Source organism: Daucus carota, chromosome 6 (genome assembly GCF_001625215.2).
Source record: "Daucus carota subsp. sativus chromosome 6, DH1 v3.0, whole genome shotgun sequence".
Taxonomy (NCBI): Eukaryota; Viridiplantae; Streptophyta; class Magnoliopsida; order Apiales; family Apiaceae; genus Daucus; species Daucus carota.
The window spans coordinates 22,956,850-23,026,549 of NC_030386.2; the positions used below are offsets into that span (position 1 = coordinate 22,956,850).

Consider the following 69,700-nt stretch of genomic DNA (forward strand, 5'->3'; position numbering starts at 1 on the left):
TCTACAAGTAACTGATTTGTCATCAGAAAGGATTGTTAGATAACTTAGATGTGCATCAACTTATTAATAAATTATATTACACATATACAAGTCATCCCTCCCTAAACCTGTTTTTGTATTTTGAAAAAAATACCTTCTCTAAAAAGTTATGGTGGATCCCGACAATCACTTTTTGCAACAATCTTTTCGCGGTATTTTATCGATGAAAGACACAACACAATTGATGTGAATGCATGGAATCGCAGAAATCTTTTTGTGGTATTTTATCGCTGAAAGACACAACACCTAATTTTTTGATATGAATGCAGGGGATCACATCGCCTGTTTACGGTTTAGATACTCATTCTATGATTTTTTATCTTTCCGCTATAAAAAAGATGGGACAGTTTGTTGTCAACAAACACTTATCAGGTATCTCCACCCAAAAGTTCGCGGTCATGCACTCATGCTTATGAAGTTTTCTCAGTGAGGCGTTGGGAAAAAACGTCAGATAACTCCAATCCAGTACAAGTCTTTTTCTCTCACAGTTACCCTGGTGACAATATACAAGTTTGTGCGAGGCAGAAATAACATTCGATTTATTAAACTACTAGTCGCGCGGGATCCTGATTTTTCTGCTACATTAGGATTTGCAGATGAGCGGCCGGAAAAATCCAAACAATATCCATGCTTTCTGATACGATGCACCTGTTAATGTTGCATGTTTTTTCACTCAACTTTAAGCACTTAACCTTTTATTATCATCAAACGTACATCCAGAGAAATATCTGCTGTGTGTTATGAGCAGAGGACTAGAGATCAATATCGAACCTGGTGCAAATATTTTGCTAAGAAAATTATGTTGTTTTTGGTTATATGATGAATGAATTAATGAAATGAACTCTAAACTATGTTATTTTTATGGACAATCATTTCTTCGTTTAGTTTATTTCCTCGTTTCATTTCCAACATTATATACCACATATCGCACCGAGAAAAAAAATGCTTCTTTCTCACATACTCATTTGTTTTCCAAATCCCATCCTAACAAGTTCGCACTTATCTTAAAAAATTTCAAAACTTTACTCCCAACTCTCTAACTTTTTCAGTTATCGTTACTTATTTCATTTCATCACATTCCGATGTCTTCAACTAAACACTAATATTATATCTCTAAACTTTATGTAAATACAATTGTGAATATTCCGACCAGTATTATAAAAAACGCAAATCGGTTGTCACTGACGTAGGCACCTTCAGCTTAAGTGGTCAAGCAGACGCTTAAGCGGGTCTGTAAGCGGATTAATATATATCTAAATATGAAGTTTTAATATTAACTAGCTTATAACCCGTGCAATGCACGGGCTGTTAACATATTTGTTATTTTATTATATATATTTTAAAGTTACCTAATTTTATTGTAAAAATAAAATTATGATAGAATAACATGGTTTAATAAATTTTTTACTTAATAGTTGGATAAATTCTTCATAGTTAAGTCCGTCAAATGGCTAATTGAAAATTAGGTCGAACATATATATTTTAATGAGAATGTTAAAATATTTTTTTTACATGTTATAATTTAAGGTGGCCTATAAACTCAGATATAAACTAACCAATCAACCTTTGATATTTCGTTATTAATAATTAATAATATGGTATAAAACATACGCATGAAACCAAATACCTCCCCATCATACTAACCTAAATTTAATGTTTTGGTTTAATTGATAATAAAAAATATACTATAACATGTTATAAATTCAAGAGCTCCGTGGGTCGAATACCAAACGATTCACCAAACTCAACTAACCGACCAACCAAGTGAATTTTTATTTTTGGCTTTAATAGTGTAATAATATATAGTATATGACAGATTTGTAATATTTCTTTTAATATGAGATCATTAGAGTATTTAAAAATAATGTTATTAATGTATTTTGGTTGAATAATATCACATGTTATTTATTAATAATTATAATGATATTATATTTTTATATATATGGCGCCCGTGTTAATTGTAAAAACTCAGTTTTTTTAGTTAGAAAATCTAAAAAAGATAAAGCGTTTTGATTAAAAAGACAATTACTATGTTGCTCGATATTATTTTAGAAGATTGAGTTTTTTTTATCTAAAAAATATATAAAAGATAATTTATTTTAGTTAAAAAGAATAATTGGTTATATATATAGATACGCCCGTACTTCGGCCCAAGTACCGACCGCCCGACCAATATAATAATACTCCCTCTATTTTTTATTATTTGACTTTTAGACTTTTGGCACACATCTTTACGTATAAATATGTCGCCCATGTCCGTATTAATTGTAAAAAATTAATTTTTAGTTGGAAAATTTATAAAAAGATAATATATTTTAGTTAAAAAAGTAATTACCATGTTTCTCAATGTTATTTTAGAAGATTGAGTTTTTTAGCCAAAAATATAAAAAAGTAATATATTTCAATTAAAAGGATTATCTGGTTATATAGATAGGCCCGTACTATGGCCCAAATTAAAAAGAATAATTGGTTATATAGATAGACCCAGAATAATTGGTTATATAGATAGGCCCGTATTTTGACCCAAGTACTGACCTACCAAACTTTTAATGTTTCAGTTTTAAAAGGATTATTATTAATTGGTTATATAGATAGGCCCGTACTTTGACCCAAATTAAAAAGAATAATTATTTATATAAATAGGCCCAGAATAATTGGTTATATAGATAGGCCCAAGTACCGACCGACCGACCAAACTTTTAATGTTTCGGCTTTAATAGTATAGTATAGATATATTTAAAAATAAAATTATGATGTGATAAAAATTTAAATTTATAATATTCTTATAAAATATTTTTAAATTTTTTAATATAATTAAATTTATATTAGAAAAAATTTAATATTTTAAAATTAAAAATTAGCAAGTTAACATCGTTTTGACCGCTTATTCCACTTAATCCGCTAAATAATTCGCTTAATCTTGAAACACACTTTATAACCCGTTTGGTACAAAATCGAAGCGTTTTAGACCGAATCCATTTAGGCGGCCGCTTAATGCGCGTTTTAGACCACTCATTACAACCGGACACTACAATAAAGGAGAAGCAAAAGCATGACAATTTAGCCCTGGATATCAGAGTTGGTCACAGTGCAATAAAGGAGAAGCTTGATAGCGAAGATTTACTACAAAATGAATTTACAAGAAAGGAATCAGCTGAGGGGATCAAGATCCAGAAGGGGGAAGATAATGTGCTAAACCTACGCAGTACCGAAAAATTGTAGGTTGGTTCTTGACATGACTGGAAGTAGCTTTTAGTACATTCCGATCATCCTGGGATTTTGCAGGAAAAACCTGGTCTCATGGTTCGATGAATCAACAAGGAATTTGGGGCTTACAGATATGTTACCGCCATTACTTCTAGTTCTACTATGCACTGAAAAACTAAGATCTGTTTGATCTGTTCGTCAAATTATCATACTTGTTCTGTGCCTGATAGAACAGAGAAAACAATGTGTATGCTATTATAGCGTGTTCCAGGCAGTGAAAATATGGCATAGATAGCTGGGAGTCCTCTACAAATTTATGAAATCTACGAAGTCACTGAAATCCATCAAAGTATATATAATCCATTAACATAGAATAGAATTAAAGAAAACCTAAAAGTTCTAATACAATTTTACAGACTCTTTTAACACTGTTGATCATCAAAAATATGACCTCGCCAGTGTAACTGTGGCATATGCTATGTGTTATAAACATATCTTATAACCAAACTTGGTACAGATAGTTTAATGCAGTCTATTATTTCATGCAGTTGGATTTATCATTTAGCTCTGTTTTACTTTAAACTAGAAATTCCCCCGCCTATAGATTTATCATATAATCACAAAAGAAAACATCATATATTTTGCACCTCAGGCTGACAAGAACTGATACAAATGATACAAACGATACATAAAAATTACATAGGGAAATATACCCATTAAAATGATATAGAAGAATGCAACACAAAACAGTCTCTCAGACTCTGAACAACTTGCACAACAAATTTAAAAGAAAGTGTAAAGTATAGACCACCCAAAGGAATGTTCAAGGAGTGTTTGAGTGAGGGAAAGGGATAGTTGGGATGTGCATGTCCTTTGGCAGAGTTGGAAGCATTGGCTTGGGAAGCTCAGGAACTACAGGCAGATGAGGCAGCTCAGGGACTTGTGGTAGTTCAGGTTTTGTAAAAGTTGGTAACTCGGGTTTTGGCAGAGTTGGGACATGAGGCAACGGCGGAAGTTCCATCTTAGGCAATTGTGGGAGTTCAGGTTTTGGAAGTTCAACCTTTGGCAGTGATGGTAATTCAGGTTTCGGAAGTTCAACCTTTGGCAGTGATGGTAATTCAGGTTTCGGAAGCTCAGGCAAGGTTGTCTCAGAGAGGCGGCGAGCCTCCACTTCTGTGCTACACATTGATGTCAGTGTGACAACTAAGAGCAGTAAAAGAGTTAATGAATAGTATGTGCTAAAATATGAACTAGCCATCTTTTGGGTAGCAACAGTAGCAGTTGATACGGAGGAAGCAATTTGTTTTAAGCTTGGTTGAGGATGTCTCCGAGTTAGTTTAGTTAGGCTTATATATAGGTAATGGTTCAGAGAAGTTGCAACTTTTTAAGACTAAGGTATGGTTTGGTGGGAAGATTTGTACATTAGTAGCTGAACTACTTCAAATTCATATCCAAATGGCTTCTTCTCATTGACTTTTCAAGTTTTCATACTGTTAGATGTGCATCGACTTATAGATAAAAGCAATGTAGTATACACATACATTAATAGTTTATATGGGAACTACAGTATTAAGCATGGAAATTTCATGTTTTTTGCAGGGTGGTACTTAGTAAATACCTTGTGTAACAGTAGCACATCCAGTTCAACTAATCAACCTGAAGTCCTCCAGGATGCCATACAGAGCTTTACAAGCGAGAACAGACCCGCTGCCTCAATGTGACTGATTAGGCTAAATTGTCCAAGGATCTAATTGCCTTACCTCTTCAGCTCCCCATCTGTTAGTCAGATAAGATGTGTATGAATCCCTGTTCCTCAGACTAGATATAAATATTACTTGAAAGAGAAAAGCGTATATGCGGAACCTTGTATAACAACATATATTTGCTTTAATATTTGAAACTGATCGATTTAAGTATTTTAATTAGCGTCTCCAATTAAGATTTACAACAAGAGTCAATTGTGTAGTATTAGTGTTATGTACATAATATACAACAGCCAGCAAGCAATTACAACAATGATACAACAATATTATTCAGCTCCAAAATTCCCTGCTTCTGATTGCGTATCTACCACTAACGTTCTTCGGGCTATTACTTTGGTAATCAAGTTGCCATTTCTCAAATGTACAGTTGACAAAATCGTAGTATCCACCATGAATAGAAAGCACCCCTTTAGACACCCTTTCTGCTATCCATGGATAAGAGAGCAAATTTGACAGCGAATGGTTGATTGATACCTAAACAAACCAAATATAGATAAAAACTCATTATTAACTATAAACAATATTTTTATGTGTTCCATGCTTTGTAAATATGTAACACAACCTCCACCGATGATGAGAAAATGACTTGTAATTTGCCCAGATACTTTAGTGAGAGGTCAGTAATGCGGAGTGCAAAAAGGATATTTGCAGTGTAAAGAATGAATGTGCTCATTTATACAGCATACACATGGTCTGCAGGTATTAAGGCAGGAATCAAATTACTAATTTCATCTTCACCCGGCCACAACTAGTTAATAGTGAACTTCAGAAGCCTGAGTTTTGTGAAATGCAAGACCAATTCAAGTAACACCATAGTTGCAAAGCATCATCGTCTGTCTGTTTAAAGTCCGTTTTAAACAAAGGATACTATGCAGTTTGTTCACACGACAATTTGAAGCTTAACATATATGGTGATAACTGACCATGATAATTTGAAAATTAACTCACTAAGCTAGTACCTACGTGTCCAAACAATGTTTTATAGTGATAATTCTTCTCTTAGAATTGAATATGCAAAATAACTAGCGTAGGAATATTTCAGTTGCAGATGCAAATAGCTTTATGGATTAATTGTAGCCCTTTAATTAAAAAGCAGATCTAATCATCCCTCAAGCTCTCTGCATTAGATTATTTAAACAGAATCTTGAACTAAAATGCTAAAAGCACAGTTAATTACCTTCTCACAGTGTTTACACTGCAGGTCAAAGCTGAGATCCGAAGCAACAGCCTTTGTGCTTAACTTTGCATTTTTCCCAGTTATTACCCAGCTATTAGTGAAGCTACTGGAATAGAAATAACATAAGAAAAAAAATAAAAACTTTATCAGAAGTTATAATCTTCTCTACAATGCAGAGATAGGAATAGTAAACAGACACTATACCTTAAATCTGTTTGATCTGGCATGCTCATTAGCGCACTTATGCCGGCACAGCAGCTGTGCCCAACTACCAGTATATTTTCAACCTATAAAAATTTCTTGCACATATCAATGACTCTAATCGATAGACAGACCAGTTTGAAGGAGTAACTTAAGAACAGTTCTCTTTCTGCCACCAGGAAGAACACAAAAAAAACATGTCGAGAAAGCCAGGAGGCATGAAAATTGCAAAGGTTTCTAAAGAAGACATTAACAGAGTGCATACTTACTTCTAAAGTATTTATTGAGAACTCAAGAGCAGCCTTGGTTTCTGAAGGTCCATTCTGCATATGAAAAAAAAATGAAAATCATATATGCTCAATTTACAATACAAGATGCATGCTCCATCTATGTTCTATAAACCATACACTATATTGATCTACTAAAAATTAAAATCTAACATATACAATACCTCAAACGGGGGTACCAAATTCGCCACGTTCCGGACCATAAAGGCTTCTCCAGGTTGAAATCCTAATATATTGGAGGGACAAACCCTTGAATCTGCACAAGCAATCACGAGGAACTGTTTTTGCTCTATTAGTAAATTGCACGTTTTTCCTATCCTTACAAACATAGTAAACTTTAGAGAGATGGTAGTCAATATCACCTTTGGGGTCTGAATTTTGGCAAGATTTTGATAGTGTGTCAAGTTTCCCCTGTAAGGAAATAATATATTATTATTTACATATTAAATTTAATTAACTTCGATTAAAGACCTATAACACAGAATTGGGCTACTTACAAGTACTTGTCTTTCTTGAAACTCAGAAATCGATGTTTCATTTCATTAAACAGATCATTCCCATCCTGAGTTTTTACAGTGCTCGTCTGTTGGCTGATTGTAGGTTCTTGAATCAGTACTCTAGGAAACCTCAAAGACTTTATTCCCGATGCTGGTTGGCTTCTGCAAACACACATCGTAGTGGGTATATTAAATACCAGTATCCTTAAAATTCCTGTATCCTTAAAATTGAACAATATTTTTATGTATGTACATGAATAAAACGGAAAATTTTATAGGAAAAAAAAAACAGTTTCATGCAATCATGCCCAATCAGCAAGGTACTTTTGTGGAATCTCTCCACCATGAATACATATATTGTATTCAGAGGTAGAAATATTATAGGATAGAGTAAAATGCCTCCGTAGAGAGCGCAGAGTAGCATTTTTTCCTTTTGAATAAAAGAATACAAGTTGTGTATTTTATCTGAAATAAATTTTACTATTTTACTCATGTATAAATAAATATATTGTTAATTTTTGAGCATTGATATATGTTGAATAACCGCTACGGCTCCAACAGATAAATTTTATTCGATTGGTAGTACGTAATTTGACTATCAAAATTCTTGGGTTTGAACTTCATCAACTACTTTTGGATTCCAGTTTCAAATCACTTGTTGATCGAACAATCAAGCTCCATCAGTCATTCATGGTAAATATCCGTAACCAGAAAGTATTAGGCTATATGTGTATTTCAATGAAAGGAACAAGAGTTCCACTACCTATATACTCGCTTAAAAGGGTCATTACATACTAGACTTACTCAAAAGTATAAATTCAACATGTTAATATAAAAATCAGAAACCCAGCTTCTTAGACCATATGTATGTACTATGTAGTATGTACTCATTCTACTAAAGCCAATAAATGAAATCATAGCAGAATAATACTGAATTTGCACAATTTTGTTGTGAATTATACATAATTTAGGCACAGTTACCGTACCATACTTTCTTCATTGCATCAATACTAATTTAAAATAGACGATACCGTTTAAGAATGGATGCTAATTTCTACTTCCTACTTTATTTCTGACAAACCTCACCATTCAAAATTTACACTCACTTGTTTTGTTCATGCCTTTTCATTCTATTCCTTCCAAGTAAAAAAAGAGTTAGTCTCATCACGGTGAAGGCTAACCTATGAACAGATTCCTATGTAATTTATAACACGCCTAACATCAGAAAACAAGAACAATTTAATCATTGAAACTTATTGAACAAAACACATGTATAAATACAATCAGAAAATAAATTACAAGGTAAAAGAGAGACAAACTTGGTATAATTGGGGCGCCTCAAATGGGTGTGCTCTCTTTCCAAGAATTTCAACTGGGGCTCAATAATTTGCTAAAAAGACCAGCAAAAAGAAATCAAGCATTTTCATGAACAGAATTCACACAAGCATATAATATATATACATGAGAGAGAGAGGGAGGGAGAGAGAGATTACCGGTGAAGTAGCAACAGAAGGTGGTCCAGGGGACATCAAGCAAGTGTTAGAACGTTTTGTGAGACTGAGAAATCTGTATTTCATTTTGTGGGGGCACGAGTCTGAGTTGATACTTGTACAAGTAGTTGCTTTGGTTGTGTAATAGATTCTATTCTAGTTGTGGAACACAGTTCTGGAAAGATCACCAATAGCAGCAGGTCAGAGACGTGTTTAAATATTACATAAGCAAGTCTCGTTGAATTCTTTTATTTTTTTTATCACAAGATAAGTATTCTCGTTGATTAATATATTATACACACACTAACTCATTGTCATTAGTCATTTGTCAAGATTACTAACCGTGACATGATTGCTAAAACTAGTTTCAAAACGTCAATTCTGTCCAGTTCCCGTCTCTTTTGAGGAAAGAATTAGTTCTTAAATAATTGTTTTTCTCAATTTTCAAAATAATTTTATAATATATTTTCATAGAAACATTAAAAAAAAAAACTACTCTCCCAAAAACAATAACTAGAGCAGACTGCAGAGATACATAAACAATATTGATTCCATCGAGTCAATTATACTGAATTGTGGAGTCTGGCGTTTCCGTGTGTTGATGATCTACTCGTCTTTCATTCACGTGGATATGTGTTTGCTTTATCATCATAATTCACAAGTCTTCTTCCCTATTAATTTCTTTAATATATTCTTTCCAACAAAGTAGGGTGGCGATAAGTTTATTGACTGTAACACTACGTGACACACACACTTGCCAGCCCATCATCATATACATCTACCAATCTGCCATACCCTTCATAATTCAGCTTTACAAATTTCTTCATCCGAAATATATACACTTTACAATTTATTTTACATTAATTCTGAAATAGTTTTTGAACCAAGCTATTTATCAACTTAATCTTATATACAATTGAACCTCGATTAAGTAATAATCGATGAAGTAATGTCCTCACTAAAATAATATTTCTTTTCTGGTCCCAACATAATGTAAATAGTGTATTTTTACTCTCAATAAAGTAATAAACTCGATAAAGAAATTTTTTCGTTGGTCCCAACGTTATTATTTTAAAGAGGTTAACCGTACTATATACATGCATATATAGCTTAGGTCAAATGCCCAGGAATAGAAGGAACAAGTTAATCAATCCGACCTAAGCTATTTTATGACCAGGAATAGAAGGAACAAGTCAATCAACCGGAAAACCTGCTAAGATTAAACGTCAAAAAAAAGTGCCCAGCGATTTTCGCGGGTCAGGGCTTTGTACATCTAAAACAAACCTATTGACAACGGTAACTTTTCTGTACAAAAAATAGCATCAGAGCAAAGCATGTACAATTGTCTTGTGCAGCGACGATCAATTAAAAACAAGATTTTAGTAATTCTATTGCTCGGCCATAGCTGTTATCTTTTCATCAAGCAATGGTGTAGTGTTTAACCTATCATTTGTGATGTCGGTATGCTCGCTATCTTCATCAAATCTGTCCACGCTCTCAAGGAAGATCCCTGTTTGCAAAAGATCGTGAGAGTTCACCACTTGAATTGGAGGTTGTCGATAAAGGAATCTCAACAAAATAAAAATGCATATGTTCAATAGCAAAGAAAGTTTGCATGCTTATCACATTTTTCCTAACTTAGACTTTATCCTCCACGTCATTACAAGTCATGTTTGGTTTGGTTTTTTCGTGGGGCAGGAAAGCTATTGTCTAATTAATCATCTGTACAAAGGACCAATAAGTTGTGTGACCACTAGCTTCCTTATTTTGAGATTGTTCACACGCTGGGGGGAGAGAACAACATGATCACTTTCCTTATTCTACTACAGTTTCGTACATATAGCATACGGAAACTCATTATAAAGATATATGAGAAATCACAGAATAATTATGTCTTTACCTATGAACCATATCGCAGATGCCAGAAAGAAAATAGATGTTAAGATCAGAGCAGTTTTTCTCCAGTCCTTGAGTCGATCCTGCAGTGTGTCCAAAATCAAGGTGTACTACTTTCTTGAGAGGTGAACAAGGAGACTAACATATAAATATGTCCTTGGAGAATAAAAGCGGTATACAAATCTGAATATCCATTCGTTGATTACCAATAAAACACCGATAAGATGCAATTAAACAATTTTAGTTTCTTTAAGTTCTTTCATACACAAGTGAGCAAAAGTTAAAGGAAAAAACACCATAAATCAACTATTACAGCAATGTCAAAGTGGACAAACCTGCACTACACCTACAAGTGGAGAAGAAGGAACATCACCAAATATGTGAATTGAAACGGTAGCCATAGCCATAGATAATGGTCTTACACTTGGTTTAACACAATGAAGACATACAAAATTTACAGGGCCCTGCAGTTAAAATAAAAATGTGAACATGAGTCGCATACACACGTAATTTACTAGCAAGTTAACAACAGATGATATTACTTAATACGACATTTAAAATAAATCACAAAAAGTCTGAAAACCAAGGCAGAAAACTAACTTTCCTCAATAAACAACTAGTAAAAGTATGCACTAGCTCCAAACGCAAGGTCATAGGGATTACTGATTAGACACACAACCATCACAAAGATTACTATCCATTCATAGATATATACCTGAGTGGCAAAAACTAGCAGTTCTCCTATCGCAAAAAGAACAAGAAAGCCATAAACGTTCTTCAAACAAAAGGCGAGAAAGCAAAATATTGCCCCAAATAATGTTGCCATTGAGAGAAGCTGCAAGAGAAAAAACAGCTTAATAATATTAAACGTAGCTTCCCGAGCACTAGATTATATAATATTGAACTACAATCTCAGGGAAATAAGAAGGGATCTAGCAGAAATTTTAATTTGGATTTCTCACAGCTATCCAACCAAGACTTTCAATGTTTGAATCGAAGGTTCATAGTGTAAGACTTCTCTAATTTTATTAATTGTTAGACAATACAAGTGAGAAATGCAAAGTAGGCTTATAAATGTAAGGGAAGCTTCTACCTTAAAAGCATTGGAAATAGTAGCAGTCATTAGATCCAGAATAAAGCCTCCAGCTAGTGTTCCTACTATACCACAAACAATTGTGATGCCTCCAAATATTGTATCAGCATCTTTCTGAAAAGAATCAAGTTCATGTAAGTGCAAAGGTGAATTGCTTTCATCTAGCTTTTATTAGCACTATAAGCTTTTCAAGCACAAAGGAACAAGTAGGAGATTAAGTAATAAAGATAATAAGCAAATACTAGAGAAATATGAACTTTTCTGTTGATATTTGACAATCTTGTGCATTGTTATTTGTTAGAATACTTTCTTTTTTCAATCACCATATTATATTATTTGTAGGAAACTCACCATATGATAGATGTTATAACCAGCCTTGGGTCCCCAATATGTGTATGCACCAATAACAAAATTGTATGCTATGTAACCTACAGAAATTTTACAATATAAAGAACAGAAAATCAGTACGAGATGGCAAATTGAGTACAAACATCCACTCCCACTACAAAAGATGAGAAATTGTTCAGAAACATGATGTTACAAGATGAAGGGATATACCTAGAACATTCACAACATAGACCTTATCAAGCAAAAGCACTTTCATGTCTCTCGAAAACCTTGGCAAAGTATTCACACCAAAGCATTTGGAACTGCGAGAAAAATATCACCATTAATCAAAAATACTATTCTTGCAAATAACAGAAACAGAATAACACACCAGAGTTCTAGATTTCAAGACAAAATCGTCCAGCTCAAGAAACAGAAGCTGGGAATGAATAGACGTATACAGAAATCAGCAACAATGTGCACTTCTCACCTTGTAGGTCTTCTTAAGCTTTGATCATCTAAATTATCCTTTACAGACGATAAGCCATCTGAAACACCTGATTTCATGCCATATATTATCCATAACATTAAAATAACTTACGAATACAGAGAATGCGATGATAGTAAAATGGATGACAATGATGTTTATATTAACGACCAAGGATAAAAGAAACTTATCTACTTCTAAGCCTAGGATACACTAACTCTTAATCAAATTCACATCACGCACTTAAAAATTGAGACACTATGCCAAACATTCGGTGGATAGTATAGTTCTCAATAAAATTGGTCAAGATAAATGATCATAGTAAAAAGTGGATTTGCTTTGGCCACATAATATAAGTCTGTTTCTAGTTCAGATATTCTCCAAAACATCTTCATCCATTCTTGTCTGGGTTCCATTGTCATACCAAGCACCTTGGGCATAAATATCAGACCAAGAACAATCCAAACAGATCTTCCCTTACATATACTTCTGACAAGGTACCACTTATTATGATTCACTTTTAATAATACAACACTTTTGTATCACATTTGGTGGTTCAAACATGATGTCAAACATGGATTGAGCACTTTTTCTTCGGCCTCAAGTTCCACGTGATGAATAAATTGTCTAATATAGAACCTAACTTGATGTTGATAGAAGATTACAACAGTTTTAGCCGACATCTTTTCTTATGACATTTCAAGGTGATTAGTCTATAAAGATTTTTCACATTTATAGACACGGCCAACTTCTGCAATCAACATAACTAAAATTCTTTCAATTGATTAATACAATGTCCATGCGGCATTCATCTATGAAACAATGAAAGCAAAAGGCTTGCATTCTGTTACCAAAACTTGATATACATGGTATAACACATCACACCCACAGTAATTTTTAAAATCTTCTATATTATTCAATAAATAACAAGATGGAGCCATTAAGCTAAAACTTATACTATACTTCAGTCAGAGACTTACATGCAGTCGCTTCAACCTCTGTAGATTTCAGCGCTTTTCTCGATTCACAAGTAAAACCTGTGGCCACAAAAGGTTAATACCTAGGAACTCAGAAACAGGACCCGCAGAGAACTATACCCAACTACACATACCTTTCATCTTTATTGGTTTCATCACAAAACCTAAAACAGCGAATGGAAGCATTAAAATTGCCTCCCCCCAGAATGCCCAATGCCAGGTCAAATGATGGCCCACCTATTCGGAAAAACTGAAATATTCATATAATTTTCCTGCTGATTATAGTTATTACTGTTTGAATCTGCTAAAATTGATATTAAAGGCAGCAACATAAAAGATACAAGCCATATAGAAAAACTGAGAAGAGGATGAAGAAAAAAGAAACAAAATACTTCATATTCACCAACAAAGAAAATTTACTTACCAACCCTCCATACACATATCCAAGTGCCACTCCAGATGGTATACACATGTAGAATATTCCCAACCACGCTGTTTTCTGTTATAGAAAAGAGAGGACATTGTATTATAAATTTGTAATAACCAAATATGCCTACTTGCCAGAGCTACTAATGAAACAACTATTTCTGCATGATCCCATACAGTTCTCGCCTTGAGAACTCAAAGTACACAAACCCAAACTACACGCAAATTGTTTTGGTTCCACTATTGCTATATCACCTATCATGGACTTCGTCATTACAACAGCTATCAAAAATCAGATATATAATGAACACAAACCTGAGACACTGGGGCATTATCATCAATATAAGGAGCTGCAAGACTAATGAAAGAGGCCTCGCCAACACCAACTAGCCTGATTCAATAATGTCTTTATTAAAGCCCTCTGATAAAGGAATGTGTTAATGCAACAAAAAAAAAAAGAATCTTACATGCGGCACACTGCAATGGACCAGAAATTAGTAGAAAAACCACATCCAGCAGTAGCAATTGTCCAGAATGTCAACCCAACTCCAATAAGCCTAAATGGGTTGACCCTGCACAATATATAGTATAAGCAACATCAAGTAGGGCCTTGAACAGTTCAACAGCAGACGTAATCACGTATAGCATAGCCAAAAAATCTATAAGACATCCTTCCAAACAACTGGAAAATAGTACTATTTAATATCTGGAAGGGTGCAGAGATGATTTTCCAAAAAGCAAAGGATATTGAGTACTATTCAGTGCGCCTCCAGTAAACAAGTCTTTTTTTTCCAAGCCGGCCATCCAAAGGTACACGTCAATATACCTAAAACAGTTCAACAGCCTATGTACTACATAGCTAAAAAAATCCATGAGATATCCTTCCAAAAAACAGAAAATAGAACTATCAAATTAGAATCTGAATAGGTGCAATGATGATTATCTTCCGGATATAGCACACTATTCAGTTTGGCTCATGAAACAAATCTTTACTTCCAAGCCCGCAGTTCATGTAATGCCAAGTCAAAAGTGCTTTTGGCAACTGACAAATAATTGACTAAAGATATATCTAATCTGGTTCAAGTAATTACATATTTATTGCTAACTAAGAACAACTAAAGAAGAAAGCTGTAATATATTCAAAATAAGGAGATCTCAAAACTTTTTGGTGAACTTGTAGACTCGTATGAGACTTAAAAAGATTAAAAAGAGTTATAAGTAGTGTGGTCTGATGACTTCATTGCAAACATCCTACTGCAGATTTAAGTAACAGAGTTGACTAAATTTTACAAGAGAAAATATATCTTATGCATAGTGTTTGAAATTATACATGGAAGATCAGATCATGACCTGTGTGCTAAGGATGCAAAAATAGGAGATGCCACTAGAAGTCCAACCATGAACGCAGAAGATATAACACCATCCTCAAAATTTGTCAAGTCAAAATCACCTCTGCACATCATATGGTTATTCAATAAAATAAAAGCGATTCAACAACAAATGCATAGTGTAACAAATGTATATCTCATGCACATATATTTTTTGCGTAGGACTGAGAGGTTGAAATAAAAACATATACGCTGGACAACAAAATATGATTTTTGTTTACTACTGGGTTTCACCTTTAACCATAAAACACAAGCAATTTGATATAATAATCACTAATTTAAAGCTTTCTTTAACATCATGTTAATGTATTACATTGGCCTCTTACTATGATTAATTTTCGAAGCACATATGGCAACAAGCATAAAAACATCAAATCAAATAGTTGGTCTTAAGAATGACTTACTGAATTCCACTACCAGATGAACAAGTACCACTTTTCGTGCAAGTTCTTCTATTCCCATTCACTCCATTGCTGGCTATTGCTCCCCGATCCACGTAATTTATCAAGTTAATCACACAAAATATTAACAGTAACCTGAAAACATAGCAAGCGCAAACAATAAAAACATATTTAATCCTCACTAAATGTATAAAATTTGCAACTGCTTAAACCAGTAGCCAATTACAATTGTTCAGAGCACACATTGGCCAATTCTTCAAGAACAGAAATTAATAAAACGAAAAAGAAAAGCCTGGTTTACTGTAGTCTACCCTTTTCCACTACTTTCACATCCAAAGAACAAGAATGTCATCAAGTACAAAACCTTTTCTTGTAAAAAAACAGTCAAGTATTATTCCTCTAAAATCTAAAAAACCCAATTTGTAAATGAGTAGAGTTTTCACCTTTTTGATGACCCAGATGAAAAAGAACACATAAAACATATCAAAAATTAAAATTTTCCACAAAAATCAAGAAAGAAAAGACAATACCTTTTTGGGGTAAACCAAGAAGCATCTGAAGATGAGAGCAAAATTGAAGCTTTCCCCGTGTCTGTATCAACAGGCACAACTGCAGAGTCCTTGGCCTCCTCATTTTCTTGTCTTGCTTTTGGAACTTCTTCTCCCATTTATTCACAAAAATATATACTTTCTGAATATATGTATCTACAAGTACAGTGTGATAAAGAATGGAATATAAAGGATGGGATTCACATGCGATATTGTTAGTAGTAGTAATCCAGTTGTAAAATGTAGTGATTCAGAAAGCTTTATATAAATCGTGGGTTAATTGTGCAGTGTCAGAGTTTGAGAAAATATCATTAGTCCAGTGCTTCAACACGATGTCAGATTTGTGGGATATTGTATGTCATCTTAATTTTAAAATTGCTCAAAAGATGTTTAAGGGAATTTAAATTGGATAAAAATTAAAATTTATGTTATATCAATAATTTCTACGTTTTTTATTATATTTATACTTGTATGTAATGATAATAGTAAAAGGATACCTCATCCAATATGGATGGGAAAAGGTAAAAAGTTACCAATTTTAGGGGACTTTTGTTCATATGCAGAATGGAATGACAAAGTTCATGCCCCTGTTTTCACCGAGCAGAAGCTGCTTGCAGGTTTTGTTTTATTTTTCAAAAAATAAGTCCAGATCTCATATATTTTGAAAGTAATGTTCTGAATAACAGACATTAAAAAAGTCTCCAAATATTCATCAGTGGCTAATATGAAAACGCTAGATCGTGTAATGTTTTTGCTGTTTTAACCCAGCAAAACGCTACACCATGCAGCATTCTATTAGGCTTAACCTAATTAAACGCTACACTATCTACTATCTAGTGTTCTGTTGGGATAGGAATCATAGGATAACCTAACGGAACACCAGACGATATAGCGTTTTTGATAAATAATCAAACGTTACACGATGTAACGTTACAAAATGATATTTGGGGAGGGCATTTTTTCGGTTTTTAGCGCATTAATGATGGATATATTGATAGTTGGGGCCAACACCCTTATTTTGTCGTGTTCATGTAAATAAGTAGAAGCACTTTCTCCCTTTTTTTTTTGTCGCGTTTATATAAATAAGTAGAAGCACTTTTAATAAGTTGAGGATGCTAACTTCTCTCTCAGAGCTTATACTTCTTTTCCAAATACTTTATTAACTTTTTTACTTCTAACTTTTAATTAACTTATTTATTTTAGGTGACTGTTTGGGTAAGTTTAAAATAAGTGCTTATAGCTTAAAGTTAAGAAATAAAGCAGAAGTTATAAGCAAGTTTAGACTTATAAGTGATTAAAGTGTTTGGAAAAGAAGTAAAAGTCATGAACAAAAGTTAGCATTCTCAACTTTTTTAAGTTTTTTTTTTACTTTTTACACAAATGGTACTAACTTATAAACTCGGCTTATAGGTGGTGTCCAAACACCCCCAAATAAGAATTCATTTTATTTTTTTTTAAGTTTGCTCAAACAACTCCCGTATATTATCAGCGTTAGTAGAGCACAACACAAATCGATGTGTTTTTGGTCTTTGGATAAATCGCACCTGAAACCCAAATTTTTGTTTTAGAAATTAAAATAAATTTTAGATTTTGACTAATTGTAAAATAATTTTGATTATAATATTTAAAAATTAAGTTAAATCAAAACATTATTCTATGTAAAATAAATATATCAATTTATAGGTAGATTATTCTTAATTAAATGGACAATCAGATTAATGATCGGATGTTTACTGCACAAGAGTACTCGTCCAGTCGTCCTACTGGAGAGGAGTACCCATCATAATTCATGCAACAATGCAAAGGAGCTATCGAAGCAATTCTTATAGCTAAGAACTTCAACTAGTTCAATTATAATGTCCTCAATCCCAAATAAGATGAATATCAAGAACATGTACAAAACTAAGATTTTGTTGATTATGTACAGTAGCTAGCTTGGCCACCAAAACATGAAACTAAGTATAAACTCTGCAGGAACTCTGTTGTCAAACTCTGCATGGTCTTTTATGTATCAACACTATTGGCCGGCCTCCTCCCTTAACCAAGACGAAACTGGCTGCACAACGAAGTTGCATGCTCGAGTTCATTCCCTCATTGTTGAAACAAATTTCCTAGGATAGCAATTGGCAGTACATCAATGGATCTGCGTAGTTTTCTCCATTACAAGATCATTATGGTAGTGGAGAATTGTCATCTGTATCCAGTTCACAATACAAAACGCCTCGACCAATCTCAGATTGGTCCGAGTCATCCTTATACTCCAACCGATCATCTTCCTTTGCCAGTGTTTGTACGCGACTTGCATCTCTTTGGTTTACACGACTTCCGTCTCTCTGGTTCACACTCTGTGATTCGTCTTTTATTGCGAGAGATTGTACAAGTGTACGGGTGTTAACCAAGTCCCCCACTCGTACCTTGTTCAGCAGAGTACACATTACTCAGTGAGGTACATCGAAAGATCTAAGTAGAAGTACATTGCAAAATTTCATATATATAAATCATATGTAACCAAGAGGATATAAACACATTTTTCGTAATACAAGGGCAGGTAGATATAAGTCTGTATGGATAATTCTATTACAGAATGTATCATGAAAAATGTGTTTTATATCCTCATAGAGAAAAGTACTGGGATTTGAAGTGTATTTAATCATTATTAGTACCAGATTAAGTGACCAGTCTATCTAAAACCTTAAGGTGTGTATGCCTACGAATGCATTATGCACATGGAAGACAATCTAATCAACCACAATTTGGAGGCTAAGAACTACGATCGACCTTCTTAATACCTGAGCACTGCAGATGACGTTAGACAATTCATCTGCAAATACCCTCGTATGTATGCAAGAGGCTAGAAAATTAAAATTTGTAGAGATAGTAAAATGTAAGTCACCAAGTCTAGAGTGCCTGCAAGTAAACTAGACAGCACCAACTGTAAAATTATGTATTTGAGTAATGATACCTGCATAGACTTCATGAGATCAGTTTCTTTAGCTGCAGTTCTATCAGCGGATTGAGCTTGTTGTTCCATGGAATCTCTAACAAGCTGACTTAAAAAAGAGACGTCATCGGACATTACACCAAGCCCTTTCAAAAGCTTAGAACCCAGCTGCAGACTTGTCTGCATTAATATATAATATTTTGGTCATAATTTCAAGCAAACATTGTATATATTGGTCAGAACGCCAAACAAACAGTGGAGAAAGTTTCCCTGTTTGAGATGATAACAAATTATGAAAGTTTAATACCTCAGCATTTTCAAGAATAGCGTCTGTTGCACCTGCCTCCTTCAAATCCAAGAGATGGTCGAGGTCTACCGCTCGAGCATAAATTGGGGTCTGCAAAAAAATAGTTTTACCTAGTGATTTACATCAGAAACGTCAACAGCTTATAAACATTAAAGATAATATACTTTTATAAAATTCAAAGATTGCACGGTGACATATTCAGTCCTTGACCCTGTGATGAATTTTGGCAACGAAAAAGTCATGCATTTGAGACAAATAATATAATCAGATGCGAGATATTGCAATTTGATCAAAGTTTTCTTCTAGATAGCTGGTTAGGTGGCATAAAAGATCAGGAGTTCAAGAATAAATGAATCAATATATTATCTGAATCAAGATATACAGGCTTCTTCCCCCTAGAATGTTAGAGGAATGAATAGCCTGTGTTTTCTTTACGAGAGCTGAGCAGAGTAAAATTACTGCAGGGAAGGCAAGCCGAATCCTTTGAACAGCCTCAAGTGCCCTCTCCCTTTTACTGTACATGACCATGACAGCTTTTGGATTAGAAATACCAGCAGACTGCAAAACTGCCGGGCGTGAACCATCACCGTAGAGAACCGGAAAACCAAGATTTGTAGCTCCCTGTTTCAGAGAAATTAGTTGTTTAATACAGTATATGTTTTGTGCATAAGGTATATTTTTGCAATCAATGATACTAATTGCCTTTTGAAGTTTAATGTGACTAGGTCTAGGTGCAAGTGCAAGTTTGCTTTAAAGGAAGCACATGCCATATGGCCTTTCTACAAATAGTAAAGAATAAAATATCAACATCTATGACCATGCAAAATATGTCCTTAATGGAGGATATATAGCAAAGAAATTGTTAATATAATAATATCTACTATATTCTCTGCCCTACCCATTCAAATGATTACTTGACCTGCAAAGAAGATGGTGCGATGCAGAGAGACATTTAATAATAAATTGATTGATCATATCTTTCTGCACATAATCCTTCCATTGTTAGGGAATCAAAACTACAAGAAATAAATAAAAGGCATTTACCAAAGCTCGTGTATCAGACTAAAGTTCAATACAACCTTTACCTACCTTCACTATAGAAAGATCAAGATCAAAAGCTACACAAGGCCATCCAACAGCATTACCATCTCCTCCAGAAGCCAGAGGAGTGGACAAAAAATTGGCAAGGACCTATATCACAATTTGCAATTAGTCAGAGGGAGGGCCCTGCCAGAGAGGCAGATTAAAATAACTTTCACAAAAATTCTTTCACCTGTCCCATCTGCCCAAATCCAAGAATAACGACTGGTTCAGTAGCACCAAAATTTACAGCATCAGCAATTTTCTGTTACAAGTATTATAATCATCAAACAAAAAATTGCCTATATACAAAAGAGAACTTTCATGAGGGAGGAAAAAAAGAAGCAGTTCCTTGCTAAACAACTTACATAATCTTTTTCAACGTTTTTAGCAATAAACTCAGAAGCCTTTCGTCCAACATCATTGAGCAGAGGAGTTAGTGCCATAGAGAACACGACGACTATAATGAGAAGCTTGTTCAGTTCAAGTGGTAGCACCCCAAGCCTACAATAATCCCGCAATCCACAAATGAAGTACCAAATAAGCATGTATATCACATGATATCACATAAAACCATCCATCAACCTGTTTGCTAGTGAAAAAACAACAAATCCGAATTCACCTCCCTGAGACAGAAGCAGTCCAATCCTTACACTTTCTTGCAGTGTCAGTCCAACGCGAGGACCAATTGCTGTTATAATTAGAGTCTTAATAGCAATTAAACCTGCCAAGAGCGCAATTACATTTGGCCACTCTCGCAAAAGAAGCTGTGCATGGAAATGACAAAAGTAAACCTCGGTTCAGCAGAGCTACTTAGTCATCATTCAAGAGAAAAAACAATTTATTAATTAATGGCATGATTAGTTTAACGCATTAGCAATTAATTTCATAGAACCAATAACGCATAGACATAGTTGAGTCAACTTGTCTTTAAAGTAAGTATATTAAGGAAAGAAAAGGCACAGTTCAATTGTGAAAGTTTTATTTGGCTAAGAACAGAAGTACCCTGTGACCAAATAAGAAAAAAAGAAGAGCAAAATACATGTTTTTTCTGTAAGAAAAAGATATAGGGTTACCTCTGTGTCAATAGAAGTTCCGGTAGTGACAAAAAATAACCCAAGAAGTAAACCTCTAAAAGGTCTTATATCAGCTTCAATTTGCGTTCGGAAATTTGTTTCTGCCAAAAGAGCCCCAGCCAAGAATGCTCCAAGCTGTATATTAAGTCAGAATTCAATCAATTTAACCGCTTCACTGCAATAATGCTACATCAATGTTGTCAGTATAAAAGAAATATATACTAAACCGTATCACTGAAGCCCAACTTCTGTGTTATAAGTGATGTCCCAGCAACTGTAAGTAGGCAGAGAGCAACAAAAGCTTCGGAACTTCTTGCTTCCGCAACAAACTGCAAGATGAATATTTAAAGTGGTAAGCACAATCCAGTTATATCCAATTGTTTCTGGAGATTTCCATAAACTGAAGAATACTTTCATACCTCAAAAATTCTCCTAAGAAAATACTTTCCTCCAAAAGAAAGCAGACCTAGTCCACCTAAAGCCTTCAAACTTTCTTTAACAAGCATTGGCCAAATACTTTCCTCAAGTGGATTCTATAAAAAATCATATCAACATTAAGGGAGGAGAAACAAGTACTGGAATGCTTCTGACAAGCTAAAAACCAACTTCTTTTCATAGAAAAACAGGGTTTTGGCAGGGGCTTTATCTCGATACTCACACACAGATGCCTCCACTGAAGCTAAAAAACCCTCTTATTACTAAGGTAAGAGGGTATCTTATGTAGGGATGACATATCTTCACAATAACAAAGGCACACAACTTTTAGAAAAATATGAAGATTTCTTTAACATGTTTGTATAAAAAAAGGGTAAAACTCCTAAAATAAATTGCAAATAAAAGATCAAAAAGAAAAAAATTGCAGATGTAGCATATATGGTCAATAATAAGAGTTTATGTATACCTGGCTCTCCAGCACCGGAAGTATGACTAAAAGAGGAACAACTGCTATATCCTACAAAATTCGAAGTATAGATTCAAAATGCATGATGACTCAAATACCTTTCAGAATATTTGCATCATATACTGGTTACTAATACAGCAGACTAAATATAGGGACAACAACTCAGTTACGTAATGCTTTAAGTTTGGAAGTATTAACGCAAAAAAGTGGAACCTGTAATAGAAGTATCCCTAGAGTTGCTGAGCCGAATCTAGTTGGTAGCTCACCCTTCTCTGCAAGAAGCTATACAACTCTAAATAAGAAAAGTACCATCATCTTATTTTGTTAACTGAAATGACCTTCACTGCATGAGCAAAAGCGAATGCATCTATTTGTAAACAGCAGGGTTATTTTAACTGGACATATATATAGTTTAGTACCTGAAGGACAAAAGCCGAAGAAGACAATGAGAGTGCAGCACCAATTACTATAGCCTCATCAATACTTCTGATGTTAACCTGATAGTTGTTATCAATAAGCCAGCAAGGTTAACAATATACAACATAAATCAATTCATGTGAATGAGAAAAACCAATGTAATACTTCAGAGTAAATACAAAATTTTACTAAAATATTGAAAGATGCTATGTATATGTAATATGTATATTTTAGTAATAACAATTCTAAAAGAATAATAAAATAGGAATAACTCACCACGTCAGATCTTGAATGAAACAGAAACTCCAGAATTCGAGTGCCAATAGCCCCATTAGGTGGAAGCTCAAATGCTGTGAAAGCAAGAGTACATAATACAACCTTCAATAAGATGAATTGAAGATATTAGGAAATAAAAATACGATAATGCAATTACGGAAGCTAGCATACAATATGATAATGTTCATTTTTGTTTCTTAAAGTTATAATATCAGTGTCAATTTGCATTTGCACTTGCCAACAAGAAGAGGGCCATCATAAATAAAAGAAGCTATTGGCTTTATGCTAATCTGCTTCAAGTAGAAGGCATCTGGGAGACAAGAAGGTGAAAGATCTGCAAGATTTTGCTTACACATGTAATGATTATGCAGAGTAGATTCTAATTTGTGCATAATATTACATTTGAATTTAGGTCATTATTAGGTTTAACAGGAATTATTAAATAGACTTATTAAATAGACTGACTAACATACTCGAGTACTCGAGCTGTATATTGAACATACACGGAGCAGATAAACAAACAAATTTTTAATTAAACGGATGAGAGTGGGAGGACTTGAACCCAAGACCCCTCCCTAAACCAAGCTCCGATACCATGTTAGGTAAACAGACCATTTCAAACCTTAAGGTTTTAGAGGAAGGCCCCAACTGGATCTTATATTATTCAACCGATAAAACTTAAAACTTGTACACTTTATCCAAGTATACACAGTTTTAGTGAAGCTATCTAGCTTCCAAACTACATAAACACAGTAATAAACTATTACCTGAGTCAATCCCATTCCAAAGGCAAATTTTGCAAGAGCTTTTAGACGTGCAAGTGAAAGCTCTAAGCCCATCTCAAAAAGCTGCAAAAATAAAATATTTTAGTCGACCTCTTTACCATCCAAGTCCTTACACCAACAAAAGACTATTATGTACAAAAACATTGTAAACCTAGACATAGACACCATGAACCAAGTGGATGATGTTTAATATATTCTAAGTACATTACTTGTAAAACTTTAGATTTAGGAGGCCACAAATATTCCAATATCTGATCCCAAACCCTGATAATGGAATATCCTTAAAATTTCCCAACTTATCTTTTACGTGCTCCTTTTTATTCTAACAGTTGATTTTCCAACTTAAGTATCTTTTGCTATAGGATAATTTCTAAAGAGTTATTACATTAGTAGCATCATACTACATATAGAAACTATAACTTGAAACCAGTTTCAATCTTATAGATAAGTAAATAATTCAGAAAACACATTCAGTTCTAGCTATATTTAGTATCAGATTTGTGGGAAAATTTTATATCAGAGGCATATATTATAAATAAAGCATAAGATTTACCAAAAAGAGGATCCCCCACTCAGAAAGAACTTTAACATCTGTAAGATTCCTTATCAAGCCAAACTGATTAAGCACGATCCCAGCAAAGAAGAAACCTAGTATCTGTAAACAAGAATTTAGTCCACATTCTATTCAACATAGGTACTTTGCTATTTTTTGGAAGAAGAATAAACGATAAAAGAGAGTGCCCGTAATACAAAAGAATTGCTATGTTTAGGTGATATAAAGTTTTTATTTGTAAACACATAATGTTTATGTTTAATTATCATAACCGTAATGTTGTTGATTGGATGTAGCCTTTTTTTGTTTTGCTTAATGGCTATAACCTTCTACTTTGTCTAGTTCAATTTTATATTTTAATATTGTATGATAGTCATATATTCATGAGCCATACTTGCTGTTCTATAGGTCTTCATGCAATTTGCATACATTTAAACTGTACTAGTGTTGTGTTAATAAGTTCACTTATCCCTTTGACATTATATACCTCGGAAATTACAGTTGAAACTAGATAACTTTACTACCTTTTCTCTTCTTTAAACAGGATCAAAGAGTAAACCAAACATCACTTTAGTCTTTACAAATTTTCATTAATGTTATCGTTTACATGTTGTAAGTACCAGCTGCCAGCAAGGGTAAACTGAATTTCAAAAGAACAAATAACTATTTCAAATAGATTTAGATCCTTTATCCTCAAAATTAAGGGATAAATTATTTAGAAAAAAGAGTTGACAGCAAAATATACCATTATCTTCCAGGTGCAACTAATTAACTACTGTCACAAGAGCTTCCTGTTTTAGCTAAATGCCTCTTTCAGCCAAAGAAGTTAAACCTTAAAATTTGGATCATGTAGAACAAGCTAGACTTACGGTCTTAAGATTATACTGGAAAAAAAAAAGTTTTAAAGCTAATAAAAACTGCAGCATTTTAATTTCAAAATAATAGTTACTATTTCTAAGTACTAAAAAAAGAGTTCACCTCTTGAACTCATAACCAATTTAATAGGAAAACATACTCCTATCATCTTCTTCACTCATTATTAAAATCAGTTAAGTTCATGCATTATCACATACTTCAGCTTTCTATTCTGAAGTAGTCAGTACTGCACTATTAAGTTCAAAATTCTGTACAGCAATGAGCAAACTCTTCATTGTTGACCTATTGCATGGTTCCCTTCCTCTAATTGTACAAATGATTTTAATCGTACAAGTTAGATCAATCTAAAGTTTAGCAGACATTAGGTATCTACATGTATGAAGATATTATCTTTTCTAGATACAAGTGTATACGCAACACTTACAGGGCTAGCTTTGATGATCTTGAATGCAGGAACAATCATGACTGTAACTATTAAGAATGTCAAAGTATCCAATCCTAGGTCATTGATGACGTCAATAGCACTCGCAACATCAAGTGCAGCACATATATGAATTTTTTTGTTGCGAGCCTGCTTGTGGTTGAAATAGTACTCTTTGCCACCAAAAGTTGAAGAAGCTAAAGAGGAAGCATCCCGCAAGACATTAGATGAACTGCTAGAACAATGATTTATTCTGTGTAATGTAGAGAAAGCAGGTCCACAGACCAGTCTTTGATATGTGCAGGAGACAGTGAAAAAATGACGACTAAAACGTGAAGCATGAGAAGAAACTTTAAGTGTAATAGCTTCGTATCCCTGCACATGGTCCATAAGGTTTCATTAGCACAGATATCCCCTTACAAGACATTGAGAAATTTACATCAGCAGCTCAAAAGATGTGATACATGGAAAGACAGATGACACCCTCATTGCAATTAAGTTCACGAAACATCATAAATATGAACACCCTAAAGGCCTAAACTTCCGAAGCATTAGGAAGGAAAGTTAGACACTGTGAACCATCAAACCACAGCAAAGAATGCTGCAAACTGCAATAAATAGGACCCAATTGTTTAAAAAACCAAACAGTGTCAGGGAATTAACAACTTAATTATTAAAGGGCCCCAATATCCGATTGCCTGTATATATTTAAAGCAAAACTTCTTAGTTTGAAAGACATCAGCAGGTACTCAACAATTAGTCAGTTCCCACTACATCACAAAGGTGATCTCTTTTCTGTATTGTTGTTTTTAAGTATATATGTCCAAAGTGTACACAAGCATTGCTTGGACAATCTTTTTCAAAGACCAGAATGTGACTTAACAACTTATAATCTGGTAAAGTTAGGCTTACTATTACCAAGAGTCAATTAAGTTTTCATACTAGCACAATATGCTCTCTATCATCTCATCCTCCTATAATGTGTAGAAATCACACAAATAAAAGCTATTATATGGTGTGTAGATTATAACTATAGGTAATGTTTAAGTGACTAGAAATGATGGCTTGCATATCGGTAGCAACCACAAAGTTGTGCTACCGGAATAAAGTTAAAAGGATAATGGCCGGAAAATATAATGCTAACATTTCAGTAGCAACTCCAAATCTCAGCAACCTAGACTTGAACTCATGGATACGCTAATATAACTATCCACAAACTTTGAACCTATACATTACAAAATACATACTCAGCTACCAATTCAACATATATACATATCACAAATTAAATTTCAGAAAATCACTGTGCACAAACAAACTCAAACAACACTTTCCACAAAATTACATGCTTTAAAATACCAATAACTTCATTAGGCATCACATTCATATTCCAAGAATTTGATCAAAGAAGAGACATGAAAGCAATGATTTAGAAGCAATGATGATAAAGATGAAAACTTTACCTTAGGGAGGCTATAGCAAGCAATTGGGTCAAGCAGCATGATGTTCATAGTAGAGGAAGAAGGGTGAGTTTAAGGAAGATTAAAAGCATTTCAAGAAACACCCAGAAATTAATTAACAGGAAAAACAAGAGAAGCTAAGCTAAGCTACTGACTGAAAAGATTTTGTGTTTGGATAAAGAGAAGCTACTGATCAAAATTTACTGCTGGAGAAGAGGAGGACGTGTGGCCACACCCACACATTTTATCCCATGCATTTTGGGAGAGAGAGATCATTGTCAGTGTTGCTTGTTGAAAATCTAGTTCAGTATCAGCCTCTCCTTTTTTTTATTTTTTATTTTCATTTTCTTTTTCCTTTTGATTTTGAATTTTAGTAACGTTTAAAGAATGTCTGAAATACTTAAATAATCAGAAGTGCAATTTCGGCCCATATTCTTAAATTCTCCTATTTATTGAATTTTTTATCAATTTTTTTATGTCTGTATGTTTTGAAGTGTCTTTAGTTCCGTGAACTTGGATAGTTCGATGGTTGAACTTTTTTATAATGAAGTTTTTATTTATTTGTTTTTTTGTAATATTTTTCTCATTTTAATCTTATTCAATTTTGTAATCCAAATTCAATCGAGGTTTCCAAACCCAAAACCGTATTATGGGCTGCGATTGTAATTGCGTTTTTAATATTTTTATGTGTGTTTTCTTTTTCAGGCCCAGTACTTGACCCAATTGCTTGAACATGCTACTTAGAGTTAAGTTGGTTCAGATAGAAGCTGCCATAATTGTATATTCTGCTGCAAAGAATATAGAAGCTCTCCGAGACCATCTCCAATAACGTTGGTTAAAATCGTTGGCTAAATTGGACCTGTAAGACATTATGTAAAATTTGCTGAACTTGTAAGACATTTTGTTTCAATGATATTGGCTATAATTTAAAAATAGTATGTTATTAATATTTTAAATTGTTAAAATAGAATATATCAGTTCAATATGATAATAAATTATGTGCAATCTTCCTATAGGTTCGACAAATTTAATCATCCATAGGAGGTTGGCTAAAATTATAGACAACAGAGTGTGGTTGGAGAATGAGTTTTTAGAGAGGTTAGCTAAATTTTTTATTTTTAGTATGCCAACTCACATTTTACCTAAAGGTTTTGATAGTTGGAGATGCTCTGATCTGGTATATTTTGCATTTTCTCTATCATGATAAAACTCAAATTATGTCACACCAAAGAATTTTCTCAATGAATTTTGCAAGGAAAAAAAAAATACAATGCATTTTTTGCATGCAAAACTGTCACTCATTTCTCAATGCAGTACATTTGCGGTGCACAATTAAAGGAGCTTCTGGTGATTTTGTTGGAGAAACTGAAAAAATCAATGCATTTATTTAGCCTTATTCCAGGTACAGGACAATGTGGTTATGACTATATAACGAGGACTTGCTGAAGTAACAATCATGGATTCAATGCTAAGAGTCCAGGCCGTTAACAATGCACAGCATAACCAGTTGGAACTAGGTAACCTTATTGAGCAGTGTTGTTCTATCCTTAAAAACAAGATTGGTGTTTCGGTTGTTTTTGCTAGAAAGCAGGCAAACAAGGTAGCTCATTCTTTGGCTAGACTACCTTTAACGCTTAATAGCTTTGTTGATTTTTTGTCTCCTCCATTATGTGCTTTGGAGACACTCTTGTCATATGCTTGATTTTAATGAAATTCTCCCTTATTCAAAACAAAAACAAAAAAAAAAACAATCATGGATCACTCCCTGCATCATTCCTAACCACTCTACAAGTGCATTGAGATTTGGCAGATCTTTTGAGTGCAACAATGATACTGAATCAATTAAGTCGTGACCATGCCATGATACTTAAGGACATCGATATCCATTTGAGAGCCAGACAGTCACTGAAGGATAGAACTCATGAGGCACTGAGAATTCTCCAGAATATCAGCATAAAAAGTTCAAATAATGGTGCAAATAACATATAAGAAGAAGGTGGGCTAGTATTATTATTATTATGATTAGAAATAAATAATATGAGCTTTAAAGAGTATGAGAACTGAGAAGTCGAAATCCTTAACAAGGTCAGTTGTGAATACAAGAGGATTCTTTGTTCCTGGAAATTTTGGAGAAATTCACTGGTGCCTGGTTGTTTGGTAAATTTAGGTCCCACCCTCCACCTCTATTTGCTTCTTGAATTATGAGTAAATTTACTAGCAATCTTTCTCTTTTTTGTAAAGAGACATAATGTAGGACCTGCAAAATTTATCAAGATGATCTTCAGATATTTTATTATTTATACATCAAGCTTTTAATGAACTTTTGCTTTAGCTTTGGTTGTTATGAGTCTTGAATCTTTTGCTGATTCTAGTGAGTGAATCTTTTATAAGAAAGTGAAGGAACCACATTTAGATAATTTGATGAAGAGTTTGTTAATTTTCTTTGCTAAGGTTGGCTTTTTGATATGTTTACAATACTACAGAAACCACTGACGAGGGATTCAAACACGAGTCAAACCTAAGACCTGAGACGACACATGGATTATTAAATATCTCAGAGGGCCATAATTATGGCAACACTGATAATTCACATGTAGTTGGGCCTTAATCGTAACCACTACAACATGTTGAGCAACTTACTAATGTGGAATTATCATTTAAATTGTCTTATTCATTTGGTCTTTCTTTCATGTGAACTTTGTAGGCCGATGTGTTATATCAGAACTGCCTTTTCTGGTGCAAAACATGATGGGATGTTCAAAGTCTTATCGCGAATCTGCCTTTCTTTACTTTCCATTTTTGAGTCCCAGATCATCTGAAATCGTGGCTTCTTATGCAACCACATAATTGCACGGCTGTAGCTTCAAGAGAAGTTGAGAACTGTATGCATTTTTCACTCATTGAGAATCTGAAGGAAGTGCTCATCTTTAGGTAGCCTGGCAAGATAAAGGTGTATCCTCAGGACTTGGAGTTATTTGTTATCTAAAGCATGTTTGTCAAGATTTTGGTAAAATCATACTAGTACTCATTGATTACTTTTTTCATGATGCCTTCTATAATAACCATTATTATGGAACTTTATCTTTTCCAAAATTTAGTTGTGTTCCCTGGAAATGGTCTTTCTACTCATATACTACTTCCGCCTTCTGAGTGGCTAAATGGTCTTTCTACTCGTAAACTACTTCCGCGTGGGACATATTGGCTATGTTTGGTTTGATTTGTTAGGTAGTAATAGTGTACTTATAAAAGTTTTGAAAGTATATATTACAGACAGGGGCGTAACTAGGGTCATCTGCACCACTGAATTTTAAGTGTATTTCTGTTAGGAATTTTTTTTTTTGTAGTAGTAGTTAATTTTAATCTTGATACCAGTGGATGAAATATTATACATGTATTTTAGATGCTTTAAATTTTGACACTACAGGATGAACCTGATTACAGCATTGTAAAAGCTTATCAATATCAAACACTTCAGTAATGAAGGAAATTACAAATAGGAAATCATTAACCAAAGATAAAAGAAATATGGCGTAAAAAATTGGGGGGAACAGAAACACTGGATATTGTTAACTGAAAAGAAAAGAACAGAAAGGCAAGAAGGAACCAAACTAGAAGATAACATTCGAAAATCGGTCTGACAGCACATATGGGCATGGATGGTCTTACGAAATGGAGTTCCTCCACCTTCTAGGTGTCTTTCTAGTATGTTCTGCATTTGGAATATTCTGAGATCCACTTTCATGGTTTTCTAAATTGGTCATCTTAGTCATCTTGCTCAGCTTTTTCCAGCCACTAGTCCAAGCTGATGTATGCTTTGGCTTCACCAATTTATCAAATTGTCTCTGTAATGTTTCCATGTCATTCTGGAGCTCAAGGTACTTTGTTTTAACAGTCTCGAGTTCAAACTTGAGAGTGTTGATGTCCTTTTTAGCCGTAGCCCATCCTTCTTGAAATGACAGAGGAGTTGCTTCAAGTAATGTGTTTCTGTTTGAGACAATTGGCTGATACTGAGTGTCTCCAGCTTCTTTAAGGGAGTTATTCGCTATAGCATTGCTGATCTTAACTTGCTCTGAGAAGAGAACTTGTACCACAACTCTTAGTGGGAGACGTTCGTTTTGAGCAGCATGCAGACAAGCATCGATGGATAGCTTCTGGCAGTCCATCACACGACATAAACGTTTCCTTTCATGCTCTGAGAGTGTTGGATGAGCCTACCATTTTTCAAAATTTAGTTAGAAGACAATTGATTGATTCATACCATTTTAGATGACAAAATTTATAAACAAATTAGTACGATTGTGATGTGATGTGTGTAACTATAATTGTTCTATGTTTTATATATGGGATCTAATACTTTATCTTCATTAAATGGTTCATGTATAAATTCAGAATCTTTCTGTAATAAATCAAGGAAAGCAATTAAAAAGTTTTGAATTACCTTAAGATAGGAATCAATTGCTCGATAAAGTCCATCATCACAAGTTCTCGCTGATTCTGGCAAAGCCTCTGCTAGTACCTGGAATTTGGTCATCGATAAGTTTCTGTCTCTGGAAACCTCAGTAAGGTAACTGTCGACAAGCCTTGCAACCCTCATTTTAGCATTCGGGTTACTGCCTCTTTGAGTCCCGTCATACATTGACTGCCTACCAGGGCTGGAACTTTCTGTTTGTTCTTGAACAAGAAAATGTTCCAAAAGCCTTTGAACAAGATCCACATCATAAGTACTCTCAGTTTTGCTGTATGACGGTATGAGAAGATCAGACAATGCAGCCTGTTCAAACTGCATTCCGACCCGTTTCTCCAGTTCAGTAACCAAAGCTGGAGCCACTTTCAACATATTTGCCATCTTCAACAACCGAAGAAGGAAACTGCAAGAAACACTATCCTTTTGTGGAGGAATTATACTTATCAGGCTCTCAACAATCATTCGTTGATCTTTTGTGTGAATGGGTGGTGGATCATCTTTTGTTCCTGCTAAGACCATATGAAGCCCCCCTTTCCAACTACTGCCACTACTATTACTATGGCTGCTATTACTTCCTTCATCTACCACAGGCCCCGATCCATCTTTCATGAACCCCGGGAGCCATTTGACTGCATAGTGCGTAAGTGAAGCGCCAAGCAATTCAAATCTCATTCCTTTTACTTTGATTGCATTAATGACTCTAACAAAATGATCAATGCGAAGAATGGAAACATCTTCAAACCACCAATCTGAAGGGACTTGCTGGTTTCTACTTGGGCTTGAATCCTTCATTTCTTTCCAACTTGGGCTAGAAACTTTTGGGGGCTTCCCTGTATACTGCCATCGTATTCCTTTTGGATTGGCACAAGCTTTCCACGCGATGGACTCGCTACATCTCCTTACAATCTGGAGATTTTCAGCCCATGGTGATAACTTCTCACAGCTTTTCAATACTAGTATAGAGTCTCTCCATGATGACAATACCACATAACTAAGAAAAGCTTCCGTTTTGAATATAAGGTTCCCTTCTTCCAAGTCCTCAGTCATTTCCAGATATTCTGCTGCACACCGTAGGCCAGATATATTTGTTGCCGTTAAATCAACAGCAATTCCATAGCAGAATTTTGCGGCCAGCTCAAAAGCCTCCGGTCCACCAGGAAGCTCATCCAAAGCTATTTTGCTCAACTCTACCTCGCGGGATTCATATATGAGTCTGTTCATCTTTCCACTCCTCGAAAGCAATGGATACTTTCACCAGATCAGTCATAAACAAGACAAAGTAAGATCATTAGTCATGCAACCTGGAGAATTTTGTTTTGGTAATTTGATTTTGATAAAAAGAAGCTACCTTGTGCAAGTGGAAACTAACATCTCCAATTTGAACTAAAAAATCACTTGGAACATCAGTTGCAACAAACCTAGCAGGAAAAGCACACAATTAATTTCCGAAAAATTTATACTTCACTTGTTTAGCTGCATAAAGCAATTTAAGCAGAACATACAATGACATTTATTTATATATACAGACTAATAAAATTGGTCCAAAATATAAAGTTAATTTCCATGTAGTGTCTATTTCCAAGGTATGAACAAAACATATCAATCTTCACATTAGACTTGATATCCTGTCATGTCCATTTCTATGGCAAGAATTCATTAATATATCAAAAAAAAAAAAAAAAATTCAAGCTCGCAGAAAATTAGCCTTCAAACTAAAAACCAGTGATTTGCAGTACCGTGATCGACGATAAAATTAGTGTGACAAAATATTTAACCGAGTTTGTAGTGAAACACGACTACGTACCAAGACTGGCCTCTCTGTTCAAATCCATCAGTCTTGACTCCATGCTTACTAGTGGTGAGCACCCCATTGCCATAATCTCTGCCACCAACAGATTCACTCTCAGAATCCCACATATTGCCAACCAATACTTGGACCAAACAAGACTCAGAAAAAACTCTCAGAGCTCAGAACATGAGCAGAACAACTGGGGAAGTGTGAGTAGAAAAGGGAGAAATTTTTTTCCACATGGGGTGCTTGGAATTTTCTCTTAATTGTCGGCTTGTATCAAAAATTGTTTCTTACAGGCTGTGAAGTAATGGGCAGTACTGTTCTTGTAACATTTGCTTAATAATTCTTTTCTTTTACCCAGAAAAGAAAAGATCACTCTCAATAGTCTTAGCTCATATCACTAATACCTTTAAGCCCTTTTATCTCCCTGTATCTACTTTTTCTTCCGTAATAATTATGTTGCTCTCCAATTATAGCAAAAAAACTGCATCCTCAACTAGGAGCAGAAATATATATATATATTGAAATAGTACAAATTATAACTTATGAGCAACTGTAACATGTCAAATTCTCTGCTGTAAAAGCGCATTTCCCAAATCTAAAAATTCAGTTAAATTCTTGTTAATTTAACTGTATCATGCATGTTGGTCCAGAACAATCATTTATTAATAATATATATAACCAAAAGATCTCGATGAAAGAAATTTTAAAACGAATTAATTTTCCGTTAAATGATACTGATCAGTATATAATTTTCTTGATCGATAGTATGCAATAACAGGGACTCGACTCTACTATTTTTTTTTGTTAAACTGGTGTCCGGACCGGCTTGCGCGCACCTCGACTAATCCGGTTAGACTACTAGCACACTCATAGCCCGAGCATGCTGACTCAACTCTAGTATTATTTGCTACTACATGTGTGTACTCTCATATGCACTTGTCCGAACATTCTCATGTTTAAGTGGCAGAAGGAATAAAATAGTTTACCATAGCTTGTATGAATAGAAGGAAGATTGAAGATATGCATGATTGCAACTTGGCGCATTTTGGGCCTCGAGGGCTTGGGGTATTATCACAGGGAAACAAGTTTGGTAATAAAAAATTATTACACAAGAAATTATTCTACTTTATATTTATTTGGTCTATATTTACTTCGGCTCTCTGCTAATTTATACTCCACTATAATCAAAATATAATTATTCATGAAAAGAAAATTGATCAAGGCCTCGTGCTCGCGTATAATTCCTATCCGGTGTGTAGATTGATTTGTTATTATTAATAAAAATGTTTGAGGTTGGAAACATGAGGGCCATGCCCACTAGAGGACTACAATGACATGATTATACAAATAGAAAATGGTATGCAAAAGAAGAAAAAATATAATTCAAAACATTTAAACCACAACACGACTATCATTTAAGTTTTGTGGTGCCTCTCTTGTTGGTCTCTATCATCATAATCTAAAAACTAATGTCTCAAGGATCACGATATTTTAGTCCTTATTATCACAATTTAAAATATTAATGTCTCAAAATCGTGATATTAAAAAATGATTCTCAATATCACTTGTTAACGCGATAGGATGTAGTGTTTCCGATATTAATCGAAAATGTTACTTCGTGTAGCGTTTGTTGTAGCTAAAAAGAACATAACGTTATTTCGTATAGCGTTTTGTTAGGATTAAAAAACAAAAAATTACGATGTGATTAGGGTTAAAAAACCGAAAGCTAGTTTGTGCGGCGTTTTGTTGAGGTTAAAAGAACAAAACGCTACATTGTTTAACTTTTTTTCTCAAAATTGAAAACATTAGACTATCCGGTTAGTAAAGATAATTTGCAATATAACTATATTTTGTGGGAAACATTTCTGGGACTCGTTTTCTAATAAATTAAAGCCAGCATTTCTTGTGAACTATAAAATTCTCGTGTATTTGTGTATATACATTTTTGCGGATGGAAAATTTTTAATTTGGTAGATGTTATCCATAATAAGAATGACAAGGAGAAAAAGGAGGATATATATGTAAGAAATATATTGATGAAAAAGCCAACATGAAACATGGCATGGAATGTGTGGTGAACCAAGGAGCATGTGCTTGAGGCATTGATATCTTTGTCCACTGACCTAAATTCTCTAGGTTCAGGTATGGGACTTTTCTGTATTAATATTAGATACCTGCATGCATCAATATTTCAATCAGATTTGATCCGTAACCGAAATCATCAATCAAGTATTGATTTGATTACTCCAGCCACCATCACGTTCATAACCCTATCGCATTCATGCTCCATAGACGGGCAGAATCTTTTTTTTCTTCTGCCCATTTTTGGTCGCCCGGGATATGTAATTATGTGGGATTAAATTATATTAAAAATTATCAAGAGCGCATAAAAAATTATTTCATTAATATTAACATCATTAGATTTTATTATTTGTACAACTACTCAGTCATGTGAGGGTTTATAGTATTGTTGTGTGTCACAAGCGCGCGTCATTACGCGTCACGACTCAGATCGGGTCGAAGGGCGAATGTCTCAGCGTCTCGCGTATGTCATTCACGAGGGATTTAAATTTGAAAATAATTTAATATACATGCCTCATTGTCACTGTAATAGTCAATATTTCCAGCTTAAAATTCACTCATTGAATAAGTAAACAACTAGTTTCATTATTGAATTGGATTCGGTTGGAGGGTACCAACAAAACCCCGTGCTAACTCTCATTTCTTATTTAATGAACTCTTTGCATCCTCCCGCTGTTTCTTCAACTCGTGTGAGCGCCCGCACTCTTGACTCTTTAGATCAGGGCACGACACTCTTGACTCTTTAGATCAGGGCGTGACCCTGTTTCCACAGGGACATGTCTCACACTCTATTTTTGGAAAGATGATATTTTTGAAATTTCACTTTACAAATACATATGGGATTGTTCTAAAAGTTAATCTTAATTTACTATAATTATATTAATTTTATATCCAATAAATTAAAAATAGAGGAAAAATCTAAACGTAAAAATCAAAAATTTACTTGCAGGCATTTTCTAAATTAAGCCAAAGGAGCCAAAGTGTTCACAGTGGGCCGACATGGGGTTCTGATTGGGACTGCAGACAAGGTATGGCTCACACACGCAACTATTTTCCCAGATACTTCTATACAAAGTGTGCATGACTTTCCGATATGTACACTATATACTAATAGACAACATATACCAAGTTACTAACAATGAGGAGCATACTGGGTCGGGTCAGTATCAGGGTAGTCCAAGTATTATGAGTTCGGGTCCCTGCCGGAGTGCCGGGTCTTCAGTCTTGCCATTGACAATTCTAGTGGCATTGTTGGGTCAAGGATTCGGGAACTCGACTGGTCTAAGAAAAAAACAGACGTTCATAATTTTATATTTTAGCCAGTTATGTAACTAATAGGTTTTTTACAGAACTTACATGTACAGTTTTAAGTATTTACATACAGATGATAATCCTCAAGTCTCACAATCATTGTTCACAGGCTGTACAACTCACATGTAACAAAAGGTGATCAAAAGTAATCAAGTTTCTAGTTAAAACTTAAGTATTACAACTACCATTTTTGATATCGCCGTCAAAGAGTTGGTCACCTTGGCTTCTGCTTTATCAAGTTGAGAACTTCAAAGGAGTAAGCGGGTCTCTTCACCAGTTATAACTAATAGTAACCAAGGTCATGTGCTTCTATGTTATAGAGGTAGTCAAAATGCAGCACATAGGCTGTTTACCTTGATGTTAGATGAACATTCTTTTTCAATTGGGTTCGCAGGACTGCATAACCTGCTTCTCTTTGGCTCGGATATCCTCACACGTGAGATTGCCTCGGCTAAAACATCAACCAAATCATTACTCTTATCGGCAGGTCTCTTGCCTGAGTTGCGGGTTGTTAAAACAGGACCCTGGTCATCACCGGTAAAGCTTCTTGTTATTGCCTTACTACTGTCAGATTCCAGGCCAGATCTTGGAGTTGCTTGTTTCTTAGTCAACCTAAAGTTACGAGTCAGCTCCGGACTCAAAGTTAGAGTGTTTATTGTTGGTTCTGTGTAGAATCGTACCCAGGGATGACCTGCAGAAATAGAGTTAATACCATTATGAGGACAAAAATAAGGCTATTAATAATACCATAGGAATGGTGGAGTGCAGGATGACTTAAATGAGAAAATTCCTTTATGAAAAATAGTGACGAGGAAACATAACATCTTAGGGCAAGACTAATGATTGTGCTAGAAGTGTTTAAAAATTCGACAAAGCTAGCTTTATATTTAGAAATTAAAATTATGAAATAACATACAACTGCAAAGCAAGAATATTATATTTTAATTAAAGTATCAACTCCATACTACTAACTCGGTAACTCCTACATGTCACAAAATTCTCAAATCCATATACCATCTTTATCTGAACGCAAATTAAGTTACTTTTACAAATAAAAATAAAAATGATTCAAATTCATTTTCTCAAAGATATTAAGTCTGGTTATATTTTTTTAGAACACAAATTCGACAATTCTCTTTTCATTTAAAAATCAACTAAACTAAATCCTAACCAAAAAAAAAAAAGCAAACATAAATAAATATAGACTTGCAAGAACATGTATCATATATTTCAGTCATCCAATTTATTTGACGGGGCATTCAAAGCTTACTTAGTACATCATCAGCTGTGAACCTTGATGAAACATTCCTTGTCAGCATATGTGCAAGTAAATCACGAGCCGGTTGGGATATCGACTCCCATTTATCACCCTCGAAATCAAGGTTTACATTCTTCACAGCCTCAAAAACAGATTCAACAGAATTACCATGAAATGGCAGCAATCCAATTAAAAGCGCATGGAGGAGGACACCTGCACTCCAGATATCCACCTTGGTTGAATAATTACCCTCTAAAACATCAGGTGCAACATATGCAGGACTTCCAACCACACCAGTCAAGGTCTGACCTGTAAGAGCAGAGAGTTGAAAGATATTGTGAGCTGATACAGAGAGTTGAGCACTTTCCAAGCATTACAGAAAGAAAAATTGCTATCAGAAGTGTAACTAATATTAAACTAAAAGTACGATTCTGACAAATTTGAGCTCATCTGTACTTTCTACGGTCAATTATCTTTGGGGGAAGGGATACAAATACAGTGCGATGACACTATTGTTGTAGAGTGAATCATGGCTTCAAATGTTGCTTGGGGCAGAGTAGTTAGGGTTCCATCAACTAGTACCTTGAATCCAAATTCAAACTTCAGTCTAAAAATATTCCATATCTTTCCTGACAGTATTCTTTTTAAATAACAAAAAATTACTATGTATTTGCATTTTGCACAATTACATATCTATTATTTTAAGTTTGAAATGGCAATAAATGCTCACCATGACACTCAAATAAGAAACTCGAGTAGATAATCTATAATCCTAAACCAACGAAGCAGCATTCTAGATACTAGAAAGTAGAAACTAATGCTGAAATTATACTGTAGCAACCTTAATAATAACTGGATGAACTGAAAGAGCAGAAAATTATAGACTCCACTACTCCCCAGCACAGCATGTACGATACGAACTAAAACTACCGACCACACAAATTTACTTAGCTTCTGCAAACAACAAAAAATTATCATGACGAACTGCGTCTGCTTGGGTAGAATATTAAAGTTTTGTCAGACTAAAACACACATACTACATTGAAATTTCTAATGTTCGTAATTACATTAAAAATTTATATTCGGAACTTTTGTTTTTCAAATTTAATATAGCAACAGACGATTGTATGAAATTAGCTTAGTTCAGTGAATTAGTAGAAATCATCTCATACTGTGATACTTAGAACATGTTATTTTATCACTCATTACTAAGCATGCAATCTCTGTTCCTATAACCATTGAGGTTTTTTAAAAAATTCTCTGTCCTAGTACCTATCCCATTGAAATTATATCTCAAATACAACCATTTCTCACAGAGATGTAATAATCACGGTCTTTGACAAAAATAAATAGTTAGTTCAAGATTAAAACTTAAAAGATATCACCCTCAAGTCCTCGTAAGCTAATATATAGTGGAAGGAAGAAAAATTATACAGCCGGTCATAGTTATGATATTGCTTCAAAATGATGCTTTAATAGACAACCTTAGTATGATGCCAAAATGCATTCATTTAAGTGTCCCTTTAGACATATCACATTCGATTTATATCGCCAAGACTGCTACATCTTGGATTTTAATTATATTGTTGATTGCCACCAATCATGTTATACTACATTCAATCGTTTCTTGCCAACATAAATGCAAGATCATCTAAAGAACAAAATAAAGTCACTTTTCAAGGAAAAATAAGACCTGAGTGTTTGACATTTACTTGAGGATGGAAGAAGAGCTGGCTTCCTACTAAAGTTCAGTATCAGTTACTTTGATTCTTTGAATATTTATGAACACATCAGAATATATAAATTGGAATGCAAAGTCTTCTAACAACTCTAAATGCAAAGATTATGGACCGTTAAAAACTATTGAGAAACACAACTATTATGCATAGAGTTGTAGAGATACAATGACTATATTGCAATAGTTTACTCGAGGTTCTCCATGTATTAGAGGATTTACACCCAAATCATTCAACTACGTAGACAACAAGATCCTAGGCACTCACCATTTGAAATTCTAACAGCCAATCCGAAATCTGCAAGCTTTAGTTTTCCAGATGCTGTATAAAGAATGTTCTCAGGCTTTATATCCCGGTGAACAACACCCATCTCGTGGCAATATCTTATTACCAGCATTAGTTCCTTCAGAATATTAGCAGCTTTTCGCTCAGAATATAGCCCTTCTTTAGCCATACTGTCAAGCAACCGTCCTCCAGCACAAAGCTCCATCAGAAGATAAAAAGATTCAGAATCCTCATAGACTGCATTCAATGTCACCACACCTTGATGTCCAGAAAGGTGCTGCATTATCTCTACTTCTCGATGCACAATCTCCTTCCCTTTGCGCACCGTCTTACATGCTACCTCTTCTCCACAAGATTTACTCCGACACCGCACAACTGACCCAAATTTCCCTTTACCGATAACCTCACCCAACACATAATCCAGTTCAATCTTCTTCTTTCTACCCATTCGCGTCGCTACATCAATACAGCCAATTTTCCTCTTTAAACCCCTTCCAGGCGGATCCAATGATGAAACCCCACAAACCGGAGCAGTGGCAACGCCCTTAACCAGACTCTTCCCAGATTCAACTACCTCTACTTCCTTGCACTTCTTTTTTCGCGTCGAGTACTCATCAAGAGACAAACGTGACCATAATGCTGTCAATGAGATCGTATTCTTCCGACAAGATTCAAGAATCTCCCCTCCTTTTCTCTTCCTCCCAGTAAACTCCATCACTCCAATCACTACCCACAAAATCCCAAATCTTCACCAGAACATCCCACCACACAACCTAAATTCAGCTAATCCTAACTACAAATCATTAAAAATCCTCCCATTTCGACACAACCCCACATCTACAAATCAATCAAAACCCTACAATTAATTTTTAAAAAAAACCATCAAAAATTAACCTCAATCGCTTCACAAATTCTACAAATAAACAACAATACACAAAAACAATCAAACCCCATTTCAATCAAACCAAATCTAATCAACAAACACACACTCACATACAAGATCAAGTCAAAGCGGGACCCACCAAACATAGAAAGGCTTCCTGTTGTTCTTGTGACCCATTTGCACAAATGACTCATAGTTCCTAGAAACCCATTTGCATCTCCTTGTAGTCACACTAATGATCTGCAAGAATTGAACAGATCAGCTAGAAAAACATATGTAGATGTAATAGAGATGATAAAGAGAATTTGCAGTAGAATTATAATTACCTTCATAAAAAGGAAACGTAGGAGTGAAGGAGCAAAGAAGGGGTTGATATGTTGAAAAGGTAAAGTTAACGTATGTTTGTATAAAGTCGTAGAGTCTGTCTTGTCAATTGCGAGAACAGTGTACGACTGCAAGTCTACTATCAATTGTTTCCCGCAATAATTCAGTTAACTTTTTCGTTATATTTCTTTTAGTACTACTTTTTCATATATATTATTTTTATAAACTATTAATTCACGATCTTTTATTTTTAATATTTATTATAGACACATGTGAATTATAATATTTGCTATTTGCTATTTGTATATGACTTAACAATTTATCCATATATTCTTAATGCATGCTAGTGAAGGCCCCAAAAATACTCCAAAATTTACCCATTTTTTTTTGCCTACTCCACCGACCCGAGACCCGTTAACCCATCTGCCCATGTCAGTTTGTTCCTTAATTTATGCCTCTTAATTCAAATTTCGAATCACGGAGATTAACCCATTTACCCATTTCAGTTTTTTCCTTATCTTCCACCTCTTATTTCGAATTTTGAATTACCGATTTTCGTATGGATCGGGGCTGCGATCTTCAACCATCGCCATACTTTTGATTTCTTCCCACTTTGTAATCCACTGTTTCATTCACTCTGTTCAAAACTATTATTGACAAGGAGTTTTGATCATAATCAGCAAGCCATGGCAACTGAAATTGCCATGCTATTCCATCCTCGCAGGGAACTCGATCGATAGTGAGCCGTGCCGGCGTTCTGAGATGCCGTTTATGTGGCATCCTCTTGGATTCATACGGGCTTCAACCTGTGATATCAAATCTGTGATACAACAATTGATATCAAACGGAGATCAAGCATATTTCAAGCGGGGACAACTGATTTATCTGTCATATTTTTCCCTCCGTGGGACAGTTAATTGTAAAATCATAACCGTGTCGCCGGTGTGTAGTATCTTCGTGTTTCATCAAGTTTGATTTAAAGGTCGGAAACGAATTACTCTCAGATGCCGTCTCTCCCTTCGATAAAAGATGGTAAATTTTTCCACACCCATATTATCCATCTTGCAATGTTGTGATGTGTTGAATGCTACAATATGGTTCAAGAGAATTTGACTTCTTGCAGATAGTTTTTGATTGATGCATATAAGGTGTTTGATTTGTGTTCTATGTGAGTTTGTTTGATTTTGTAAGATCTTCTCACACTTTTATACTCTTTTTCATTCCAAGTCCCATGTTTTTTCATTCCAGGTCCCATCTTGGGTGTTAAGTAGATATGATTGTGTAGTACTTCACCTGCTCAACCTTTTTCATTTTTTTAAATATATGTTCAGGTCAAAAGCCAGTGTCACTAAGTGTCCACTCTCCTTCGTCGTCAGATAAGGGTATTGGTTTGTCTGTATTTTAAATTCAGTCATTTATTTTACTTTAAATTTTTCTCTTCTGCTCTCAATTTGAGTTCTGTATGTAGATATTCATTTTCATCTATAATTAATATCACTTGATATTATTTTACATTGTTTCATAAGGATGTATATATAGTTTTGAACTAAATCAATGGCTACAATTCGTGGAAGACAATTGTTTCATAAGGATGTATATATAGTTTTGAACTAAATGTTTCTAATGTATCGTTGTTGGTATCTAATATCAACAATTGTCCTGTTTCACTGTTATATCTTTTTTTTTTCCAGATTCTCTATAGTCCTGCGTTGTGCACACACTAGAAACAACCCTTACTCGAATAGAAAAAGCAAGTACATTGTGAGCAAGTACATTATGAGGTACAGAGATTTGATTTATATGAATTTCATCCTGTTTTCATTTACTCTCTATATGAATATATGACTTGCTTAATTCCAATTTTCAGTTACTTTCTCCTTTTCCATTTTTCTCTTTTAGTTCATCTCCGTGCGTGATTACCATCCTCTGTCGAAGATTAACTTTGCATGCTGTCGAAGATTAAATTTTAAAAGTCAATTCTGATCAATTTTATCGACTTTGCAGGAAATTTTGAGTGGACTGTAGAAAATGTTGCTAAATCAATTGTTTGCATGATGATGTCGGGTCCCTGTTTAACCTGTTGCGGCACGCTGCAATGGTGTTCAAATGCATACTTCTGATGTACTACAAGAACAGTGGTGGTCATAACTACAGGAGGCAGGTAACTATTGTACCAGATGTTATCTAAATGCTTTTATACTGCATATTCATGTTAATTAGCATTGACATTTTGCAAGTGACATGGTAAATGAGATAAGGTAATTTATTTATTGTGATTTTGTCACTGTTTTGACTCTGCACCAGTTTTGACTGAGATGTATGTTTTGCCGCGGCATAGTTTTGGGTAAATATTACTTCAATAGTCTTGGTATGTAATCGAGTTGTGTAAGTTACTTGAGAAGTCCATCATTCTTGCAAGTTGAAATTGTCAAAGCAGAGAACCAGATCACCAGCTTGCTTAACTCATCAAATGCTACTGATGTTTTTAGTACTTCATAATTTTGAGCAGTGGCATCCTGATCATGTAACACCTGATCATAAAAATTTAAAAGCGTTACACTGTTCAAGCCGGGTTCAAGTGAGTCGGGTTAGTTCTACATGGTTTTCCGAAAAATATATAACTATGCAGCATCTCCTTTTCTTACCGTTTAAAAGTTTTCCGTGGCCTGTAAACGATGTGGGACTATCATGTCAATCTAATGTGGTTTCTAATTGGCTAAACATCATTCATTTATCTTCTGTGTTATTTTTTCACTATCAGATCACTTGCCTAAAGCTCCTGGTACAACTCTACATCAGTTTCTGAGCAATAGGGCAGAGAGAATTCAAAGACAAAAAACTGATCAACAACCGCAGGATGCCCGGTCAAAAGCTTCAATAAATAGCGGTATGGTATCTAATACAATGATCTTTTGGTTTATTAAGGACTACATGTGAGAGTGTATTGAAGTCACCTTTTGAGTAGTTTTTGAGTGATAATCATAATTATCGAATGAAACCAGAGGTGTCTTTTGATATAGCTTGACCCATCTCAACACCACCGCAAAAAAACTGTAAAAATTAGAGTTGGTAGATTATTCTTCTCCAGAACCTCCGCAACTAGCTTGGTTATAGAAATAATGATCAATGGTGTCGTGGGAGCACCTTTCCTGCAGACACAATAAAGTGAATATCCTTAGTAGCTATTCATTTTTTGTTATGATAAGAAATTAGTTTGTTTAGGATGGATTCTCAGAATTATCAATAAATTTTGAAGTTTAGGAATATTCTGTTTGATACAGGGCACCTTTCGATTACAAACCGAGCTATAACCATTTTCCACACAAGTAATCATAATGATACCCTTATTTATTTGTGGTTTATTCTTTTTTTAGTATTGTAGTTGTAAAATTTTCAACTTCTGATATATGTAACTTAAAAGACAACATGGTTTATTAATCTGGTACACGGGATTGGATTGAAATTGTTCTAATTTTGTATACTATTGTAGTTGAACGTTTTGCTATCATTAATTTCTTCTGGCAACATGGGGTAGATGTGAATGCTTCAGATCATACTGGACAAACAGCATTACACTGGAGTGCGGTGCAGGGAGCTGTTCAGGTTGCAGAGATCTTGCTCCAAGAGGGTGCCAGTGTTGGTGCTGCTGACATGTATGGATATCAGGTTGATATCTCATTGTATTAACATTATTTATTCTCAGAAGATATTTTCTATTACTGAGTCGAGTTTTATCCAAAGATTATAAACATTGACTTACATATACAAGTGTATATTTTTGTTAAAAGAAATCTATTAATATAAAAGCAGCACTGGTATACATGACTATAAATAAATATTTGAGGATTTTATAATTTACCGTACATATGACTCATGCATCTGTGCTCTCATGATTGAAATATGTATTCCAGCTCATGTGATTGGCAGATTTGGAGCTTGATTTTATAAATCTATATGATTTAGCAACGAGAATTAACAAGGTTGTTATGCTGGAGTTTCTTGCGCTATGTTGAATATTAACATGGAATCCTTGAGACCTAATAATATGCAGGCTGCTAACAATAATAATAGGATGGGTAACGATAGTTTTAACTGATACTGCATATTGCAAAGAGTGCTTGGATATCTTTTTATGTACTGTATATTTGCTTTATAATTCATATTCTTCCTCTGGACCTCATCTATACAGCAAGAAGTCTTCTTGGCAAATTTCAGACATGGTATGGATGTCTTGGACAGAGAGAAGTGGAGATATATAAGTGATTGGTATTGTTTATATATATGTTTTTTTTGCCAATTGACATGAATTGTATTAGTATATTTGTGAAGAAAAAAGTATTAGTATAGGTATTATATTAAATGCTCTTTTTTCTTTTTCTTCTGATTAGCCGTGGAACCTCCGTTGCTGTAAGCTCAATTTTTCTTGGACTGATATTGGTTGGCAGAGCAGCCTTTGTTCTCCCCTTATCATTCATTTCCAACTTGGCCAAGAGATCTTCCAGTGATAGAATTGAGCTAAAACAGCACGTTCAATCCTACAGATTCTAGGTTTTGTTGGTTATGCATGAGTTTGCATGGAACTGACTAGCGCTTCCAATATGTAGGTAGGTTACTATATGGTGGGATGGCCTTATGCGAGGTGCCGTTTATGGCCCTTGCTTACAATCATGCAAGTATAAATTATTAAAGAAGTGAGCTTTCTTTCATCAAGTACAAAGCAGTCTGCTAAGATTAATAGATTTATGCATTTTAATTTAAGCGTTATAGTTTCTTTCGGAATGTATTTCAAGTTTATCTACGTTTTACATGGTTGGATTAAGTATCATTTAATTTTCTTTATAACCAGGGATGCTTTTTGATTGAAACTTGATATTGATTTTTTTTAGCTACTTTGTTATTTTAATACAAATTACTTTTAATTATTTTGGGTGAAGTATCTAAAGGGACTGCTGAAGCCATTAAAGGCAAAGGAGCTTACCAGAATCATCAAAGTTTGGGTATATGTGCAAGCATCTTATCTCAGTCATCTCCTTCTATTTAGTGTGTTTCACTCTCAGTCCTTTTATGTCTCCAAATATATTGTATATGCACAATTCAATTTACATGTTTCCATATTATCTTATTGATTTATTCGAGATTTTGAATGTGTTATGGATTTTCTCATTAACATTTGTGAATGTGTATTGGCCGTCATGTTTATCGGGTCTTGATACATTAAATTTGTACTCTGGCCAGTTAAGTATAAATCTTCAATAATAAATTTTTGCATTAGTTTGTGTGAGCAACCTTTAGAAAGTAGCATGGTTGATATTGTCAGTACTGGCACAAGCTCAAAATTCCAATTTTGATCAACTATTTTGCAAAGGTTTTAAATGACTGTATTCATTTTTCTAATATTCATGTAAAATAACTGTTAAGATATTAATGGTTATTATTAGAAATTTAAATACATAAATATTAGAAATATTTGTTGCAGCAAGATTTTCAAACAAGTATGATGAATTCAAGTTACAGGTTTTTGCAATAAATTCAAGTTGCGGGTTTTTGCAGGTGCATTCAAATTAAAGGTTTTTACGGGTCAATTGATTAGCATTTGGATAAAGTGTGTTTGTGTATCTTTTTTTTTTTTTTTTTTTGTGTAAGGATGTGATTGTGTATCTTTGATCCTCTGTTTTAACAATATTATTTAGTTTTTAGTTTGGTAAGTGTGGATCAGTGGTGCAGGAGGTGTTGTATTTTCAGTGCTAATTAATGATCAGAAAGAAATGCATTGCATTTTATTGTTGATCTGCATGCAGTGAGATGGATGAACTCCTGGAAGGAGCAGTTGAAGACTCCTTTGTTGGCAGTCTTGGCCCGGAAAGGTCCCTCTTTGCGAATGAACTTCCTCTACTGAAGTCTCTGCTGGCACGGTGTCATGTTTCTGCAGCTATCTATTTCTATGTTTAATATTAGTAGCTATCTTCTTTTGCTTTAGTTTCTTGGTTTAGTTTCCGCTCAACAGTGTGTTGCTTTTTCAGTTTCCAGGGCAAGCTTTGGTTTCTTTTGGTTTGCCTCTGGTTTGTTTTTTTTTGTTACTTTGTCACTGCTGTATATTCTTCCCCATTATCAAGTGTGAGAAGCTTTGTTATATAATATAATCCTGACTTATCAAAAAAAAATTTGAGAGGTCTAATATGATATCACTATGTACTTCATTTCCAATGTGTTCAGATTATTATTTATTTTTGCGGTAGAAAAAATAATCATGTTTAATACACGGACTGCTTAGTTTGATTTTTATTTTTAGCATGTCATCGCATAAAATATTTTAGTAGTTATGTGATTTTAAATTTTATAATTTATATATAGAAGTAAATATATTTTTGCTCTGTTCATAAAGCATTTAAATTGAAATTGATATAAAGCTGAAATAAGAAAAGTCAACGTCAATTATAACTGTGAAATTATCTTTTTTAAGAAAAATTACTTTATTTAATGAATCTGATTGCATTATTATTTTATTTATCATATTTTGTGAGCTTATTTTGAGAAATAGTTTGGGAGATTTACATGTTTTATTTTAATATTTTTACTTTCTTTTATTTATCTATCATATTTGTTCTGAAATCAATAAGAATGACTTTATAAAATAACTACACAAAAGAGTTCAGAATTAATCTCTTTTTAGAAAATTGAAAGTTGTTTAAAGTATATATCAATTAATACTATTTTTTAGAATTAAATAGATTAATTATTAATAATTTATACCAATTCAAAACTTTTTATATTTACTGTAAATTATATATTTATAAATATAAAAACTGATTGCAAAAATTATTAATTTTACAAATCTTTTATCTCATTTATACTAGAGTACGACTAATATGTTTCGAAAAAATATACTACAAAAAAGTATTTGTAAGCATATTAATAATTAATACCCGATAAATGTTTTTTTTTTAAATTAAACTATTCAGAAATAACGAAGCTCTTAGCACACGTAGGATGGGCATAATATATTTTGAATTTAACAGTGTTTTATCAATGAAGTATACACACATGTCTAATTCTCTACCATTTTTTATATTTAACGAAGTTAATAAAATTAAGAAATTTTTACGAGGGTCTAAGCACGCGTAGCGCCAGCAAAATTCCATAGCATTTAACCGTGTTTATCGCTGCAATATACACACATGTATAATTCCCTATATTTTTTGAATTTAATGAAATTGATAAAATTAATATTTTTTTACGAGAGTCCCCACACGCATAGCGCGGGCAAAATTCCCTGTTACTAAATGTACAGAACTTACATTTAGTACCAACTCAATAAACAATAGCAGAGCTTTGATTTTGAACTCTTCTAATTTGGTTGATACTTGATAGAGTTGGTGAAGTAGTTTTGTCCCTGCATAGTAATTTTTAGAGTTTAATCCAGTTTTCATCCCTAATTTCTCAACCAATAAGTTTTGTTATACACATTTCCGAAAAAGCATCCCCTAACTTAAAAAAAAGGATCATATTGCAATTTGCAACCATCAAATTTTTTGTTTTAAGTCGCATCGTTAACATTAAATAGGAAAGTACATTATCCTCAAACAACTTAAAAAGAAAAAGAAAGAAATAATTATCTCCTTGAAACCATCGATCAGCACATATCTTGCTTCCCTCTCAAACACACCTAATAAATCCTAGATATCTCTCTAGATTCAACCTCATAAATTATATTTTACTATGCGAAGTCTCTTACAGGTCACTATATATCTAATTTCCCTTTCAAACGCACCTAATGATTCCTGGATAATCTCTCTCCACTCATCCTAATAAATAGAATGTAACTACGCAATGTCGCACTAATGGGTCACTGGCTATCCTTCTTTGGATGCTATTGATGGTAGAGAAATCCCCAATTATGGTGGTAAAAAAATTTCAAGCTGCAATGTGAAGAAAGCAAAAAAGATGGGACAGAACAAACATGCTACATATGCAGGATTTGTGGGATGAAAACATGAGCCGAAAGCTGCATATATATATGCACTTATAAAACTAGGGTGCTCCTCCCTGGCCAGGTTATAAAATTTCCCTCTTCCAAAGCAAGGTACAGAACTTACATTTTGAGGATGTACTAATTTTGAGGAGGTACTAAATGTTAATAGCTGACCATGAAATAGTAACACGTGGTATTGTAGTATGCAATAGATAACACGTGTTAGTTACTTTTCCAAATAAACCATTTAAGTGGGAATGAGTCTTTTTTTTTTTTTGGTTAAAAAATCTACTATAATCGTATATTCCATATTTAATCTATTATGTTTTCTACTATTTTTGGTTAAATTGTTCATTATGTACACAGGTAACAATTAAAATTATTGCACTAAAATATAAACCACTCTTTTTTTTTTGGTTGTGTTATTTTCAAAGATACAAATTATTTTTTTGATGCCTTTTATTTATAAAATGTATCAACACATTTTATGCATAGCTTTTTTTTTCGGTGGTGCAAAAACAGTCAAAACTGTGGCGAGGCGTGTATAATAATTATACTTAAGTTATTTTTCAGGAGAAAGTAAGTATGTTTTCATGATTCAATTAATTTACAAAGTAAGTCATAAGTATCTCCGAATGATGCAATTATTTTTCATAAAATAATGTTACTAAACTCTGAATAATTTTTTTGGGCATAATAAACAATTGGATGTATAAATCGGCAATGTGAAGAGGCCTGTATGCTAATTATACTTATGTTATTTTTCAAATGAAAGTAAGTATCTTGACATGATATAGTTAATTTGCAAAGTAAGACATAACTATCGCCTAATTATGCAGTACTTTTCATAAAATGTCGTTAATAACCATCACAAATCATTTTTTGCATAATAAACAATAGGATGTATAAATTTTAATATTTCGTAAAAGGAGCTCGCGTAGCGCGGGCATAATTCCCTAGTTTTTTTTAATTGTTATTAGCGAGTGAACTTTGGTCTTTATCCTTGGACCTTGAATTACCGATATTGAAAAAGATATTTGTAAGATAAGTCATAATTTTGTCAATCTCATCAAGTTCAGCAAGAGTATATAACTTTTCCCGTCAATTTTCAACAATTTTGTCTGATTCATTATATAATCGTCAATTGCTCTATAATACTTTCTCTGTTTGAATTTATAAGTCAGTTTTTACTTTTTAAAATCAAATTGACTAACTTTTTATCAAATATTAAAAAATATTTATTTGTTGTTTTACAAAATAAAAAGTTACATATTAAAATAGACTTGATTTACTTTTTTATGATATTTTTTTAAAAAAAATTCAATTATATAATATCTATAAATTTCAGTTAAAATATAATCAATTTAACTAGTCAAAAATTAAAAAAGTTTTATATATTGAGAGTGAGCGAGTGATCATCAATCATTCTGTAATTTCTATTTAGGAGTTGCGAAACATATCCTTGGTCGGCTCTCGGTGAATTTTCCGAATCACTAAAAATAAATAAAGCTAACATAAAGTTATTAATATTATAAGATCGCAAAATTTTGTAATAAAAGGCCTACAAATTATAGTAACGAATGTGAGAAAGATCGAGCTAGATATTAAGTTACATACAATAAATATTAAATCTTGGTGGCTATTATGACAAAAAAAAAAAAAAAAATCTTGGTGGCTATCAAGAAATATAAAATATAAAAAGTGAGTCTTTATGAAGTGTTTTTTCTCTTTTCTTTTTTTGAAATTTAAAATTAACACATGCTAAAGTTTAACGCATCATCTATGAATAAGATTTTGTATCCATTTTTATGTATAAGTCATTTTACAATTTTACAATTTTAAAGAGGTCATAGAAGGAGGGTCGAGCTTCAGCCTGGGTATGATTGCTCGAGACCATAACGGAGATTGTTGTAGAGCTAGAACAATGTGCTTTGAGGGCATAGTTTCAGTATTTGAAGCAGAGGCAAAGGGAGTTCTGGAAGCGATAAAATGGGCTGCTGAAAGAGCTATCTCATATGTTACTTTTGAAACTGATTCGATGCAAACGTTTCAGGCCATTACCAAGGGCACAATGAACTACTTAGAGGTGGGAAACATGCTTGAAGATTGCCGCAAGTTGTTGAAGGACCGTCCAGACTTTTCTCTTGAATTTGTTAAAAAACAAGCCAACAAAGTAGCCCATAGTTTAGCTAGGGTTCCTTGTGAAATTGGTTGTTTCATTGATTTCTTGTCTCCTCCTCATTTAGTGTTGGAGAATATTATGTATGATGCTGCTTTGATTGAATAAAAAATTTCCATTGGTTTCAAAAAAAAAATATCACTATAACATTTCTATGACTAAATCTACAACATATCGACTTGGATGGACATGTGTTTGGACAAATTTATATCAACGTGGATAAACATCTTAAATCTAAACCTACAAATTTATGTATATCGACGCGGGATATCAAAATCGGTTGTGCTATAATAAAATGAGCTGAAGTCAAGACTATCCCATGCTTTAAAGCCATTTGAATGAGTTTATGATTTATGAGTTAACGCGACTTATATAATAGAACTTAAAATATCTGTTTAGATAATTTTGACTTATTAATGACTTGTGGATTATTAAAAATATAATAATAAAAATAAATGTGATTTAAGCTCAGACAGATGACTCTTTTTATCTGCGTGACCAGTGTTGTAAAAAGGCAAAAAGCAGAAATCGGAATTAATCAATAAACGGAACAAGGTTTAGCCGGAGATTGATTGGATTAATCAGAGAATAATTGAATCGATAAAAAATTAATCGGCGAGTTACAAAACACAGATTAATCACCGCCTAAGGTCAGAGGCCGAGACTGAGCTAATTAATGACAGCTGAGAAGCAAGAAAAACAGATAAAACAATCAAATTAAAGCTGTCAATTTTGTTTGAAAACAAATTAAAATTCTTACAATCAGTACAATGAGATAAGATAGTAAGATACATACTTCGTATTTCGTAACCAAACCTCCATACCTGCGATAACCATTTATAGTAGGCAATATTTCAAATTTGTTTTATCTAAAAAAGAAACCACCCCTGTTTTAAAATCAATGTAACCAAGTCTTCGTGCAATCACACTGTAGCTCCTCAAGTCTCCATCCCTCTTGTTCCCTCTTTTGTTTTTTTGCTTATACCACATTTTCATTAATCATTTGTTGTAAATTTTGTCAAGAAACAGACATGTGAATATTTTCCATTATACAAAAAATATTTAACATGTTTGATACTCAAAGACTCGTGTGTTTGCGTGTAACCATCCACAACTGAAACCAACATTTGATACATATGATGTATGATATGACCCATTGCCAAAATGTTTGAAATAGTAAGACCACGTAAAATTCAAGTCAAAAGACAAGTATCAAAGAGTGTATCATCAGAATTCTAAGTTTAGGAAACAAGGAGGTTCTGTGCAAATGAAACTTGTATTGCATGCAAAGCTGAGGTGATGTATTGTCTGTCATATACAAAGGATGATATAGGTAGGCTACTTGTTATTTTCATACCTAACTCCACACACTTTCAACTCAATGTCATCAGTGTTTATCCAAATTTTGTAAAATATGAAAACCCTCCTCTGGGAGAGAAGAAAGAACAATATTTTGCATTATTTTAACTTGACTAGATATAGTTAAGTTTTTAGAAATTGAACTATGTTGCCAAGTAAAGAAATTCTTATTACTTGTATCATCTAATGCTAAAGGCAAGGGGTTTTGGTAATAAAAGAACACACAGTAGTTGTTGAACAGAAACAGATTGTAGCATTATGAGCAAACCCCATTGTTTGTTCTTCACAAATTTACATAATTTTGCAGAAAAATTCCAATATTTTTTTTATAAATTATTATCGAATTATCGAATCAACCTTTACTAGTAGAGGAGGTAAGATCTGCATAACTCTGAGCCATCTGAGACCTTCTTGGACATACTACTTTTATGTTCCATGCATCTAATGTTGTTGAGGGGAACTTTGTTCACTGAACAGACAACTAGAATTGGCTCAACCACATGATAATTAAAATATATAGTTTGCTCATATGTTGCTATCGTTGTACAATCGATGGTCTGCAGTAAATCTTCCATTAAACATAGAATTTAGACTTGGTTAAAATGTAGAGAAGCACAAGAAGCACATAGGTGATAGGTTCATATATCCAATTTCACTGGTGCTACATCAAGGAAGCAAACAAGAATACTTTTTCTACTGATATTGCAATTCTTATTAGACACACCTTCAATATGCAAACACATCAGAACATGATTTCTTCAGCATATATAATACTTCACTTCGTGATCACTTACATGTATGTACAGCCTTTGTCCGAATAATTTAAGTGCCATCTAAAATAGAAATGTTAAAAAGGCTCCTTTTTTCCGGACGAAGAGGGTACATAATTGTTAACAACCAGTGTTTAACTTATTCATTCTAAAACCTACGAAAAATCTCAACTTCTTGAGACTGTTTACAGACATCTCAGTTTAAAGATGACTCACTTGTATATATGTGTGTATATGGTAAGCATATGCTGCAAGAAGGCAAATTCAGCTCCTGCTCTGGCTGTTATTGTGCCTTGACAACAAAACTTTCCCGCTATAAGAAAACGATCTTTGCATCAAAGATGGTTCTTTTCCCTCAGCCTTTTCTGTTGAAGAACTGCCCACCAATTTTCCCTCATTAGCATCGACAACATTCTTTACAGCAAACCCTAATCCACCAGAATTTACTGATGAAAAATCCATAGAAACTGATCTTCTTGTTGGTTGAATCACTTCATTCACCTCCAACTGATCAAGATTTCCCAAATCACCCTTTCTTTCGCTTTCTACCCGCGGTTCGCCTTCTACCCTTAAGCATCCTCTCAATTCTAATTCCCCCCTTTCACTTTCACTTCCATTGTCAACCAATCCCACTCGGGCATCCTCCAAAACATTCTCCTCTTCAATCCTCTGTTCCTGAGCAGGCAAAACCGCCACACTACTCACAATCCCAGCACGACAAAGCGGACAATTAGTATGTGACCTAAGCCAAGTATCAATACAAGGAATATGAAAAGCATGATTACATTTAGGCAACAATCTCAAAGTCTCATTCTCCTGAAACTCACTCAAGCAAACAGAGCACTCTGTTCCTTCAACCAAACCTTCCCCTTTCTTATATTTACAAATTGTAATCGCACTAATCACAGATGGCTGCAACCCAACAGTTCTTATATACCAAATAGGATGATCCAACACAAACCCATGATCCTCATCAAGAAACTCTTGATGGGCATCCTCTGTTTGCACCCTCATCTCTCTCCTCACTCTTCTTGACCTTACTCTGTTTCCATACACTCTGTAACACTTGTACATCACAAAACACAAAACTATAGCAAACAATGTGACAAGCCCAACAATAAAAACTAAAGACCTCGTTGAAACCAGCAGCTGGTGGTGGCTGAATGATCCTTGAGGCGGCGGCGGCGGTGGTGGTGAAGAAAACAGAGCATCAGGCTCTGGCAAAGATATCTTACAAGACAAATTGCAAACAGAGAAACAGTCAGGGGGGCAGATTCCCCTGGGATTTATTATAGCATCACAATATGGTTGACATAGCTGTTGTGTTGTGGGAACAAAGAATGGATCTTTGAAGAGTTTTCTATGAGATAAAGCCATAGATTAGAAGAGAAAACTAGGAGAAAACATGGGTATAGATGGATGGGTTTTTGGTAGAGGAAAGGTGAAATGGATGAGTTGAGGAAGGTGAGATGTTAAAGTTTGGTTTGCTTGGAATAATGGGGATAATAAGGAGCTTTTGACTTTTTCGTTTTAAGCATTTACACGGCGGCTATGCAATGTTGCAAATAGAGGTGGCCAAACGGGCCGAACCGACCGAACCGGCACGCCCCGAACCGACTTTTTAACCGCCCGTAACCGTCTAAACACGGGCCGGTTCAAAACCGACATGAACCGATACTGAGCACGTGCCGAATACGGGTTAGGAAATGGAAGACCGAACCGTAACCGGCCCGGAACCGCGGAAACCCGTGGAACCGGCCTGGTTTGAACCGCGGAACCGCGGAACCGCGGTTTGAACCGCGGAACCGCGGAACCGTAGACTCGTGCATGGACCACCAATTTTTAGTCCATCAGCAAACTTCACAATGCTTTCTGTTCTTTTTGCATGAGTTTTAATTTGTTAGTTTTTGTTTTATTTTGTTAATTTTAGTTGTTGTTTAGTTAGTTTAGTTTATTTTCGTTTACTATATAAAAAATTACTTAATTTTATTTCGTTTCGTTTTAGTTTTTAAATTTCAGTAATTTTATTTGCAAAAGAATTAATTAATTTTGTTTCGGTTAAGTTTTTAAATTTAGGTAATTTTATTTTTAAAAATAATTTAGTTAGTTTTATTTCGGTTAAGTTTTTAAATTTAGGTAATTATTTATTAGTTTACACTTTATTGATAATTAATTACATAATAACACTAAACAAAAATAATTTCCAAAACTAATATCATATAAAATTTTATTATCCAATTTTTAACATTAAAGAATTGTTAAAATTAGTTACATAATAATACTTAACCCATTAATTTATTAATTAGTTGCATAATAATACTTAAACTAAATTAAAAAAAAATAAAAACAAAAAGAAACAAAAAATAAAACAAGTACTATGTGTCTCTGTTGGACTTGACAGTGACTCAGCCACTGAAAACTGCTGTACTTTAGTTACTAACACAAAGTCACATGCGCACACCCCGTGAACCGTATAACCGAACCGCAGAACCGCAGCCTGTTATTATTCGGCCCGAACCGCTGAACCGCAAAACCCGTGTAAACCGTATACCACGGTTACGATTTTCTTTTTCCCAGCCCGGCCCGGGCACGGCACGGACCGCCAGTTTGACGGGCCGGTTACGGTTCCACCGATGACGGTTCGGAACCCGCTTGAACCGGCCCGAACCGGCACGGCCCGCCCGTTTGGCCGGCTCTAGTTGCAAAGCTGGTAGTTGGCAAGTGGAGTTATTAAAATACTCCATTAATCTAATGAGAATCATGTTCTTGCTAGTGACACTATTCTGTAATATGCCGACTGGGAAACAGGAGTGCAGGAGGAGTATTTAGCAAGTTGACTTCGAATATGGACTCAAATTTAAGATTTGATTTTGTCCCTGCGTTTCGAGTAAGGTCGCATAACGGGCCATCATTATTGTGAGAGTCGACTCTCCTCACACTTTTATTTCTTTATCGATAAGTCTTCTTTGTTCTTTCATTTTCTTTTATGTTTAATCGGTTTTCAACAAAATTTAGAATTTTAGATATGAGGAATGTTAGGTATCCCAAAAGATTTTCCCAAAAATTGTTACCAAATGATGTGGCAAACAAGTGGAGAGTTATGATTGGGTGATGGATGAATCTAAAGGGGGCCTCATTATTTTGGGAATAAATGCAACCAATCAGGATTAGACACCTCATTTGGGAAAAAAATTTGGGACAATTTTTTGGGGTCCCTAGCATTTTCCTTTAGATATTACTCCCTCTGTCATCCTTAATTCTTTAGATATTTTAGATATTACTCCCTGCGTTTCGAGTAAGGTCGCATTCGAATGTATTACAAAATATAGTTTGATAAAAAATTTGAATTTTTTTTTTCTGAATAAATATTTACGGTCTAAATTTTTATATAAAAAGGAAAAATTCAAAAAAAAAGTTATGAAACTATATTTTATATGCGTTTTAAAATGTGTGTCGAGTAATGCAAAATAAATATAAAGAAATGGGAAATAAATAATTTAATGTAATTGAAAAAAAAATTACATTAAATTATTAATTGAACATAATATGTGGAATATGATTCGTTTTGAAAATATAAAATTGAAGTATATGATGTACAATTAATTTTGGAAATAACTAACACTAAAAATTAAAGTGGAGTACCTTATTATTAATGTTTGTTAGTCATGTACATATTTTTTAAATGTCAAATCTGTTATATATTGATATTATTTTTGTCTTACTACGAGTTTCATAGTATTTCGAAAAGAATTATATGATATTTTGAGAAATAACATAACCCGCATCGATTTTAGGAGGATGGTCGATATCACTTGAATTCACCTCCCACAATAAAAATTTGCCCATATGTTCTCAGCATCAGACTTTGCATGATGTCTATGTCAAAGTCAACTAGTATTGGACAGCTTAATATGTCATTATAATATTTTTTTAAAATCAAAAAATTTAGACGTTATATGTGTTAAGGGATCTGAAAATAAAATAATTATTTGTTTAGCTCAGTTTTATTTCACAATTGAAGGTTTGAAAATTTGTCCGGACTGAATTTTAATATTTTGTTTGTTAAATATTTTATTTAAATAAAATCATTTGTCTTTTCTTAAAAAAAATACTAGCAGAACGGATATGAGATAGCGAGCTCTTGGATTGAGCGAGGTGTATAGGATTTGTTGGAAGCCTTGACGAATTTCCAGTGGATCTGGATGATTTAGGATTGGGCGCCCATTGGGTACAAATGTTAGGTAGAGGTGAATGATATTGATATTTTCTTTTTCATTTTGTATTTTAATAATTTCATTTGAGTAATTATATATACACACACTTAAATCAATATCAATACGTTCTTCAGCAATGTCAAGCGATAGTGGTATTAAAAAAAATGAAAGTTGTTGCAAGCAAAGGTAGTTATAGATCGTTACGTGGGAGTCGACAAATTCACACACGGGAGAAGGATATAGTCTTGATATGATATTGATGCACGATATCAATAAAATGATAAATTAACTATTAGTGATGTATGTTTGTTAGTTATTCTTTTATAATATTTGTTTTGTTCATCGGACATGTTTATTGTTGTTAATTTTTATATGATTTACTTTGTACACTGGAAAATATTATTCATGCATTATTTGTTTGCTCCGTTCAAACAACTTTTAAGTGAAGACTATTCATACAATATTAAAAAAATAAAAGTCGTTACAAGCAAGGATAATTATAGACCGCTATCTCACGGATTCAAGTTAGATGTTTTTGTGCACAATCAATCCAAAAAAATTGGAGTAAGGTGACAATGTATGAACATGATTTCTTTTCAGAAAAAGAAAACCACAAATAAAATTAAGATTCGTCGTGTTTTAAATTGTTAACTAAAAATTTATTTTCATTTTTTCACCATGAATTATAGTCCAATTTTACAATTGTATATATTAGTATTGGTATTACATCAAGATTTTTATAATATAAAATTTATTTTATACTAAAAATATTAATTTTTAATCATTAATATACTTTTTATAGACACACAAAATTATTGCATTCTACAAATATTAATATTGAATCATTAATATAATTTTTATAGGCCGCCGCAACACGCGGCTCAGCTAGTTATGATCAATTTTTACCATCTTATAAATCACTAATTGTTTTTTATATAAATTATAAAAAGTTATAATTACTTAATTTGTATATTTACTTTTGGCTAGCCACTTTTGATCCCTCTTATCGGGTTTTGTGGACTTGTAATGTCTCCAAATATTACTAGCGGCATGCCACTAAAATTTTAACAATATATATAAAAAAAATAAAATCATTTGAAGTTCTAATGTTCAGATCACTCATGAGTCATGACAGAATGATCTTCACCAGTCTGCTGTATCAAAGAAAAACCGGAACAAATATACAATATACATCCTGCAGAGTATTCTCCTTGAAGCATTTGATAAGTTATATATAACTTGCAAGGAACCAGGATAGTTGCTTAGATTTTTTGTACTAAATAAACCTGATTGCTTTTCTAAATGCAACAGAAAACGCTATACATCATACCTTGGCGTGTTTAACCACTTGACAGCCACTAACTTTAGCCTTAAGTTGCCTTTCTCAACACTTTTTACACACTAAAGCCATAAAAAAGGGTCCAGAATGGCAGATTTTATGAGCTTGATATGCAAGTTTTTCGTATATATTGGCAAATTTAGCCGAGTACATTGTATTAGATGAAAACTTTAACTTTGTTCAAAATGCCTTCTACAAATGCTTGTAAAGTCGGAAACTGGATCACCCTATTGTTGTATCGTTATAGAGCGAGTGCTCGTTGTGCTGGCTATTCGTCGTCGTATCCTGGATTAAAGTATGCAGTGCAGATGTGTAGGCAAGGGGGAGATGGTAGCATTTTGCAGCAAAGACAGAGGTTTTGCAGTTATAGTAGTGCAGGGTTCACAAAACATGAGATCGACATGTAATTAACCTTTCCATAATTTCTATAATTTTTTCGATTCTACTTGGTTATGTTGTTCAAAATATGATTAATCTGTAAATTTTAGGTTGAAAAAGGAGAACAACAAGGTTGAAGTTCATTCAGCTACACCAGCTCATCCAGGGCATAAAATTTCTACCTGGTATAACATCCGGAACTGATGAACGACTCTATTAGTAAATTTTGGGCGATTTAAGTATCTCTCCAGACACTTATTTAAACCTTCGTAATATTGCAGGTTAAAATGGCTTGTGGCATCAGCATTCTCCGTGCTGGTACCATTTCTAAAGCAAAAATGGGACAATTTGTTGTTGCTAGAAGGTATTTGATCACTACGGGTACACACTTTACAGAACGTGCGTTCTTAAAAAAACTGAAGCAATTAGTAAGCAAATTGAGAAATATACATGTGTATGTCTCACTCGGAAGTAGGATGTGGGATTTTCGCTAAATGGTGAACTTATATCTGGCGCTTACCTTTAATTATCATAATAAGATAATTGAGCGGATTTTTAACTAATTTAGGGTGTAAATCATTATAGCTAGAAAAAATGTCAGCGCCGCAGAGGAGATTGAAAATTTAAATGTGAAATTATTTTTGTTTAAACTTTGGCCAGGGAAGTTGGAGAAGGCAGCAGAAGAGGTGGAATATGTAGCAGAGGTGGTAGAGAAAGTGGCAATCACGACGGAAAAGGTGTCAGCCGAGGTGGCTAATAATCTCCCCGGAAACAGTAAGCTCAAGGAAACAGCTCTTATTGTTGAACATTTATCAAGTGTTGCAGCTTCCGATGCTCAGCTAGCTGAAAATATTCTTCACAAGGTACTATCTCTACTTGCTCAGTTTTCTCTACTATCAGAGACTATTGAAAGTCTTTAATTAATTTTCTTTTGGGCATTTTCAGGCTAATGATTTGAAGGAAGATGTGGAAGAACTAGAGAAAATAGTTAAGCCTGTAATTGATCAGATTGGACATGTAAAACATGTTAATTAAATCATTCAATATAATTAAATTATTCATTCACATTTGTTAAACGACCAATTCTTATGGAACCGAGGGTCGCAGGGGGTCGGGTTTTTGAGTCTCAGCTCTCATATCATGTTAAATGACCAATTTTTCTAAAATCTCAAGGTGTTGGAAGGAAGGTTTTTACCATCATAATATTTTTTAACATCATTTAAGCACAGTGCGAAAAAGGTTAAAATAAAAGAAATTTGATATATAATTTTTTCTTCAGGGTGATGGTATGTGATTATAGTCGCGTTATTAATTTTGGTTGTACAATTTTGGTGAATCATACGTTGTTCCATGGAAGCACTATCAATATCATGGGTCATATTCAAGTTTTAAATATAAGATGGGGTGGAATCTTGAGACTTTTCAGCTCCAGGAATCCAGCAAAGATGATCGATGAGTCTGTGAAGGTGAGTGAACAAGGGATTCGGCTTATCTTATACGTGTCATATGCCTAGCTTTCCTTTTTAATGCTTTGTTACTAGGGTTTGTCTAGTGAATGCCCATGACCACATGCTAAGCACCAATTCTATAATTTTGATGGATTTTAATTAGTGTGGTTGATGAATTTGCAGGGGGTCTACCAAATGAGAGCCAATCAAAATCACTAAAATTTATGAATTTTAATGCTTAATGTGTGCCCATGGGCACTCACTGGAAAAACCGTTGCAATATCTAAAGAAGTGGTAGATATTATACATAAATATGTCCAGCAGTTCTGTTGTTTATTAGTTGACAATCAAATCGATGAAAACTACTAGTAGCATCCTTTTTTGGCTAAGCATAATACTTTACCCAATTTTTACAAGGGAATGGCAAAGAAGATGAGAACACGGGACTAATTCTTGAAATATAGCGCAAAATTTATTTGAAATGTTTTTTTGATATTTTAAAATTTTAGATGCGCTAATTTTCAATACGATATCAGAGTCAGATTTGACGGAAGTCTCAGGTTCAACTCTCCGTCACCCTAATATTCTCATAGTATAATCTAAACACACGTCATCCACTCTTCAACCGAAAGTTGGGAATTCGAGTGAGAAACAGTGTTGAAAATATAAGATTTCAAATGAATCGGTTATATAAGATTTTAGATGGACTGATTATCAACACCGACATGGGTGAACTTCCGTATTCGCAATTTGCATGAATAATACCACGTGAGACCCACATCGATTACATAAGCATTTGGTCGTGAAGTAAGTTCAAAACTCATATCAATGCAACGTCAAGTTTGGTCCCTGTGTCATGCACTCTCCTTTTCAAGTAATTTTCACACCATGTGATCAAGTCAGAAATTCATCTGCATGGCCTCACCCTCACATGTGTATCACGGCATTGGAGGATAATTTGTGCGCCTATATATGTACGAGAATCAAAATCAACATGTCATTGCCAAAACCCAAGTTCTAATACAGGCAAAACAGAATGAAGGTTCAGATTCTAACAAGGGAGTTTGTGAAGCCCTTAATCCCAACTCCTCCTAATCTTCGCAACTACAAAATATCTTTCACTGATGAGCTTGCTCCAGTCATTAATGTTCCCAGCATTCTTTACTATCAAGCCCATGAAAAAATCAAAGCCACCTCAATGTGTGACATCCTAAAAACTTCAGTCGAAAAGGCCTTGCCTAAATTCTACCCTTTTGCAGGAAGATACGTAAAAACCAGCCGTGTTATTGATTGCAGTGACCAAGGAGTTGAGTTTGTGACAGCGCAAACAGATAGCCAGCTCGCGGAGATTCTTGGCCTGGGAAAGAAACTGAAGGTTGAGCTTATTGATCAGTTACTTCCATGTGATGTTCAAGAAGCTGATGAAGTCACAGACCCCTTGTTATGCATTCAAGTCACTATGTTTGACTGTGGTGGCCTGGCTCTTACTATGTGTTTTGCACATAGGATTGGTGACGCGTCAACCATAAGCGCCTTCATGGCAGGAATGGTTGCTGCAAGCCAAGGCTTGAGTTTAGAATTATTTCACCCGAGTTTCGATGTGGCCTCATCCTACCCTGGAAAAGGCCTGCCTCATTGGAAACTAAACTGGACAAATAAGAATGTCACAAAGAGGTTTGTGTTCGACAGTAAGGCGATAGAAATACTACGAAACAGGGCCAGGCTTACAGGTGCCAATGGCAAAAGTAAGCCCTCAAGAGTACAATTGGTTAATGCAATCATATTGCAGGCTCTTATTAGCATAGACAGGGCTAAATATGGTCATTTCCGCGCCACATACTTTATGCAGACAATGAATTTGAGGGAAAAGGCTAATCCCCCTATACCAACAGAGTCTTTTGGGAACCTATTTGGCCTTGCCACCGTAAATCTTGAGGCTGGCCAAGCCAAGGACAAGGGATATGGACACCATGCAGACATGCTAAGTGATTCGGTGAAGGAGGCGCTTGAGGCCTACAAAACCATGTTGTTGCATCATGAAGATGGTCACAGGAAGGTGATCGATCCGTTCTTGGAGTCGAATGAGAAGATGAGTGATCCGGATGTGAATGCCATAATGCATACCAGTTGGAGTAGATTTCCTTATTATGAAGCTGATTTTGGTTGGGGAACTCCTGTATGGGCAAGTGCTGCTTCTTTGCCTCTAAAGAATGTGGGTATTTTGCTGGATACAAAAGACTGTACAGGGATTGAAGCATGGGTTTACTTAGAAGACACTGATGTGCCCTTGTTTGAACAACACCCTGATATCTTGGCCTTGACCACATAGCTGATTGAGCTGAAGAATCAATTGCAGCCCGTTCACACAGTATACGCATCTTAGTGCTAAAATTTGGTTTGCTATGGTTTTTTATGACAATTCAGTTTGAGTTCCAAGAATTTGATATGCAGTGTCTGTATGATTGTCATAAAATAAAATTGCCCTGTTAGCTAGCGCAGTTGTGTTAATGTCTTTTCCTATTTCCTGTCTATTTCCTAGTGTTTTGGTAAATTTGGGAGTCCAGTAAATGTCAACTCACATATTAATATCAAGTGTTTCGACAAATTTGGGAAGTTAGCGCGGCTTAAATTAGGTATACGTACAGGCTCACAAATATTTCCTATACTCTTATCTATACTCCTATGAGTCCTATCTAGTATCTAGTTTAGATAAGAGTATATGAATTACCTGTGGGATTTCTACTGTGTTAGACAGAAATCCTAAACGGTGTTATACTCTTGGATGGAAATACTTGCAACTTGTGCTTATTAGACCGCTCAGGAAAAGGGGAGCTATGTATCTTCCTTCCCCGGTCCTTGTGGAGTGGGGAAGATAGCTCACACTTCTCATCAATACAGGTTTACTCACCTGACGATCTAACAAGTAACATTTCACATTTTAAATTACCACTACTTCTATTGACTACTTCAAAAGACGAAACCATTGTTTTGGTCAAGAATTGGTTGTACACGATACGATGATGGAAACTAATTTTTTCTTCCAAAAAAGAACGCAATTAAATTGGTGAGGCAAAAAATAATTGCTAGACATGTTAACGATGATGAAACTAATTTTTTCTTCTAAAAAACGCATTAAATTCGTTAGGCAAAAAATAATTGCTAGGCATTAATCGAAGAAAGATTTCATATATGTTAATAAATAAATCTGCAAGTATTACACAACCATTATAGATCGACTTAATTACCAAAAAAACTATTAAACTTATGTAATTTTTTCATTTTAACCATAAAACTAATTTTGTTGCAGAATAATGCAACTAACTAATATAAAATCTATTTGAGGGAACCCCATTTTAATGAATCTCTAACCATAGTTAATTCAAAATTGACATGGATGTCACATGCAGTACAAGACATCAAATTTTTTGATTTAATCTTAAAAATTTACTTAATCAATTATACATGCATCATAAGTGAGCTATATTTACATTATTAATATTTATAACAATAAAATTTTAAATTATTATCAAGTAAAAAATTAATTTAATTTAATTTATAATTTGTTTTGACTTGTAAGAATTACTGCCATTTTAAAATTTATATATTATATATTAATATCATTATGGAATTTTATTTATTATCAAAAAATATAGAATATAAATTGAATTTTTTAGATGAATACTAGTCGAATGAAATTTTATATTTCAAAAAATTACTAACAAAATGTATAAAGAATCGTTATAGTTTTGAGATTACTGAAGGGTGTTTGCATAATATTTAATAAAAACTATAACGATTCTTTATACATTTTGTTAGTAATTTTTTGAAATATAAAATTTCATGCAACTAGTATTCATCTAAAAAAATCAATTTATATTCTATATTTTTTGATAATAAATAAAATTCCATAATAATATTAATATATAATATATAAATTTTAAAATGACAGTAAGTTCTTATAAGTAAAAAAAATTATAAATTAAATTAATTTTTTACTTGACAATAATTTCAAATTTATTGTTATAAATGTTAATAATGTAAATATAGCTGACTTTTGATGTATGTATAATGGATTAAGTAAATTTTTAAAATTAAATCAAAAATTTTGATGTCTTGTACTGCATGTGACATCCATGTCAACTTTGAATTAACCATGGTTAGAGATTCATTAAAATGGGTTCCCTCAAATAGATTTTATATTAGTTAGTTGTATTATTCTGCAACAAAATTAGTTTTATGGTTAAAATGAAAAAATTACATAAGTTTAATAGTTTTTTTGGTAATTAAGTCTTATAGATCCAACTATTACTAGTACTACTATACTCCTATATAACATTAATATAATTAATTCTAATTATTGATAAATAAAATCCTAATTAAAACCCGATAAAACCTCTTCCATCTACGCTGCTAAAGCAACAACTGTCAATATGCTAACCGCCACCAATCCAACAGAGCCTCTGTATACAACGCCGTGCGAAACAGGTGCAGCGGCAGGAACGTCAGAGATAGACGGAGACTGCGCGGGAGAAACCACCACCCCTCCAGACGGAGATTTAGAGGGAGCGATCACGGAAGGCGGCGTCGGAGCCGGGGAGTGTTCAACCGGAGATGGTGTCGGTGTCGGTGAGTGGGCGACGGGAGAGGGGGAAATGGGAGACGCAGAAGGAACATGCGCAGGAGGAGCGAGTGCGGGCTGAGGGGAAGGAGATCCAGCGGTTACGAGCGTAGAAACGAATAAAAATAAGAGTGTTTGTGTTAAAATCATCGTCGTCATGCTTGATCTCAACGCCATTGCTTTTGTGTTGCGCGGTTGGTTAATGCGTTTTGAGTATAGTGTAAGTAGGCCTTGGTGGATGTACGTGATGTGTGTATATATTCAAGTTGGCGAAGATTGAGTAGGAGAAGGAAACTGAAAGATAGAACGTTCCTACGAAACAGGATTCAAGCGGCTATGCCTCCCGTGTCATGGGGATTCTCTTTTTTATTTCTGTTCTTTGATCAAGGGATTTCTTGTTACCATCTACTCCCTCCGTCCCTTTTTACTTGTCCCTTTTAAAAAAATTAAGCATCTTAAGAAAATGTTAGGTGGATATCTTGTTTTCATAGATATCCCTAATAAATGTAATGAATTAGATAGAGTTGTGTGTATATATATACTAGTCAAACATCGGAAGTTGTTACATTTTGAAAAAACATACAAAAAGTTGCTTTGAAAAGAGAAGTGGACAAGTAATTTGGGACAAAAAAAATTTTCAAAAGGGACATGTAAAAGAGGACGGAGGGAGTATACGCTTCTTTCCTTTTTGCTATATTTGTTCCTTTTTATTTTTCGACGAAACTACTAAGAGCATCTCCAACCATCTAAAACCATTGGCTAAAAAGTGATTTGACATACCTAAAATAAAAAAATTTAGCCAACAGCTCCAAAAACGTAACTCCAACCATGCTCAGTTGTTGTCTATAAATTTAGCCAACCTCCTATGGATGGCTAAATTTGTCGAACCTCTACAGGTCTGTAAGAAAATCTGTAGGAAGATTGTACATCATTTATTACCATATTGAACTGATATATTATATTTTAACAATTTGAAATATTAATAACATACTATTTTTAAATTATAGCCAACCAATATAGCCAATATCATTGAAGCAAAATGTCTTACAGGTTCAGTAAATTTTACATAATGTCTTACAGGTCCAATTTAGCCAACAATTATAGCCAACGCCGTTGGAGATGCTCTAAAAAGGTTATTGCGTGAAAAACAAAACAGCTTTGACGCGCTTTTCCTATCAGAGGATTTCAAAGTTTTAAGTATGCTTTTTTTTTATCATAATATATTCACTTTAATATCTTTTAGACTTAATTACTAAAAAAACTATACAACTATCATGTTTTTTTTCAATTTAACCATAATAGTATATTTATTGCGGGATAATGCAAGTAATTTTAAAAAATTATTTTTAGAAAACCCAATCTCACTAATCCATAATCATGGTTAAGTTAAAATTGAGATGTATGACACATATATTGTCTAAGTTAGAGCATCTCCAACCATCTAAAACCCTTGGCTAAAAAGTGAGGTGGCATACTTAAAATAAAAAAATTTAGCCAACAGCTCCAAAAACCCAACTCCAACCATGCTCAGCTGTTGTCTATAAATTTAGCCAACCTCCTATGGATGACTAAATTTGTCGAACCTCTACTGGTCTGTAAGAAAATCTGTAGGATGATTGTACATCATTTATTACCATATTGAACTAATATATTCTATTTTAACAATTTAAAATATTAATAACATACTATTTTTAAATTATAGCCAACCAATATAGCCAGTACCATTGAAGCAAAATGTCTTACAGGTTCAGCAGATTTTACATAATGTCTTACAAGTCCAATTTAGCCAACGATTATAGCCAACACCGTTGGAGATGCTCTTATAAATTAATTAGTATATGAATTTTATTACTTTTTTTACTATCGAGTTAAAAGGTTAAAATCTTAATTCATATTTTACACAAATATTGAGCGAATTATAATTTATGTTTGAAGGCAGAGGACAATGTTAGCATGATTTTTATGAAACACCCATAGCCTACTGGCTACATGTGTATGATTGTATTGATAATTTTCCATGTGATTTATGATATTTGTATCGAATTTATAAATTATATTATGACGAACCTTGATAATTCAAATAAAAATTGACCACAAGGGTTGGTTCAACTGTTTAAAGAGGGGACTTGTATCCTTTTGGTCACAGGTTCGACTTCCGAAGAGAGCAGAATTTGTGATTATGCCTCTTGGACCAGAGCCTGTCACTTAAGTGCAGTTTGCAGGCTATTATGTGAACTCGTGGGTTTACCCAATGCGCCCTACGGGAAAAAAATTATGCCTCTTGGACCAGAGCCTGTCACTTAAGTGCAGTTTGCAGGCTATTATGTGAACTCGTGGGTTTACCCAGTGCGCCCTACGGAAAAAAAAACTGATTGTTTTGTGTGTGTACAATGAATTATGTAAATATTTAAAATAAAATTATAAAAAAATAATATTTTAGTAATGTTGTGTATGACATCCATTTAACCATGGTTAGAAATATTATCAAATTGGGTTCTCTCAAATACGTTTTCTATTAGTTAGTTGCATTTTTCTGCAACAAAATTAGATTTATGATTAAAATGAAAAAATCACAATAGTTTAATAGTTTTTTCGGTAATTAAGTCTATATTTTACACGAGTGTTATACTGAAAAGAACGGCTTATTTCATATATAAAAGTCTTTCGTCTAATTAGAGGACATGCAGAAATATTTAAAGAAAATTTAGATTAAAAATTTTGATATTTGAGAAAACTCAACAAAAAATATAAAATTGTGAAAAAAATGAAAAAAGTAAAGTCTGCCGTGTAATCAGATGTCATGCATGATACAATTCTAATCTTCTTTGATTTATGTGTCAACTGGACTTGTGTTTGGTTTATTAGGATTGATCGATATCCTTATTCAGCATGATACAATTCTAATATTTCTTTATCTAAATCACATATCTTTTAGTTTGAAGCTTTCTATGACTCAATTAATTGATTGCAATAATTTAGTTAACTAATTAATTCTGAAATTGTCTAATTACATACATTAATTATTGATTGACATAATTTTAGAGTAATATTAATTGGGGAAGTTACATATTTTGAAATAGAGTACTATTATATTTCCGTCTTTGTGCCATAATTGGTGGCTCTTGTATCCGTAAAAAGAAGGATCATTTATGATGACTTGTTGCCATTTTATGATGGATTTTTGGACCTTTCATGGTTAATGAATTAATTGGTGTATACCAAATTTATTGTGTCTTAATAAGGTATATTATAGCGTCATTAATGGTTGGTTGATTGATTGGTGTATACCAAACTTGTATTGTATTAATAACAAGAAGCAGGCATAATCGTGATATATTTGTTTGATAAGATTTTGTCTTATATTTGATCAGATATATCTTAACTATGTTTTCAATATTCAAACTTTATTTTTATTTTAAAAATTTGTTAGTATATATGTCAGTTACTTTCATATGGGGTTTTTATTATGTATCTAACCAAAGAGATCTCTTATCTCTTTGGTGTAGATTTCTTTAATTTGTTTAATATTAGTTCTGATTTACTCTTTTATTAAATAAAAACTTATATTATATTCTTATATTTTTCTTTAATTATGGGTTTTTTAAACCTTTTCATCTGTCTTATTAATTAGTTTTATTATTTTATTGTCGGTATGTACTTATTATGTTCTTGTGTATTGTATTTTTTCAGGGCAGGAGAGTGGAGGAAATAATGATACATACTCCGGATCATCTATTTTTAGTCTGTTTTATAATGGATGTAATTTTGTAGGGCACTCTTTTTCCCCCTGAGTTTTTTCTCACAGGGTTTTACTCTTGAGGGGTTTTAACGCGATCCTTTTTTGTCGGTTATCTCTTCTGACTTGAAAGGCAATGTTATCTAATCATCCGGAGTATGTACATACTTTCGGTTAGATGATATACTTTCTTGAACGAAGAAACTCAGTACATCCGGATTTGTAACTTTAGATCTTGCTTATACAACCGTTTTTTG

At 33.9% G+C, this 69,700-nt stretch overlaps 10 protein-coding genes and 1 long non-coding RNA gene across 18 annotated transcripts; 3 read left to right on the forward strand and 8 right to left on the reverse strand.

Annotated features, from left to right (window-relative positions):
• Positions 1-3,851: 3,851 nt before the first annotated feature.
• LOC108192996 (protein PELPK1-like) lies at positions 3,852-4,596 on the reverse strand. Its single transcript, XM_017359553.2, has one exon. It carries the CDS (start codon positions 4,502-4,504, stop codon positions 4,070-4,072), a length of 435 nt encoding a protein of 144 aa, XP_017215042.1. The 5' UTR covers positions 4,505-4,596; the 3' UTR covers positions 3,852-4,069.
• Positions 4,597-5,127: 531 nt separating this feature from the next.
• On the reverse strand, positions 5,128-8,878 carry LOC108192994 (beta carbonic anhydrase 5, chloroplastic-like). Of its 2 annotated transcripts, none has more exons than XM_017359549.2 (9): positions 8,665-8,878; positions 8,491-8,561; positions 7,172-7,333; positions 7,037-7,085; positions 6,839-6,952; positions 6,657-6,710; positions 6,391-6,473; positions 6,187-6,292; positions 5,128-5,483 (listed from the first exon to the last, which is right to left on the reverse strand). In XM_017359549.2, exons 1-9 carry the CDS (start codon positions 8,746-8,748, stop codon positions 5,280-5,282), a joined length of 927 nt encoding a protein of 308 aa, XP_017215038.1. In that variant the 5' UTR covers positions 8,749-8,878; the 3' UTR covers positions 5,128-5,279. The 2 variants fall into 2 exon arrangements, with proteins under 2 accessions (XP_017215038.1, XP_017215040.1); XM_017359551.2 differs by having other exon boundaries at positions 6,187-6,289; positions 8,665-8,863.
• Positions 8,879-9,854: 976 nt separating this feature from the next.
• On the reverse strand, positions 9,855-16,525 carry LOC108224368 (probable sphingolipid transporter spinster homolog 2). Of its 2 annotated transcripts, none has more exons than XM_017398949.2 (16): positions 16,187-16,525; positions 15,660-15,791; positions 15,218-15,319; positions 14,335-14,439; positions 14,183-14,258; positions 13,866-13,940; positions 13,576-13,678; positions 13,445-13,501; positions 12,468-12,534; positions 12,209-12,300; positions 12,002-12,078; positions 11,651-11,764; positions 11,273-11,392; positions 10,893-11,021; positions 10,562-10,640; positions 9,855-10,171 (listed from the first exon to the last, which is right to left on the reverse strand). In XM_017398949.2, exons 1-16 carry the CDS (start codon positions 16,321-16,323, stop codon positions 10,050-10,052), a joined length of 1,587 nt encoding a protein of 528 aa, XP_017254438.1. In that variant the 5' UTR covers positions 16,324-16,525; the 3' UTR covers positions 9,855-10,049. The 2 variants fall into 2 exon arrangements, with proteins under 2 accessions (XP_017254438.1, XP_017254439.1); XM_017398950.2 differs by having other exon boundaries at positions 12,468-12,525; positions 16,187-16,470.
• Positions 16,526-18,013: 1,488 nt separating this feature from the next.
• On the reverse strand, positions 18,014-27,593 carry LOC108227915 (K(+) efflux antiporter 3, chloroplastic). Its single transcript, XM_017403306.2, has 19 exons — positions 27,298-27,593; positions 25,841-26,212; positions 24,541-24,642; positions 23,970-24,050; positions 23,203-23,304; positions 22,929-23,006; positions 22,723-22,791; positions 22,510-22,560; positions 22,028-22,141; positions 21,836-21,937; positions 21,609-21,743; positions 21,118-21,299; positions 20,901-21,036; positions 20,726-20,797; positions 20,542-20,643; positions 19,912-20,073; positions 19,453-19,542; positions 19,167-19,325; positions 18,014-18,618 (listed from the first exon to the last, which is right to left on the reverse strand). The coding sequence occupies exons 1-19, from the start codon at positions 27,343-27,345 to the stop codon at positions 18,376-18,378; spliced, it is 2,400 nt and encodes a 799-aa protein (XP_017258795.1). The 5' UTR covers positions 27,346-27,593; the 3' UTR covers positions 18,014-18,375.
• Positions 27,594-30,720: 3,127 nt separating this feature from the next.
• Positions 30,721-33,940, reverse strand: LOC108193034 (root phototropism protein 3). Its single transcript, XM_017359600.2, has 4 exons — positions 33,564-33,940; positions 33,108-33,177; positions 31,733-33,007; positions 30,721-31,505 (listed from the first exon to the last, which is right to left on the reverse strand). The coding sequence occupies exons 1-4, from the start codon at positions 33,674-33,676 to the stop codon at positions 30,957-30,959; spliced, it is 2,007 nt and encodes a 668-aa protein (XP_017215089.1). The 5' UTR covers positions 33,677-33,940; the 3' UTR covers positions 30,721-30,956.
• Positions 33,941-36,918: 2,978 nt separating this feature from the next.
• LOC108228165 (serine/threonine-protein kinase PEPKR2) lies at positions 36,919-41,588 on the reverse strand. 5 transcript variants are annotated; one of them, XM_017403675.2, is made up of 5 exons: positions 41,436-41,588; positions 41,249-41,349; positions 40,209-41,063; positions 38,218-38,514; positions 36,919-37,638 (listed from the first exon to the last, which is right to left on the reverse strand). In XM_017403675.2, exons 3-5 carry the CDS (start codon positions 40,939-40,941, stop codon positions 37,274-37,276), a joined length of 1,395 nt encoding a protein of 464 aa, XP_017259164.1. In that variant the 5' UTR covers positions 40,942-41,063; positions 41,249-41,349; positions 41,436-41,588; the 3' UTR covers positions 36,919-37,273. The 5 variants fall into 5 exon arrangements, with proteins under 5 accessions (XP_017259164.1, XP_017259162.1, XP_017259163.1 ...); XM_017403673.2 differs by having other exon boundaries at positions 40,209-41,082; XM_017403674.2 differs by having other exon boundaries at positions 40,209-41,082; positions 41,224-41,349.
• A 1,853-nt stretch (positions 41,589-43,441) lies between these two features.
• LOC108227147 (uncharacterized) lies at positions 43,442-45,999 on the forward strand. 2 transcript variants are annotated; one of them, XR_001807812.2, is made up of 5 exons: positions 43,442-43,594; positions 44,195-44,320; positions 44,924-45,099; positions 45,623-45,699; positions 45,822-45,999. It is a non-coding gene; the product is annotated as an uncharacterized LOC108227147 (long non-coding RNA). The 2 variants fall into 2 exon arrangements; XR_001807813.2 differs by having other exon boundaries at positions 44,969-45,099.
• Positions 46,000-53,670: 7,671 nt separating this feature from the next.
• Positions 53,671-55,259, reverse strand: LOC108224791 (RING-H2 finger protein ATL54). The gene has a single exon (XM_017399511.2). It carries the CDS (start codon positions 55,085-55,087, stop codon positions 53,975-53,977), a length of 1,113 nt encoding a protein of 370 aa, XP_017255000.1. The 5' UTR covers positions 55,088-55,259; the 3' UTR covers positions 53,671-53,974.
• A 3,980-nt stretch (positions 55,260-59,239) lies between these two features.
• LOC108226864 (uncharacterized) lies at positions 59,240-60,743 on the forward strand. The gene is made up of 5 exons (XM_017401856.2): positions 59,240-59,666; positions 59,752-59,826; positions 59,923-60,005; positions 60,302-60,504; positions 60,587-60,743. Exons 1-5 carry the CDS (start codon positions 59,425-59,427, stop codon positions 60,674-60,676), a joined length of 693 nt encoding a protein of 230 aa, XP_017257345.1. The 5' UTR covers positions 59,240-59,424; the 3' UTR covers positions 60,677-60,743.
• A 1,273-nt stretch (positions 60,744-62,016) lies between these two features.
• Positions 62,017-63,583, forward strand: LOC108226097 (pelargonidin 3-O-(6-caffeoylglucoside) 5-O-(6-O-malonylglucoside) 4'''-malonyltransferase). The gene has a single exon (XM_017401048.2). It carries the CDS (start codon positions 62,126-62,128, stop codon positions 63,416-63,418), a length of 1,293 nt encoding a protein of 430 aa, XP_017256537.1. The 5' UTR covers positions 62,017-62,125; the 3' UTR covers positions 63,419-63,583.
• Positions 63,584-65,491: 1,908 nt separating this feature from the next.
• On the reverse strand, positions 65,492-65,884 carry LOC108226980 (vegetative cell wall protein gp1). Its single transcript, XM_017401974.2, has one exon. The coding sequence runs from the start codon at positions 65,882-65,884 to the stop codon at positions 65,492-65,494; it is 393 nt and encodes a 130-aa protein (XP_017257463.1).
• Between the last annotated feature and the right edge of the window lie 3,816 nt (positions 65,885-69,700).

Bases quoted from the DNA above. Each gene is read 5' to 3' on its own strand.
- LOC108192996 (XM_017359553.2), bottom strand. From the start codon at position 4,504: ATGGCTAGTTCATATTTTAGCACATACTATTCATTAACTCTTTTACTG.
- LOC108192994 (XM_017359549.2), bottom strand. From the start codon at position 8,748: ATGAAATACAGATTTCTCAGTCTCACAAAACGTTCTAACACTTGCTTG. The intron at 6,953-7,036 runs GTGATATTGACT...GAGCAAAAACAG, and splicing joins CCAAAATTCAGACCCCAAAG to TTCCTCGTGATTGCTTGTGC. The intron at 6,293-6,390 runs GTATAGTGTCTG...TTTCTATTCCAG, and splicing joins CCAGATCAAACAGATTTAAG to TAGCTTCACTAATAGCTGGG.
- LOC108224368 (XM_017398949.2), bottom strand. From the start codon at position 16,323: ATGGGAGAAGAAGTTCCAAAAGCAAGACAAGAAAATGAGGAGGCCAAG. The intron at 12,535-13,444 runs GTAAGTCTCTGA...GCATGAAATCAG, and splicing joins AGAGGTTGAAGCGACTGCAT to GTGTTTCAGATGGCTTATCG. The intron at 10,641-10,892 runs GTTTGTCCACTT...GACACACTGCAG, and splicing joins CACTTGTAGGTGTAGTGCAG to GATCGACTCAAGGACTGGAG.
- LOC108227915 (XM_017403306.2), bottom strand. From the start codon at position 27,345: ATGAACATCATGCTGCTTGACCCAATTGCTTGCTATAGCCTCCCTAAG. The intron at 24,051-24,540 runs GTAAATCTTATG...TTATTTTTGCAG, and splicing joins AGTGGGGGATCCTCTTTTTG to CTTTTTGAGATGGGCTTAGA. The intron at 21,938-22,027 runs GTATGAAAGTAT...TTCATCTTGCAG, and splicing joins TTCTTAGGAGAATTTTTGAG to TTTGTTGCGGAAGCAAGAAG.
- LOC108193034 (XM_017359600.2), bottom strand. From the start codon at position 33,676: ATGTGGGATTCTGAGAGTGAATCTGTTGGTGGCAGAGATTATGGCAAT. The intron at 33,178-33,563 runs GTACGTAGTCGT...TTTTCCTGCTAG, and splicing joins GAACAGAGAGGCCAGTCTTG to GTTTGTTGCAACTGATGTTC. The intron at 31,506-31,732 runs GTAATTCAAAAC...GAAAAATGGTAG, and splicing joins CAATTGATTCCTATCTTAAG to GCTCATCCAACACTCTCAGA.
- LOC108228165 (XM_017403675.2), bottom strand. From the start codon at position 40,941: ATGGAGTTTACTGGGAGGAAGAGAAAAGGAGGGGAGATTCTTGAATCT. The intron at 38,515-40,208 runs GTGAGTGCCTAG...CTGCTCTTACAG, and splicing joins GGCTGTTAGAATTTCAAATG to GTCAGACCTTGACTGGTGTG. The intron at 37,639-38,217 runs GTAAGCTTTGAA...CTATTTCTGCAG, and splicing joins CACAGCTGATGATGTACTAA to GTCATCCCTGGGTACGATTC.
- LOC108224791 (XM_017399511.2), bottom strand. From the start codon at position 55,087: ATGGCTTTATCTCATAGAAAACTCTTCAAAGATCCATTCTTTGTTCCC.
- LOC108226864 (XM_017401856.2), top strand. From the start codon at position 59,425: ATGAAAACTTTAACTTTGTTCAAAATGCCTTCTACAAATGCTTGTAAA. The intron at 59,667-59,751 runs GTAATTAACCTT...TGTAAATTTTAG, and splicing joins ACAAAACATGAGATCGACAT to GTTGAAAAAGGAGAACAACA. The intron at 59,827-59,922 runs GTATAACATCCG...GTAATATTGCAG, and splicing joins GGGCATAAAATTTCTACCTG to GTTAAAATGGCTTGTGGCAT.
- LOC108226097 (XM_017401048.2), top strand. From the start codon at position 62,126: ATGAAGGTTCAGATTCTAACAAGGGAGTTTGTGAAGCCCTTAATCCCA.
- LOC108226980 (XM_017401974.2), bottom strand. From the start codon at position 65,884: ATGGCGTTGAGATCAAGCATGACGACGATGATTTTAACACAAACACTC.